Raw genomic sequence first — 72,089 nt, 5'->3', positions numbered from 1 at the left:
TTGGAGATCATTTCAGAAGCAGAATTATCTGGGTGTAAGCCAGCTGTAGTGCCTATTGAACAAAATGTCAAGCTGATAACCGCTGATTATGATGTTGAAGTGCCTCAGGAGGCAGACCCCACTCTCAAGGATCCCTTTGGTTATCAGAAGCTTGTCGGGAAGCTCATATATTTGACTATGACTAGACTAGATATAAGTTAAGCTGTGCAGACACTTAGTCAGTTCATGCATAAGCCAAAACAGTCTCATATGAATGCCGCACTGAAAGTTGTGAGGTACTTGAAGAAATGTCCTAGTCTTGGGATTCTTCTCTCTAGGAAGTGTGACATGAAAATGATCGCATACTGCGATGCATATTATGCAACCTGTCCTATGAGCAGAAGGTCAATAACCGGTTTTTGTATCAAATTGGGGGATTCTTTACTTTCCTGGAGAACGAAGAAACAACCAACTGTCTCGTTGTCTTCGGCAGAGGCAGAATATCGAGCCATGGCTAAAACCACATGTGAAATAGTGTGGTTGAGAGGGTTACTTTAGGATCTTGGAGTACAGGTCAAGGGACCAACAAGATTGTTCTGCGACAATGATGCAGCTCTCAAACTTGCATCCAATCCTATCGTGCATGAGAGAACAAAGCACATTGAAGTAGATTGTCATTTCACCCGAGAAAAAAACCAGGAAGGGATGATTGAGACACAAGGGATTGGAACGCAAGAACAACCGGCGGATGTCTTCACCAAACCTCTGTGTCAAAAACAGCATGCGTATCTCTTGAGCAAGCTAGGCGTCTTGGACATCTACAAGCCACTAGCTTGAGGGGGAGTGTTGGAAGATACGCAGAAGATAGGAAAGTTTAGCAAATCATGTCAAATTGTAAATTGATATGTAATATTGTCTATCTTAGGCCTAGAAAGATAGGGATAATTATTTTCCTTTATTATTTCTTTCTTTATAGTTAAATACAATGTATTATGCTCATATTACAATATAGAGAAATACAGAGAAATCACTACACTTCTTCCTCTCGATTTACCTTTCCCTTCATATTTTGACACTAATCCTCATTTTTAGTTATTAGACGACACAAACTACTATGAAAACATAACACATTTCAAAAAGGTTCAATAGAGTTCACAGTTGAGCAAATCTCTCTTATCCATTTACCGAAGGAATTAGCAGTGGCCATGGACGATGAGAACTCCACCGATGAAATGGCATAGCTTGCCCTCGATTTAAATTGTTTTGCAATTTGTACAAGGATGTGCCAGTAGTTTAATGCCTTGATTGTCTTTTGACCCACCGAAAGAAAATTATCTATAGAGCCTACCGCAAGCCCATCTAGGCCACTGGTCATATGGAGTCCATGGCAGCACTCACACAATTAATGATTTTAGATGATGTTAGTCTACATTATCTGTAGTAGAAACGTGCATAGTTAATGCTTTTGCTGATACTGAAGCCTAGCCTGAACTTATCACTTGCTCACTCTAGGCTTGATACATGGGTTCAAACTGTAACAAATTTAGTTTTGCACCCCTTGCTTAGTGGCTGGTGAGGGTTAGCCAGTGACCGTTGTTGACCTAGAGTTGAAAGGAAAAATGAAAAAAAAAATAGTAAAAGAATTGGAAAAATTAGAAAAATTATTCACATCAGTATGGGTATTGCCGCGTAGAATGTTCAGTGTCCGCATAATCAGTTTTAGATTAAAATTAGCTGAAAGGATTACATTAATAATATCAAAAGGTTAAGGACCACACTAGTTAAATTGAAAGGTTTAGAATTGGATTGATAATCATATAATGGTTTATGAATTTTTTGGTAATTTTCTCATTAGTCTTGAGGACGAACATAATAGCAACTGCCAAAGCTTTTGCATCATATTTCACCCCCACCTCTCTATAGAAGCGAGCATCCAAAGTTTTAGAGGTGTTGTTAAAGACCTCACATTCAAATTCTTGGGTTACTTGTATTGATTTCAGAGCAACCACAGAGGACGACAAAAAGAAAGAGCCAAGTAGGCCTAATTTTTGCAAAGGAGTGTCACAACCTTCTAGGAGATGAACTGCCAGGGAAAGGCTAAAACGGGAATGAAGGTTTTCCTATCGAGGAAAATGCTTGCGTTTTGCATAGGCTCTTTCAAGCCCTACCAATCACAACCTAGTACTAAATGGCTCGTGAAGTCTCTTCTTATAAAAAAAAATTCCATTACTTATTGGAAAGTCACGAATCTTGCTCCTTTGATGGTGCGGATTGCTAAATTTTAGTCCTGAATTGTGCGTCAAATCCCATCCATCCTTGTAATGCTGCCATGGATGCGTCCATATTCCTTCACCATTATGTACAATTCCACGGCCAGCTCATTCCACAAGTATGAGCTTCTTGATTGTTTCCCTTAATTTCCTCTCCCCTCAGTTTTTCCTATCGGCTTTTCTTGGTTGTATTGCCTTGCACATGAACGTCCAATATTCGGCCGAGTGTCAATTTTATTCCATATTACTTGATAAGTTCCGTCGATTTTTCTCTCATTATCTTCACAATTTCATTCCAGCAGCCCGAACTTTCCACAAACTTTATGATTTCTTTCCATTATTTTGTCCGTTTTCACCAATTTGTCTCTCAATCGCGACACTTTCATTTCCTGCTTTTACCAATGCTACCGTGAATGTGTCCACATCATTCACTATCATTTTCGTCTTCTTCTCTTTCCAAAATCCGCTTGATCTTTTGCTGATTTTGCCTCCCACCGGCCATATCTTCGAGTAAAAATATTCCATTGATTTCTCCTCTTGTCTGGCCACGATCTCTTTCTTGATATTGCCTCCTCAAATCATGTCAAAATAATAATCCATTTCATATTTCGTGGGCCTGATTTTCTTCGGGATCACTTAGCTTCTTCAGTCAGAGCAACATACGATTTTGCTCATGCGATTTTCAATCATGGGTCGGCCAAAATTTGCTGGAGAATATCTCCTGATTGATTGGTCTCTTTCCTTCTCGTGGATAACCGGCTGTTCACTTCTCCCTCTTGATCTATTTATCCATTTTCTCACATCATGGGCGAGATTCATAATCGAGCACATTCCGAGGACATTTGCTAATCTATGTGTCAACTGGGAGTATTTCATGGCTTCTTGCATTCAAGCATAATGAGGCTAGCTCATATGAAATTACTAGGGAAAATTGTCAAAAAAGTCTTAAATATATTACACTTTTATTAATTCAGTTATAAACCTTTCAATTTCATCAATTCAGATATAACTCTATTTTTACTAATCGAGTCCATCTAACCACTTTTAATTGGAATTTACTGATGTAGACGGCCGATGTTGATATGGCAATTTTTTAATGATATTTTAATAATGTTTGAATTTATTGCTTTTTTTCTTTTTCTTTTTTCTTTTTCCTTTTACTTTTCTTTGATTCTTTTCTTGGGGGAGCTTGGAGTTTGGCCAGTGATGGTGGCCGACCGACCCTCACTGGCGACAGGTAATTTCCGGTCAAATTAAGACTAGCAATAGCAAAGTTCCATTCACATTACCACTCGTGATAACTCAGCTTTCCAGTAAATAATGACAATATCAAAGCACAGATCCAACCGGTAGGACCACGGATTAGAGGAACGCCAGCATTGAAGTCGTGTGGCATGGGTTTGTGGCAGAAAGTCAGTTTTTTTTTTTTTTGTCGTAAAATGGCCAAAGGAAGCTCGAATACTTCTCAAAGCACCTCCGTGATCGGTGTTTGCCTCGAAATAAGCTCCACAATTTGGTGAATTTATCTCAATTGAACCCCCAATCTCACCAGTGACACTGATGTTCGCCGGACTGCTTTTGCGTCGCGTGCCATTGTCCACGCCATGAACGGGCGTTTTTTGTCCGAAAGAAATTGCCTCTGGGCCTCCCGCTCCACTTGCTCTTGTCCGCACCACTGTCCGTCGCCAGCTACATAACAGAAAATTCAGTAGAAGAAATTTCTCATTTCTCCATTAGTAGACCGAGGAAATATACATTATAGGGACTTTAGTACTTCACTTTTTTAATGAAGGGCAATTTTATTGTCCTGGAGTTGTGGAATGAAACGGCAATTTTATCTTATATTTCTTTTTCTGGGGTCAGGTGTTTTGTTTAATCTTAGGAGGGCAGAGTCTCTAATGTTGCCCGGCCGCGGGAGTGAAGTCAATGCCGTGGTCTTCGTAGGCTAAAACTGTTATGTCATAGTCATGGCCCTAGGATGGCGTCACTTGCCTCCACCACATTACCACGTGAATCGATTCCCCGGGTCGGAAGCATTCGACTGTGGAGTCACTGGATACAAATTATTGAACTGCTTTTGGACTCCCAAGTCATAATTTCTTTGTTTTATGTATATGTGGGGCGGCAGTGGGGCGTATTTGCATTTGTTTCGTTGTCTATGACTTTTGATTTAGAATGCATGTCGTTTTGATATAAGGGTCTTCTGTCATTTTCAGAAATGCTTTTCTGTTGGCGCCAGCCAAATTGAAATATCATCAGATCCCTTTAGGGTCTTGTGCCTCTTTATATTATTATTATTATTCTTTTCAGTTGTCGTTTTAATTGCTTTTCCCCTATACTTTTCCATATAAGTGTCAATAGTTGTGTTTTTTTGTTGGCGCCAGCCAAATTGGAATATTATCGCATCCCTATAGGATCTTGTGTCTCTTTATATTATTATTTTTTTTCAACTATCGTTTTAATTGCTTTTCCCCTAGACTTTTCCATAAAAGTGTCAATAGTTTTGTTCGATTCAGATTTAACTCACCAAATGAACATTATCAGCAAGCAACAAGCGCATTTAGGCCACTGATCATATGTAGTCCATGGTAACCACTCACACAATCAATGATTTAGATTATATCAATCTACATTATCTATAGTAGGAATATGCACAAGTCATGCTTTTGTTTTGGCCCATATATATCGAGCCTGCTCACTCTAGGCCCAATACACTAGAATAGACTATACCAAACTTAGGCTTCACGCCTCTCGCCTAGAGATTGGTGAGGGTCAATCGATGACCCTCGCCAACCTAGAGTTGAAAGGAAAAGAAAAGAAAAGAAAAGAAAAGAAAATTCATTAAAAAAATTCAGAAAAATTTTATAGAAAATTTGGAAAAATTATTTATGTTGGCACCAATTTAGCCACATAAAACAGTCGATATACACATAATCAATTTATTAGCAAAATTGGCCAAAAATACTAGATTTGCAAATTGCGAAAATATTCATGACTAAGTTAGTAAAATTAAAAAATTTACAACTAAATTAGCCACTATACAATAGATTTATGATTTTTTTGACAATTTTTACCTCTTTTTTTTTTTTTTTTTTCTTGAGTATGAACTTAATGGCAGCTAGCAAAGCTTCTGAACTTTGGACTCAATATTGAACCACGCGTCTAGAGTTCCAAACTATAAAGTATCAATACTTTTCGGGAGCTTTCATATCGTGTTGAATACTCCGACACGTGTTAAACATTTTCCGATACTCAGTCAACAGGTGTAAAAAAAACCATCAGTTGGTCAACTCTCCTAATGCTCTTTAATGTTGTGGCTTTTGAGCTCTGTTTGCTTACCGTCCTATGTCATGTGAAACTAAGGAATTGAGCAATGAGATTGAATGGGAGTTGAGATAGAAGGCGAAGCAAAGAGTTAAAAGATGAAAATTGTCAATGTAGATTTGAGCTTGAGCAGCTCCATCTCCATTAATGGAGGTTGCAAGGAACGTAGAAGAGGGAAAAGAAAATAAGGCTATTTTTCTATGAAGGAAATATCAAATTGAGCTGAAATTTCACATTGCCAATGAGTCATGGAGGATCAGAGACTTGCACATGTGAAATTAACACGCGAACCTTTTAGTGGCAATATTGGATGAAAAATTTAAGTGTCATGATCCCTTTTTGGCGCCCTTTTAAGCGCAAGTGGGCAGAGGCCAATGGCTCACTAAGTCTATTAGGCTTAGCTCGGACTCTCCCAAGCTAATCAATTCACAATTTATGGTTCCGGTTTTTAAGATGCAAGTCAATTTTAAATAAGAGTCGTCATTAATGGGGTGAATTGATTAGAAACCCAAGTAAGATCGGGATAAATATTTTACTCTTATACGATTAGATAGACTAATAATGGAGACTTAATTACAGTGATTAATCACTAATGCATTTTATCTAATTTTGTTTAAACCTGAGGTATTTTTTGGATTTTCAAGGATTTTCCATGAATTTGTGGAGAATAAAAACCATATTTTAGGCTTTTTCTGATTTTTTGGAAAATGTAAATCATTTCTGGCTTTTTCTTTTTATATATCTTCTTAAAAAATATTTTTTAATATGAAAATAATAATATAATATTATATAAAATAAACGGACATGGGTCGGACTCCCGCATCCGACCCGAGTCTCGGCCGGCTCGGGCAGACGACCCGAGTTGTCAGGCCCTCAGCGGAACTGGGCCGAACGTGCGGGCCCAGTCTAGAAAAAATAAGCCCTTACAAGCCTAATTCATCCCAGTCAAATGACCAACCCCTGAAGACCCGACCGGATCTGATCCCAACCCGGATCCGACCCAGCTCCCTCTCGCGTCCCTGCTCCTCGCCGAGACGGAGACGGCTGGCGCGACTGGCGTCAGTCGCCTCGGCCCGGCTGAGGGCGTACACCGGCGACGCCTCAGCCGACCCGACCCGACCCGAGCGCCTGGCCCTTGCCTGGCCGGCGACGCCACGACGACGGCCACGATGGGGAAATCGTCGATTGCCCTACACCCCCGAGACCAGTGGCCCCGCGGACGACCACGGCGGCCCTCCCCCTCCACAAGTCGACTGCCTCGCGGCCACCACGCCGGCGTTGTTGGAATGCCTCGACTGGGCGAAGCGATGCCCGGACAAGTCGACGCCGGCCTAAACAAAAGTCACAACAACTGGATCTCGTTCGGACATATCATCGAGCAGTTAAAGCACGCTACAAAAACGAGAGGTTTTTGGCTCTTCTGGGGCTCAAACCCAAGCCGAGACTCTCGCCAAACAAACAAATACACACGCGGCAGCCAGAAAGAAGAGAGACTGGGGGCGGCGTTCGCGCAACCGGGCAGCCGCGAGCTCCGGCCCGACATGCCCAAAACAGGGCAAAAATAGGGCTGAGGCGGCTCACGTTTGGCTCAGTCGGTACGACGGCGGCTCGTCGGCGCGGTTGAGGTGCGGTGTTCACCAGCGGCCTCTCTCTCTCACTCTCTCCGAACTCACCCCCTCTCAGATCTGTCTCTCGCTTAGCATCACTGTATCTTTTTAAGGCAAAAAATCCACAATGTATAATGTCATAGTTTATGATTCCTTGAATAACATGAATACCCAATCCAAGAACAACTTACCCGTTGTATTTCTAAAGAACACCGGTATGATAAGACGCAGTATCTGACAAAACATGAGGATTGCTAGAGAACATACAATACGGTCTACTCCCACAAAATTCCTCAACAACTACTTTAAAATTTCCAGATTAGCAACCCACTCTGTAATATTATATGAGAATATCTTGCAACAACATTCTGCTTGACTCTCCACCACCAAATTGCAGGAGGTGAAAACAAAAATGACGAAAAAAAAAGGCAACTTCCAAGGCATTCACAAGACCCATTAAGTAGACACTAGAAACTGGAGGAGATACGCTAAAGAATTTTCCAAACAAAAAATTTAGCACACAATTCTTTTCATAAATGGAAGTCTTAAAGACAATAATTAATAGTACCCGGTCTGTTGATTAGAGTGCCACAGCAAGTGCACCAAATGGGGCTTGTTGTGCCACGTCGGATTAGGCACTAGGATATTTTTCATACAAGTCAGCTGTCTTTACCGAGACAATGTTATACCAGATTTCCCAAAAAGTAATTCTAAAGGTGAAAAAAAGAGACTTTCGGCTAGAAGGTGTTGCTTTCACAAAGTACTGACGACTTCTTACTTTCCGAATTTATAACGGTTCTCAAGCCTATCCATTTCATCTTAAAGAAGGACCAATAATAGACCACATACATAAAGGAGTTGTGACCAAAAGAAAAATCTCTGCAGTTGTTTGTGCTTCACAGATACAAGCTCCATAACGTAAGAACCCCCCAACGAAGATCTTCCCTTTCTTTCATAAGCAAGAAGCCATGAGACCTTCAGTTCTATAATAATGTCATACTAACTTGTGTGATCTTGTCTTGGGAAAGAAAAATTCAAAGAAGCTTTCGGGCTTCGAAACTTCCAGTGCAGGTTTAAAAATTCAGTCATAATCCTCTTCACGGAAAATAAACAAACTCCTGGTGAGGATTTCCGCAAGTTTGGAAACTTTAGTTCTGGGCAAATCAAAGCTGTCTTGCATCCAGATTGGACCCAAAAACCAAACCCCATCGTTCGATGCAATCAACCATGTTCCGACTTTTGTTCAAGCCATTTTTCGCTGCAAAGCATCCGTCCAATTTCTTTCTCCATTCTTGAAAAGGGTCGAAGGATTGGGAATCGCTCCGCAAAATCCAGAAGCCAACGGATAAAGCTCAAAATTGACAAAAGCTTCGCCATTTAAAGCACAAACGTTGCGGCACAAAACATTGTCAATAATGAGTGCAGCAAATAAAGTTTGCGCCTTTTCGGTCTCTGCTGAGAAACAGATCAAATTATTGATGTTAAGTAATTCTTGCATCAATGTCCAAATCTCAAATGGGCAAGGTTAACGTCTGTCATCTTCTGGTTTGCCCTGCAAAGAAGATCCTGAAGTAGTTTACTGCTTAGAATTTTTCAGTGGACTGTCCCCGAGTCGCCTTCTTCAGGAAAATCATCGCCCGCATCGATTACCCACAGAACTTTGCCTTGAGAAAGAGGAGGGGTGCATACCTGGCTCTGAGTGACGACATTGACGAACACGATGCGCTTACACGATGAAAAATAACAATAATTGTTGGGAATCTATTGAAAAAGATGAGAAAATAAGATCAATTATCTAAGGCATTCAAATACTACCCTTAACAACAATTTTGCCCCTCGAAATACGAAACTCAGTACGTAAAGCTCTAAAGGCTATCTTCTCAATATACATTCTTTTATGCTCTACATTGAATATTTGACTCAGAGTGCAAAACTTGGTGTATAAGACTATAGAGGCTATCTTCTTAATAGATAATAGACCTTTTTCTATACTCTGTACTGAACATTTGAAGGAACACAAACAACGTTTTGTGTATAACCTAGCAAAAAGAAAGATATGAGAAACCAATGTCTCTTGAAAAATTGTGGTTCGAAGTTAAATCTATATTCAAACAAGAGAGAAAGAGCCGTTAAGAAATCATTATAAATTCATTGTAAAATAATGCGGGATTTATGAAGGAATAAATCAAACATTACAAAACCGTCATTACATGATCATTCTATAATCATTACATGACCATTATAAAATGTTAAAAAATCATTTTACATTAATAACAGATAAAAACCATTACAAACTGACGATGGTAAAAAAACGTTATAACATTAATGAATTTTAATATTTCAAGACTATTGAAATACCCAACAGTTTTTTTTCTCATTGAGATTTTGGGGGAATATCTTTATTTTGTATGTTGCTGCTGTACGCATCCAATTTTAACCAATTATGATTTCATATAAATATCTTCCGAAAGATGTGGAACATTTAAAGAGGCAGCATACCTATCCATTGTAGCCTCTGTCAATGGTAATCCTCATTTTTAGTCATTAAACAACGCGAACTACAATGAAAACTTAACACATCTCATAAAGGTTCAATACAGCTAGAGCCGTTAAACGGGTGGGTCGGGTCGGGTTTGGGTCGGGTCATTAATGGTCCGACCCAAATTGACCCATTAACTCATTTATGACCCATTTATCTTTAATGTAAATTTTTCGACCCAAACCCGACCCAACCCATACCCAACCCATACCCAACCCGACCCAACTCATATTAATAAAATATTTTCATATTTAATAAATTTAGAAACACTTATTCCTATGTTTTTTTAAAGATTATATTATTAAAATACTTCCAAGCTTATATATATATATATATATATATATATTATATTTTTATAAAAATTGTATTGCTAAAATAGTTTTATATAATATAAATTTAATGGACAATTTTTATAAATTTTAAAATAATTATTTAAAAAATCGAAATTTAATTATTTTTAAAAAATTAAATTTTTAATTATTTTTATTTTATTTTTAAAATATAATTTTCTTTTTCTTTTTCTCTTTTTTTCTTCTCCTTCTTCTTCTTCTTTGGCCGGCCGCTGGCCACGACGACGGTCGGCGACCGGCCACAGGGCGAGCCTCTCGCTCGAGCTCGCCGACGCCGCCGAGCTCGAGGCTCGCTAGATTGGCGAGGCTCGAGCCTCGCCCGACGCCGGAGCTCGAGTCTCGCCGGATCGGCAAGGCTCGAGCCTCGCCCGACGCCGGCGAGCTCGAGTCTCGCCGGATCCTCCGCCTCTCCAGATTCGACGAGCTCGAGGCTCGCCGGCGTCGGGCGAGCTCGAGCTCGCGCCTCGCCGGGCGGCGAGCTTGAGCTCGTGCCTCGCTGGAACCGGGCGAGGCTCGAGCCTCGCTCGACGCTGCGAGCTCGAGGCTCGAGCCTTGCCGACGCCCGGCGGGCTCGAGTCTCGCCCGGATCGGCGAGGCTCGAGCCTCACCAGCGTCGGCGAGGCCTCCGCCTCGCCGGATCCGGTGAGCTCGAGGCTCGCCCGGCCGGTCGCCGGACCATCGCCGTGCCGGCGACCGAAAGGAGGAAGGAGAAAGAAAAAAAAGGAAGAAAAAGAAAAGAGAAAATAAAAATAAAAAAATTATAATTTCGATTTTTATAAAGTTGAAGAGAGAAGGGAGGAATTATAATGTTTTTGTTAAAGATGAGTTTTCAACCCAACCCATTTAAAAACCCATATAAGACCCACCTATCTTAAACCTTTAATTGTGAAACCCATTTAACTATCTTTTGTTATAAACAAGTGACCCATTTATGACCCATTTAAGATTTAAATGGGTCATAAATGGGTTTGTGACCCATTTTAACACCTCTAAATACAGCTTATAGTTGAGCAAATTCAATTATCTATTTAGCGAAGGAATTTGGGGTGGCTATGGACAATGAGAACTCCACCAATGAAATGGCATAGCTTGCCCTCGAGTTGAATAGTTTTGTAGTTTCTACAAGGATGTTCCGGTAGTTTAATTCCTTGATTGTCTTTTGACCTACCAAAAGGACATTATCTATAAACCCTGTACAGAAATTCCATTTAGGCTGCTGATCATGTGGAGTCCACGGTAACACTTAAACAATCAATGATTCAGTTGATTTTAATCTACATCATTTGTAGTAGGAACGCGCACGTGTCACGCTTTTATTAAAATTGAAGTCCGGCCCGAAAATACCAGGCTTGCTCACTCTGGGCCTGATACCCTAGTCCAGACCATAACAAATTTAGCTTCGCACCTGTGGCCCAGTGGCCGGCGACGGTCAGCCCACGACCATTACTAGCTTAGAGTTGAAATGAAGATAGAATAGAAAAATAAAATAATTCGGAAAAAAATTTAAAAAACTAGAAAAATTATCCACGTGAGAGCCAACTTTGCCACATTGGACGTCCGGTGTTCACATCATTGATTTCTAATCAAAATTGATCGGACGGACTATACTACAAATGTTAAAAGGTTTAGGACTAACTAAATTAACCAAACTAAAAGGTTTAAAATTGGATTGACTACTATATAATAAGTTTATGTTTTTTTATGATAATTTTCCTATTCGTCTTTAGGATGAACTTGGTGCTGTGGTGTACTTCACCCCGATCTCTCAAGAATATGGAGCCCTAGAGGTGTTGTTAGGGACCTCGCATTCGGATTTTTGGGAGGCTTGTGTTGACGAAGAGAAAGAGCCGAGTAGGTGTAGTTTTTGCAAAGGACGACTTTACCAGCCCTTATCAATGCAATCTTTTGGGTCTACTCGTCGACTATATATAAGTTCTGACACCAACGAAACCATGAAATATGTTCGACTTTCGACTATCCTTTCAAAAATTTATTACGTATCACGATCATAAATTATTTTTTGCTCAATTGAAATACAATCAAGTCCTAAAATTTATTAAATTAGCGAAATCAAGTCAATCTATTAACCCCATTTGACTTGACTAATAGATAATGCTGACATTATTATTATTTTTAAATATTTCTCTTTGCTATGTGATGATGAGGTGGCTAAATTATGAAACATAAGGTTGAAATAATATCGTTTTTTTTTTCAAATTTCTTTTTCAATACAAATTTTATTTTATTTAAATAAAAAATGAGCTAAATATTTTATAAGGAAAACGAGAGCTGTAATCAACCGACGATCACGTTATCACCTTTGTTCTTCCTATTTCCTTATGTTCTTTTTCTTTTTCTTCCTTCTTTGTCACCTCCATTATGTTCTTTTTTTCTATTTCCTTGCTCGACCTCCATTAATTCTTCCACCTGCTCTAACAGAGAAATCCATTCTGAACCTCACAAGATGATTTCACTTCACGGCCAATCAATCAGAAGAAGCAAAGACCGAACGAGCACTTAGAACAGAAACCGCATCTCAAAATCTTGACCACTACACATGAAGTTACAAATGTGATATAAACTCACAACACATTTTATTAGGGAAACACGATACAGCAAATCACTTGCAAACATCACACGATCAACTGCAGAGAATCTAAGGACATCAATCTGATGCTCTACCTTGACGAGCAAACTCTAATACCATACTTCTAAAGGCTTGCGTGTCTTAGCTCAACCTCAAGGAAAGAGGAATACCATCATCATTTACAACCACAACTTTTGTCCTTATTCTCTAAGTCCTTATTCTTTGATCCCTCATCTAGCCTGTACATATCTAGCTTGTAAATATCACCTAGGAGGGGCAATCCAACAAGCCATTCCAAGAAAAAATCTGTAGCGATTGCCAGCCACTGCTGCATCAGCAAAAGAACGAATGATATCATGAGCGGCAATAGGCGTAGAGCTTTCTTGGATGGACTTTTTCCACCCATCTTCGAGAACAGCAGGGATAATGTGAAGCAAAAGTAAGTCAGAACCATTGCAACTAGGGATAGCCTGAGCGGCAGCTTAAGCGGTAGGAGCCTGATGCCGTCACGGCCCTGGATATCTTTAGTGAGGCAAATGATCATCTGGACTGACACCACGAATCCTAATGTGTTGCCACCCAGGAAGAGAGCATACACCAAGCCCGCACCATAATATTCAGTCATGGATTTCTGGGAAGGATCTTCAGTCATTGAGTTGTTGGGATTAGGATTGTTTGATCTGTTGTGGGCGACTTCTGTTATGGAATTAGGATTGTTTGATCTGTCGATGGAATTAGGATTGTTTGAACTGTTGTTGGCAACTTCTATTATCTTTGGAGGCTGAAGCACGGATTGGTAGGTTGCACTTGCGATGAGGGCGGCGACGACCAACAGGGCGTTGCGGATGTCACCAAACGACTCCTTTTCTTCATTTGAATTCTTCAATTGCGAACGTGGTGATGACTGTGGAGCATCTTTGACTGGTTCCTCCCCAGCTGCTTGATGACTGTTAGCTCCATCGAAATCGTTGTCGTCTGGGACTGGGCTTGATGCGGGCGAGTTTGATCTTCCTCTCCCGTGTTTGGCTCCCGCTCGAACGAGGAGTTCTCTGATCTCTCTATCTCCTGCTTCCCTTTGCGAGGGAGTTGAGACGTCTAGAGGTGTCGATCCACTGTCGTGTTCACGGCGTTCACCTCTACGATCTCGGACTCCACATCATGCTTACAAAGCAGGAAGTGAACCACCTACAATTATTTTCCATTTTCCGGACATTAAGATTATATGGACAGAGTTTAGGCATAGATGAGACATCCTTTATTCTAGTAATGATCAAAACAGACCCGATTCGATAAATTTCTTTGCCTAGAAGATCTTTGCATATGGTAGGGACACCAAGTCAACGCATTCACTAAAGTAATGCACAAAGAAAAGCGTGATAAAATTAGGGAATCGCGAGACTTGCCTCAAAATTTTTGCCAGCAGCAAGGTGCAAGGTGGTGTTGCCTTTGTGGTCCTTCCAATTGATCACCTGCTTCTTCTTGTACTGCTTCAGATGGTCCACCAACACAACCACCACGTCGAACCGGTTGTTCTTCACGGCGAGGTGAAGCATGGTCTCCTCTCGAGCGGTCGTCTCTTCGACAGACTCAGGCGAAGCGGTGAGCAATACCTTCATGACATCGACCTTCCCGTTCGCAGCGGCATAATGCAAAGGGATTCTTCTCTCCCGTCCCTTCACGGAGCACAGGTGTGGACCCACTGTCAAGAGCTCCCTCGCGATCTTGACATCACCTCGAGCAGCCGCGATGTGCAGCGGGCTGAAACCATCCGTGTTCACCTTTTCCGCAAGCTTTGGCGTACGCTTCAGGAGCTCTCGAACGAAATCCAAATGGCCAGCCACACAAGCGACATGCAGTGGCGTGTGACCGGCTCCTTCAAGATCCATCTCCTCGAGGATGAGCTCATTGCTGCTGATCAAGTCTTCCAGCTCATGGACATCGCCCTTCCGAGCTGCTTCTAACATCCTTCGCTCCATTTGATCGGAACTAATGATGGCCTCTCTCTCTTTCTGGGACACCTTTGGACTTGGATATCTGTTAAATTATATCGATCCATTTTATAGAGTTTTTCGAGCATCAAGGAGCTCATTGTTGAATGATGAAATAAGACTAGCAACAGCAAAGTTCCATTCACATTACCACCCATGATAACTCAGCTTTTCAGTAAAATAATGACAATATCAAAGCACAGATCCAACCAGTAGGACCACGAATTAAAGGAACACTTGCATTGAAATCGTGCGGCATGGGTTTGTGGGGGCAAGTCAGTTATTTTGGTCATAAAATCGCTTTTTAAATACATCATAAATCAAGAAGAGAGAACATCTCGAAAACCCTCCTTAAGAATGTGGCATTTCTCTCAAAGCACCTCCGAGATCGGTGTTAGCCTCAAAGTAATCTCCTTAATTTGGTAATTTCGTTTTAATTGAACGGCCAAATCTCGCTGGTGACACAGATGTTCGCCGGACGACTACTTATGTCTCACATGCCATTGTCCACGCCATGGACAGGGGCATTTTTTGTCCGAAAGAAATTGCCTCTGGGCCTCCCGCTCCGCTTGCTCTTCCGTCTGTACCACTCTCCGTGCCAGCTAAATAACAGAAAATTCAGTAGAAGAAATTTCTCATTTCTTCATTAGTAGAACGGGGAAATGTACAGAATAGGGACTTTAGTACTTCATATTTAATTTTAGAGGTGTTAAATGGGTTGTGCAACCTATTTATGGACCCATTTTTGATTAAATGGGTCATTAATGGGTCAAGCTTTATCTTATAAAGCATCCATAATAAGTTTTAATGGGTAAACATTAAGATATATAGGTTTTAAATGGGTCAGCTCTCTGACCCGTTTATGACCTATTTATCAACCCATTTTTCACTCAAAACCTCATTATCTCTCTCTCTTCTCTTTAACTTTACAATTTTTTTTATATAAAAATCGAAATTATAATTATTTTTTCTTTCCTTTTTTTCTTTCTTCTAACTCCGGTCGCCGACATGGCGATGGCCAGAATCGGCCAGGCAAGCCTTGAACTCGCCGGATCGGCTAGGCGGAGGCTCGAGCCTCGCCGATGGGCGAGACGCTAACTCGCCGGCGTTGGGCGAGGCTCGAGCCTCGCCGGATCTAGCAAGGCGAAGGCCTCGCCGACATCCGGCGAGGCGGAGGCCTCGCCAACGTTCGCTAAGGCCCGAGCCTCGCCGATCGGCGAGACTCGAACTCGCCGGCATCGGGCGAGGCTCCAACCTCGCCGGATTCGGCGAGGGGCGAGCTCAAGCTCACGGCGTCGGCGAGCCGGGCGACCCGGCTCGCTTGTGGCCCGCCGCCGATCTGTCGTTTGTGGCGGCCGGCCAAAGAAGAGGAAGAAGAAAAAGAAAAAGAAAAAGAAAAGAGAAAAGAGAAAAACAAAATTGAAAAAATTTTAATTTTAATTTTTTAAAAAATAATTAAAATTTTAATTTTACAAAAATAAAAAATAATTAAAATTCGATTTTTTAAATAATTATTTTTTAAATTTGTATTGTATAAAATCATGTTAGCAATACCATTTATATATATATATATATATATATATATATATATATATATATATATAAGCTTTTTATGTTTTGTTAAATGGGTCGGGTATGAGTTGGGTATAGGTCGTGTCGGGTATGGGTAAAAAAATTTGCACTGTAATAAATGGGTTATAAACAGGTTAAATGGGTCGCTTTGGGTCGGACCATTTATGACCCGACCCAAATCCGACCCGACCCACCCGTTTAACGGGTCTATTAATGAAGGGCAATTTTATTGGGCTAGGGTTGTGAAATGAAACGGCACCTTTCGAAGCACCTTTCTATGTCGTTTTGTCTTATCTTATTTTCTTTTCTTGGAGTCTGCTGTTTTGTTTTATCTCAAGAGGGCAAATTATCCAATGTCTCCTGGCGGCGGGAGTGAAGTCAATGCCACGGTCATCATAGGCTAAAACTATTACGTCATAGTCATGACGTCACTTGCCTCCACAACATTATCACGTGAATTGTGTCGATGGATACAAATTGTTGAACTGCTTTGGGACCCCCATGTCATAATTTCCTTACTTTACGCATATTTAGGACAACAACGAGGCATATTTGTATTTGTGTCGATGTCTATGTTTTAAAATGCACGTCATTTTCATATAAAATCTTTTGTCATTTTCAGAATTACTTTTACGTCGGCGCTAGCCAAATTAGAATATTATCATATCTTTAGGGTCTTGTCCCTCTTTTTATTATTATTTTCTTTAGTTGTTGTTTTGACTGTTTTCCCCCTACACTTTTTCATAGGGTAAAATCAGTTCAAATCTTTAGGAAACTTGAACTAAATCATTTACGTGTATTTTAGTTTTGAGCCGAATAACGACCTGAACCAATTGGGTTTTCTGTTTTTTTTTTTTTGGTAATACTAAGAAGAGTTTAGTGACAAATGGAAAATAGTGAGTAAATTGTAATATTAAGAAGAGGGCAATTTTCAGTTTGGTTCAGTAAATCGAATTGAAATAAAAAATGGTTATTTTTTTATTATTCGAACCAAGTCAAAATACACAAAAATTCAGTTTAGTTCTAGTTTCGGTTCAGTTTTTCTATTTTATTTTGACACCCCAACTTTTCTAAGCCTGTTCATATTTATCACAGGTTGACCAAGCGAGTCAACTTTTGATCCTTGTTTATCTATATCTTTTTTTTTTTTCTCATTGAGATTCTAGGCGAGTATGTTATTTTGTGTAATGCTATATGCATCCAATTTAACCAATTGTGATTTCATATAAATAGCTGCCGAAAGATATTAAAGAGGCAGTATACCCGTCCATTGTATCCTCTGTCAATGCCAATCCTCATTTTTAGTTATTAGACGACACAAACTACAATAAAAACCTAACACATCTCGAAAAGGTTCAATAGAGTTGACAGTTAAGTAGATCTCTATTATCTATTTACAGATGGAATTCGTGGTGGCTATGGATGAAATGGGATAGCTTGCCTTTGAGTTGAATTGTTTTGTAGTTTGTACATGGATGTTCCAGTAGTTTAATCCCTTGATTGTCTTTTGACCCACCGAAGGCACATTATCTATAGATCTTGTACCCCAAGCCCATCTAGGCCACTGATCATATGGAGTCCATGGCAGCACTCACACTATCAATGATTTAGATGATGTTAGTCTACATTATATATGGTAGAAACATGCACAGGTAACACTTTTGCTAATACTGAAGCCTGGCCCAAACATATCGAGCTTGTTCACTCTAGTTTGATACACTAGTCCAAACTATAACAAATTTAGCTTTTCGCCCCTTGCTCAGTGACTAGCGAGGATTTATCCATGACCATCACCAGCCTAGAGTTGAAAGAAAAAAATAAAATTAAAAAATTAAAAAATTCAGAAATATTGCAAAAATTATATACATTAGCGCTAGCTTTGCCAAGTAAAATGTTCAGTGTTTACGTTATTGATTTCAAACTAAGGCTAGAAGGACTACATTGACAATATCAAAAGGTTTAGAATTACATTAGTCAAATTAAAAGACTTAGGATTGGTTTGGCCACCATACAATAGATTTATGACTTTTTTTTTGGTAATATTCCAATTTGTCTTGAGGACAGACTCACTAGCAACTACCAAAGCTTCCGCAGCATACAACTTGATCTCTCTATAGAATCGAGCACCCCAAGTTCCAAAGGTGTTGATTTTACTAGCTCTTATTTAGGCAATCTCTGGAGTCTTTTAATTGAATATATATAAGTTTTGACACTGTTTAAAAATGTTAAATATGCTCAATTTTGATATATATGTCTCGATTGTAGATTATATCTTGCTCACTTGAATTATCTTAGGTTTGGTTCCAATAAAAATGTAATCATTTAATTTGTCTCCTTTTTCTCTTTTTAGTTGGGGTTTGTCTTCATGAAAATATTGTCCCACATCTCTTGATAACTGATCATATATATTTTTTATATTCATATGATTTCCTTATATCTCTCAATTTAAATTTTTAGAATGAGAATTCTAGCATAGCACAGGAAGTGGGAGGGACTGATGATAGCGACAGGTGTAAAAAGTCTGACTGCGTTCTCGGTTTTAAAGTATGAATTACGAAGTGTGAAAGTTTCAGTATTTCTAAATGCAATTATGACACAACAAAACTATATCAAATAAATCCTCCCATCTCTATTTTTAAACATAGGAGACTAGAAGAGAAAAACCCTCAGTTCGGGTTGGTTTTAGGTTCAGCTGCTGACTCGTCTCTCAATCATGTGCCACAGGGAGCTACAAATAATTGGAATTTTCACCTCCAAAAAGCCCTCATCAGATTAACACAAAATGAAAGGAGAAAAAAAAAAGCCAGAACAGAAGCTAGAACGTGTTTAGCGTGGTTGAGCTTCTTCAATGTAATTGGCCAGCACGAACCCTCCAATTTCAATAAAGCATGCATGTCGTGCCATAACAAAATATTTGGGAAAATCTTCCCATGGTTGGTGACAGCCATCACTTTTCATAAAGCGACCAATTGACAAGAAAAGAATAAACTTGAATTAAATCTCGGATAGAATATCATCAAAATTCACCTCCTATTTTATCGAATGAGTAATTTTAATTCCTCTCTCTCTCTCTCTCTCTCTCTCTCTCTCTCTCTCTCTCTCTCTCTCTCTCTCTCTCTCTCTCTCTCTCTCTCTCTCTCTCTCTCTCTCTCTCTCTCTCTCATTATCGATCAACCTTATCATCTCCCTCAATTGCTCAATTGGGGCATGCCGTTCTTTCTCGAGCTGGTTTTGGCCACATTGTCAATGGCCGTCACCTATTGCTCAGCGGTCTTTGCTGCTAGTCCTAAGTTGCCCGACCAATTCTACTGGCTGCTCTTCACCGGCTTTGCGCCGTTCATGGAGTTATTTGAGTGGTTTTGTTCATTACTCTATCTATTTTAATACCTAAGCATTAACTTTCAGTCGAATCTCAATTATGCCTCAAACTTTTTAAATCTTAAAAAAATAATTACAAATTCTCACTTTTTTATCGAAATCGTGCCCCATAAGTTCTTCGTCCAATGTTGCCGTTAAAGTCAATGTGTCAATTTCATATACACATCTTTATCTCCATTCATGTGTCATTAATGACGTGGAATTTCAGCTAAACTAGATATTATTAAAAGAAAAAATCTTTGTTCTTCTATTTCCTTATGATCACTTTCTTGTTTCTTCTTCTTCCTTCCTTGCACCCTCCATTATGTTCTTTTTTCTATGTCCTTGCTTGACCTCCATTAATTCTTCCACCTGCTTTGACAGAGAAATTCATTCTCAACCTCCCAAGGACGTTTTACTTCGTGGCCAATCCATCTGGAGAAGCAAAGACCAAATGAATATTAATAAATTGATCTTAAGCCTTAAAGATCAAAATATCAATTTTATTCCCACTTGATTAATTATTTCATCTAAAGCCTTATAGATGAAATAAAAATGATTGCGAATAAGGTGATATGTCAGAATTTCCAATTATGCATAAGGAAATATTTCAAATAAGTAAACGGGAAATTAAATTTAAAAAATTAGATAAACCTTCTTAATAAAATAAAGCAAATATACCTAACGTGATTTTTTTTCTTTTTTTCCAAAGGCAACCGGTTTGAAGCTCCGGCGAAGGGGAAATGCTGGCGAGGGACTCCGGAGTAGGCACAGCAGGTGCTCGATGAGGAGGCTCGGAATGGAGGTGGCCAGCAGCAAGGGGGTCGCTCGGGCGTGAGGTGCGGTGCACGGACTGTTGCGGGCGATGGGGTTGTGTTGGCCGTCGAATATGATGGCGTCAGGAAGTAGCAACAGCGTCGAGGTCCAACACGGGTTGGAGGTGAGGCGGAGCACAGCGAGGGCTGGCGTTGGAGAAGGAGAGTGACTCAGAGACGGCGAGTGGGGCTCGGCTGGATCAGGGGACGTCGATAGCTGAGTTGCAGAGGCGAGCTCAGCTTAGATCTACCGGCGTCGGGTCGTTGTGGCGAGCTTCGCAGGGAGGACGGTGAAGCGGCGGTGGCGAAATCGTAGTGGCGGACGCGTGGTGGCGGCTGGCGAAGGCGGTGCCGGCAAGGTGGACGAGGGGCTGACGTGGATAGGGGTCCACGAAGAAGATGACACTGTTGCCCCTTTTTTTGTTTTTTTTACCTGTCCTCTCTCTCACGTCACTGCTCTCTACCCCCACTGTTTCTCCGATCAAGGCGGACACGAGTTGACCTTTTCTCTCCAAAAGAACCTTTTTTTTTTTTTTTTTTTTTTTTCTAATTTCCACTCACCAAACCCCAAGAACTCCTCACGTATTTTGCTCTCAAGTTTTCGAATTTCTCCCCCCTTTGTCGTACACGCACATCACCTTATATAGGGGAAGGAATTAAATTTTGGTGAAATATTTTGCTTCCAATTTTGATTGTGCATAATCCTCCTGAATATATCGTTATACCTTGCGCGATATTCTCTTTTGTATTTTTTAAATATTCCATCCGAAAATTTCTTTTCTACTAAAAAATATGTCACTTAGTGTATATTACTTGAATATATGAAAAATCTCAGCGAAATATGTGAAAAATCTTGTGCTCACCGTCGGTCCAATAAATAAATGCAAAAAATGCAAATTAAAAATAAATGTACCTAAACTATATGCCATGCAATTTTTATTTTTTGGGATAAAAATTAACCCATTTTTATGCAAAAATTTAGGTGTCAACATACATGTTTAGGATCATTAAATTAAAATGCATGACATGTTGGTGTAGTTACATGTTGGTTATTGCTTGTCATTAGAGTTAGATCATCCCTAAAATTAGCATAGATTTAGGAAAGCCTGAGCTAAATCTAGACTATATATTCCATTAATTGAACCCTATGTGTAGTTTGTGATACTTTTTATCCCCGTTTTGTTTTTGGATTAGATTATCTTCTTTTTTTTCTCAATGAAAATTTTAAGGAAATTTCTTGCATTGTGTAATGCCACGCACATCCAATTTAAGGATTCTTAAAATCAAATCTCGTTGGAACCAATAGCGATTGCATGAATAATTATCGAAAGATGTCAAACATTATGCTTGCTAATCCTCATATTTGGCTATTCAATGGTGTAGTTGGGGAAATACGCCAAAACCCGTGATCGTTTTGCACGAACTACAATGAAAATCTAAACATTTAAAAAAGTTTCAAGATCTACATATATCCCTTACAGTTGATTAATCAATATTATCTATAGGGTAAAGGAATACGTGGTGGCTATGGACAGTAAACTTTACGCGTGAAATGACATAGCTTGCTAATTTTATTTTATTTCGGGTAGTTTGTACAAAGACGTTTAGGCCGTTGATCATATAGGCTCTGCGATGGCACCCACACAATTAATAGTTTGGAAGATATTAGCCTACATGGTCTGTAGCAGGGGTGTGCACGGCCGGAATTTTGTCAAATTTAAAGCCTGGGCCTAGCATATCGGGCATTCTTCCTCTAAACCTGAAACCCCGGCCCAGACCGCAACAAAACAATCTATTCATCCCAATACCGCAATGGATTTTTATGACGAAGTAAACTACAAACATATATCGAGGGTCAAAGCACCTTATGTGCATGTTATCTAATCCCAATAGCGCAGTGGATTATGAGTTATAGTAAAGGGAAGGGAAAGCCTTTCTAGTATTGATTCCAATTATTTACACGTCAATGCAATACCAATGGCTTGAGAAATGAGTTGAATGAGTTCAACTTATACGAGCATATATTGTTGTTCAAGTGACCATACAAAACGATTTCGGAGCAACTTATGACATGCTACATTCGTCTTAAAGGTATCGCATAACTTTACCCCCAAATTCTAAATTTCCTGTACTGGAAATTGCTCAGATGGGTCGATAATATGTTGCTGAGTGTGGATACTGCTTATGGCCCGAAGCTGCCATTATATGCTAATAACTGAGGTATCGTCCTTGATTCTTCTGTGAGCCGTTTGTTTGTAATTTTCTTTCCCTTGTCCTTGGAATCATTCTTGCTTATTGTACAAATACTTGATGGCACTAGTAAACATTTCTTAGTACGTGTAGCATTGCCCTTGGTCAACGATAAATTTTTCCTTCCTTCTTTCTTTCTTATAAATTTTTCCTTCCTTCTTTCTTTCTTCTTTCCTTGCAAACCCCATTAATAGAGGAGCCCAAGCTCTAGTCAGATTCGCACAATGTTGAAGTGGAGTCGCGTGACCTCCGATTTGAGTTGCATTACCCCGAACTTGAGGTCGCGCGCCTCAACCACGGATGATAACCTCCATTAATGGAGGTAGACTATAAGGCACGGAGGGGAGGAAACAATCTAAACCTTGTCAGGGACGGTGGTTCTATGGAAAGCTTGGGCTCGTTTTGTCATTGCTCGGGAGCAGATTGGGTCTATAAAGCTGCGAGGATAGCCAAGTGAAGGTGGTGGCCGATAAAAATGCCTTCTTGAGGGTTGAAAAATTGGAACGAGAAATGATGATCTCGGCTGAGCTGACAGGAGATTTTTTTGGGGAAAAGTGCCAAAAAAGTCCTAAATCTTTTGTTTTTGTGTCGATTTAGTCCTAAACCTTTTTACATTGTGCTAATTCAGTCATTTCCAGCCAATTTTTGCAGGATTTTGCTGATTGGATGCCGACTAGCTGACGTGGACAACTTTTTAATAATATTTTAATTTTTTTGATTTTTGATTTTGATTTTTTTTCTTTTTTTCTTCTTCTCTTCTTCCTCTAGCTGGTCGCCGAAGTTCGACGACCGGTTGGAGGAAGAAGAGGAGAAGAAAAAAAAAGAAAAAGACAAAATAATAATAATAATAATAATTAAAAGTTATCCACGTCAGTGCCGACCAAGTCACGTCAGCCAGCCGACGTCTAGTTAGCAAAATCCGACCAAAATTGGCCGGAAAGAACTGAATTGACACAACGTAAAAAGGTTTAGGACTAAATTGGCACAAAAAAAAAGGTTTATGACTAAATTGGCTAAAAAACAAAATGTTTATGACTTTTTGGCACTTTTCCCGATTTTTTTGACAACTGCCAACCATCGTGGAGGGGTTGCCGGTGGTTGTGGCACGGCATTAGAGGTCTTGGTGGCAATGGGTGAGGCCCGATGAAGCTGTGGCTGGAGAGGCCGTGTGAAGAAGATGATGAACATTGATGAGGAGGAGCACGATCTTGATGGTCAGTCTGGGTCTGCATGGAATATGATGTAGATGTTCAATCTTTTCCTATAATGATCCATCTGCTTTGATACCACATAAGCAAGTTTCTTGCCCAAAAGCTGATCCATTTGCATTGATTGACAATTTCTATCTCGTCCATGACCTAGACCCTACCAAGATACTAACAATTAAACAATCTTTCCACACGAGATATGTTGCAATTAAGTAACACGAGCTGTTTAAAGGTTTATTCACAATCTGAGTCAAACCCTTGATTTAAGGAAAGCCACCCGACCTCATTTTCATGGGGCCAAACACTTCAGTGGTAGATCGTGTTAGATAACTTTAAAACTCCTTACGCATGAAATTGGACGAAGAAGGCATAACAAAACAAAGCATTGAAAATGAGAAACCGAAGAAAGTGAAATATACGTGGAATACAGGATGAAAACGATGTTCGCTTTTTACAATAATTTCAAACTCCTAATTCTTAACCATAAGCTAGGTAGAATTATTGTCCTTTATAATATTTTACTTCTCATCACAGCAAATAGGCGATGAGACACCATATATCTTTTCGTCCTTTAGTTTCATTGATCTTGACAATATAATATTGCCAATCCTAATTTTATCACATTCTAGTAATAGATAATTTAATAGAAGAAATTTCTATTTTTTTTTTAAATTAGTAGAACGAGGAGATACATATTATAGGGACTTTAGTAATTCATTTTCAGATTAATTTTGTACTCCTAAAATTTTGGAATGGACGTGCGTATGAAAGTACCCTCATCTATGGTGGATGGAGTTCATAACTAGGCACTATCTTTTTGTTAAAAGAAAGAATTTTGGAAATGGATTCATATGTTATTGGTTATTGTGATGTGAGATTCCTTTTAACTTTATATTATAGGCACAAAGTATCTATCTCTTTCAGGGTTTGAAAAGCTCGTGGAGTGATTGAGTGCTTTTGTTTAAAAGATTATTAGTCTAACTATTCTAATTCCCTAATTCACTTAACAAGCATAAACTTTTGATTGGATCCCAATTCTGCCTTGCATCTTTTCAATCTCATAAAAAATTATCAACTTTCACGTTTTTATCGAAATCCAGCCTGTTAATTGTCCGTCCAATGTTGCCGTTAAGGTTCAATGTGCCAATTCCATGTGCATTTCTCCCCCTCAACCCGTCATTGACGGCGCATAATTTTCAGCTTAATTAGATATATTTAAAGGAAAAACGTTTGTTCTTCCTATTTCCTTATGTTATTTTTATCCTTCTTCTTCCTTCTTTGCCACCTCCATTATGTTCTCTTTCCTATTTCCTTGCTTGGACCTCCATTGATTCTCCCACCTGCTCTAGCATAGAAATCCATTTTCAACCTCGCAAATATGTTTTACTACACTGCCAATCCATCTGAAGAAGCAAAGACCAAATGAGTACTTAGAATGGAACTTGAGTCACCATGTCTCAAAATCTCGACTACTACTCACAAAGTTACAAAACGTGATATAAACTCACAACACATTTTATTAGGGAGATACGATATAGCGAATCACTTGCAAACATCACACAATCAACTGCAGAGAATCGAGAACATCATTTTGATGTCTGACCTCGATGAACAAACTCCAATACCAATCTGCTAAAGGCTTGCATGTCTTAGCTCAACCTCAAGGAAAGAGAAATACCATCATCATTTACAACCATGACTTTTGTCCTTCTTCTTTGAGTCCTCATATGGCCTGTACATATCACCTAGGAGCAATCCAACAAGCCGTTCCAAGGAAAAATCTATTAGGTCTGCTAGCCACCGCTGTATCAGTAGAAGAACGAATGATATCATGAGTGGCAACAGGCGCAGAGCTTTCTTGGATGGACTTTTTTTACCAATCTTCGATAACAGCAGGGATAACGTGAAGCAAAAGTAAGTCAGAACCATTGCGACTAGGGACAGCCTGAGCGGCAACTTAATCGGCAGGTCGATGCGGTGGTGGATATCTCTGGTGAGGCAAATGATCATCTGGACCGACACCATGAATCCTAACGTGTTGCCGCCAAGGAAGAGACCGTACACCAAGCCTGCACCATAATATTCAGTCATGGAAGTATTGTTTGATAAGTGGTGGTCGACTTCTATTATCTTTGGAGGCTGAAGCACAGATTGGTAGGTCGCACTTGCGATGAGCACGGCGACGACCAATAGGGCGTTGCGGATGTCACCATACGACTCATTTCCTACATTTGAATTCTTCAATGGCAAACGTGGTGATGACTGTGGAGTATCTTTGACTGGTTCCTCCCCAGCTACTTCATGACTGTTAGCTCCATCGAAATCGTTGTCGTCTGGGACTGGGCTTGATGCAGGCAAGTTTGATCTTCCTCTCCCGTGTTCAGCTCCCGCTCGAACGAGGATTTCTCTGATCTCTCTATCTCCTGCTTCCCTTCGCGAGGGAGTTGAGACGTCTAGAGGTGTCAACCCACTGTTGTTCACGGCGTTCACCTCTACGACCTCAAACTCCACAGCATGCTTACAAAACAAGAAGTTCACCACCTGCAATTATTTTCCATTTTCCGGACATTAAGATTATACGGACAAACTTCAGGCATAGACGAGACATCCTTTATTCCAGTAATGATCAACATAGGCCCAATTCGATAAATTCCTTTGCCTAGAAGATCTTTGCATATGGTAGGGACACCAAATCAACGCCTTCACTGAAGTAATGCACAAAGAAAAGCGTGATAAAATTAGGGAATCGCGAGACTTGCCTCAAAATTTTTGCCAGCGGCAGCAAGATGCAAAGCGGTGTTGCCTTTGTGGTCCTTCCAATTGATCACCTGCTCCTTCTTGTGCTGCTTCAGATGGTCCACCAACACAACCACCACGTCAAACCGGTTGTTCTTCACAGCGAGGTGAAGCATGGTCTCCTCTCGAGCGGTCGTCTCTTCGACAGACTCAGGCGAAGCGGCAAGCAATACCTTCATGACATCGACCTTCCCGTTTGCAGCGGCATAATGTAAAGGGATTCTTCTCTCTCGTCCCTTCACGGAGCACAGGTGTGGACCCACTGTCAAGAGTTCCCTCACGATCTCGACATCACCTCGAGCAGCCGCGATGTGCAGCGGGCTGAAACCATCCGTGTTCACCTTTTCCGCAAGCTTTGGCATACGCTTCAGGAGCTCTCGAACGAAATCCAAATGGCCAGCCACACAGGCGACATGCAGCGGCGTGTGACCGGCTCCTTCAAGATCCATCTCCTCGAGGATGAGCTCATTGCTGCTGATCAAGTCTTCCAGCTCATGGACATTGCCCTTCCGAGCTGCTTCTAACATCCTTCGCTCCATTTGATCGGAACTAATGATGGCCTCTCTCTCTTTCTGGGAAACCTTTGGACTTGGATATCTGTTAAATTATATCGATCCATTTTATAGAGTTTTTCGAGCATCAAGGAGCGCATTGTTCAATGATGAAATAAGACTAGCAACAGCAAAGTTCCATTCACATTACCACCCATGATAACTCAGCTTTTCAGTAAAATAATGACAATATCAAAGCACAGATCCAACCAGTAGGACCACGAATTAAAGGAACACTTGCATTGAAATCGTGCGGCACGGGTTTGTGGGGGCAAGTCAGTTATTTTGGTCATAAAATCGCTTTTTAAATACATCGGAAATCAAGAAGAGAGAACATCTCGAAAACCCTCCTTAAGAATGTGGCATTTCTCTCAAAGCACCTCCGAGATGGGTGTTAGCCTCAAAGTAATCTCCTTAATTTGGTAATTTCGTTTCAATTGAATGGCCAAATCTCGCTGGCCACACAGATGTTCGCCGGACGACTACTTATGTCTGACATGCCATTGTCCACGCCATGGACAGGGGCATTTTTTGTCCGAAAGAAATTGCCTATGGGCCTCCCGCTCCGCTCGCTCTTCCGTTTGTACCACTCTCCGTGCCAGCTAAATAACAGAAAATTCAGTAGAAGAAATTTCTCATTTCTTCATTAGTAGAACGGGGAAATGTATAGAATAGGGACTTTAGTGGGATAAGTACACTAATGGTGCCATAAGTTGTGTACGGCGCTCACTTTGGTGCCAAAAGTTTCCGTCGGATCACTTAAGTGCAAAAAATTTGAAAACGCTCACTTTGGTGCCAACTCCGACGAAATTGGTCGGAAATCCGACGTGGCCTTTTTTATTAATTTTTGACGCCGACGTGGCTCGTCGGAGAGCTGAGTCAACATCCAAACACCAAAACAACGCCGTTTGGTGTCTCCCCCATTCGAAACCCTAATCTTTGGCTGTCGCCGTCCTCGACGGTCCTTGCGCTCGGCGGCCACGGCTTCAACCCCGACCTCGACCCCAACCCCGACGATGGCCACTCAACGGCAGCGGCTCTGACCTCGACCCCGACCCCGACCCCGACGATGGCCACTCGGTGGCCGTAGCTCCGACCTCGACCTCGACCCCGACCGCGACGATGGCCGCGGCTCAAACTCCGACCTCGACCCCGACGATGGCCACTCGACGGCCGTAGCTTCGACCCCGACCCCGACCCCGACCTCGATGATGGCCACTCGGCGGCTGCAGCTTCGACCCCGACTCCGACCCCAACCCCGACGACGGCCACGGCTTCGACCTCGCCGAAACCCTAATTTCTTCCCCATGTGGGCTAAACGGCGTCGTTTCCATGAAGCCATCCACGTAGGACGGCAAAACGACGCCGTTTTCTTAAGGAGGACCGAAAACGACGTCATTTAAAGGCTTATCAATTTTTTTTTTTAAAAAAAAAATCATTTTGGCCGGAATCTTTTGCCGGAGGCCGGAATCTTTCGCCGGTGGCACCAAAGTGAGCGTTTTTCCTCCGATTTGGCACTTAAGTGATCCGACAGAAACTTTTGGCACCAAAGTGAGCGCCGTACACAACTTATGGCACCATTAGTGTACTTATCCCGACTTTAGTACTTCATATTTAATGAAGGGCAATTTTTATTGTCCTAGGGTTGTGAAATGAAACGGCACCTTTCGAAGCACCTTTCTATGTCGTTTTGTCTTATCTTATTTTCTTTTCTTGGGGTCTGGTGTTTTGTTTTATCTCAAGAGGGCAAATTATCTAATGTCTCCTGGCGGCGGGAGTGAAGTCAATGCCATGGTCTTCATAGGCTAAAACTATTACGTCATAGTCATGACGTCACTTGCCTCCACAACATTATCACGTGAATTGTGTCGACGGATACAAATTGTGGAACTGCTTTGGGACCCCCATGTCATAATTTCCTTACTTTACGCATATTTAGGACAACAACGGGGCGTATTTGTATTTGTGTCGATGTCTATGTCTTAAAATGCACGTCATTTTCATATAAGATCTTTTGTCATTTTCAGAATTACTTTTACGTCGGCGCTAGCCAAATTAGAATATTATCATATCTTTAGGGTCTTGTCCCTCTTTTTATTATTATTTTCTTTAGTTGTTGTTTTGACTGTTTTCCCCCTACACTTTTTCATAGGGTAAAATCAGTTCAAATCTTTAGGAAACTTGAACTAAATCATTTACGTGTATTTTAGTTTTGAACCGAATAACGACCCAAACCAATTGGGTTTTCTGTTTTTTTTTTTGTTTTTTTGTTTTTTGGTAATACTAAGAAGAGTTTAGTGACAAATGGAAAATAGTGAGTAAATTGTAATATTAAGAAGAGGGCAATTTTCAGTTTGGTTCAGTAAATCGAATTGAAATAAAAAATGGTTACTTTTTTATTATTCGAACCAAGTCAAAATACACAAAAATTCAGTTTAGTCTAGTTTCGGTTCAGTTTTTATTTGATTTTGACACCCCAACTTTTCTAAGCCTGTTCATATTTATCACAGGTTGACCAAGCGAGTGAACTTTTGATCCTCGTTTATCTGTATCTTTTTTTTTTTTTTTCTCATTGAGATTCTAGGCGAGTATGTTATTTTGTGTAATGCTATATGCATCCAATTTAACCAATTGTGATTTCATAGAAATATCTGCCGAAAGATATTAAAGAGGCAGTATACCCGTCCATTGTATCCTCTGTCAATGCCAATCCTCATTTTTAGTTATTAGACGACACAAACTACAATGAAAACCTAACACATATCGAAAAGGTTCAATAGAGTTGACAGTTGAGCAAATCTCTATTATCTATTTACAAATGGAATTCGTGGTGGCTATGGATGAAATGGGATAGCTTGCCTTTGAGTTGAATTGTTTTGTAGTTTGTACATGGATGTTCCAGTAGCTTAATCCCTTGATTGTCTTTTGACCCACCGAAGGCACATTATCTATAGATCCTATACCCCAAGCCCATCCAGGCCACTGATCATATGGAGTCCATGGCAGCACTCACACTATCAATGATTTAGATGATGTTAGTCTACATTATATATGGTAGAAACATGCACAGGTAACACTTTTGCTAATACTGAAGCCTGGCCCAAACATATCGAGCTTGTTCACTCTAGTTTGATACACTAGTCCAAACTATAACAAATTTAGCCTTTCGCCCCTTGCTCAGTGACTAGCGAGGATTTATCCATGACCATCACCAGCCTAGAGTTGAAAGAAAAAAATAAAATAAAAAAAATAAAAAAAATTCAGAAATATTGCAAAAATTATATACATTAGCGCCAGCTTTGCCAAGTAAAATGTTCAGTGTTTATGTTATTGATTTCAAACTAAGGCTAGAAGGACTACATTGACAATATCAAAAGGTTTAGAATTACATTAGTCAAATTGAAAGATTTAGGATTGGTTTGGCCACCATACAATAGATTTATGACTTTTTTTTTTGGTAATATTCCAATTTGTCTTGAGGACAGACTCACTAGCAACTACCAAAGCTTCCGCAGCATACAACTTGATCTCTCTATAGAATCGAGCTTCCAAAGTTCCAAAGGTGTTGATTTTACTAGCTCTTATTTATGCAATCTCTGGAGTCTTTTAATTGAATATATATAAGTTTTGACACTGTTTAAAAATGTTAAATATGCTCAATTTTGATATATATATATATATATATATATATATATATATATATATATATATATGTCTCGATTGTAGATTATCTCTACTCACTTGAATTATCTTAGGTTTGGTTCCAATAAAAATGTAATCATTCAATTTGTCTCATTTTCCCTTTTTAGTTGGGGTTTGTCCTCGTGAAAACATTATCCCACATCTCTTGATAACTGATCATATATATTTTTTATATTCATATGATTTCCTTATATCTATCCATTTAAATTTTTTAGAATGAGATTTCTAGCATAGCACAGGAAGTGGGAGGGACTGATGACTAGTGACAAGTGTAAAAAGTCTGACTGCGTTCTCGGTTTTAAAGTATGAATTACGAAGCGTGAAAGTTTCAGCATTTCTAAATGCAATTATGACACAACAAAACTATATCAAATAAATCCTCCCATCTCTATTTTCAAGCATAGGAGGCTAGAAGAGAAAAACCCTCAGTTCGGGTTGGTTTTAGGTTCAGCTGCTGACTCGTCTCTCAATCATGTACCGCAGGGAGCTACAAATAATTGGAATTTTCACCTCCAAAAAGCCCTCATCAGATTAACACAAAATGAAAGGAGAAAAACAAAAAAGCCAGAACAGAAGCTAGAATGTGTTTAGCGTGGTTGAGCTTCTTAAATGTTATTGGCCAGCACGAATCCTCCAATTTCAATAAAGCATGCATGTCGTGCCATAACAAAATATTTGGGAAAATCTTCCCATGGTTGGTGACAGCCATCACTTTTCATAAAGTGACCAAATGACAAGAAAGGAATAAACTTGAAGGAGTATCGAAGGAGTAATTTTAATTCCTCTCTCTCTCTTTCTCTCAAATTACTCCCTCTCATAAAGTGACCAAATGACAAGAAAAGAATAAACTTGAAGGAGTATCGAAGGAGTAATTTTAATTCTCTCTCTCTCTCTCTCTCTCAAATTACTCCCTCTCATAAAGTGACCAAATGACGAGAAAAGAATAAACTTGAAGGAGTATCAAGGAGTAATTTTAATTCATCTCTCTCTCTCTCTCTCTCTCTCTCTCTCTCTCTCTCAAATTACTCCCTCTCATAAAGTGACCAAATGACAAGAAAAGAATAAACTTGAAGGAGTATCAAGGAGTAATTTTAATTCCTCTCTCTCTCTCTCTCTCTCTCTCTCTCTCTCTCTCTCTCTCTCTCTCTCTCGGGAGTATCAAGGAGTAATTTAATTCCTCTCTCTCTCTCTCTCTCTCTCTCTCTCTCTCTCTCTCTCTCAAATTACTCCCTCTCATAAAGTGACCAAATGACAAGAAAAGAATAAACTTGAAGGAGTATCAAGGAGTAATTTTAATTCCTCTCTCTCTCTCTCTCTCTCTCAATGGCCGTCACCTATTGCTCAGCGGTCTTTGTTGTTAGTCCCAAGTCGCCTGACCAATTCTACCGGCTGCTCTTCACCGGCTTTGCGCCATTCATGGAGTTATTTGAGTGGTTTTGTTCATTACTCTATCTATTTTAATACCTCATTAACTTTCAATCGAATCTCAATTCTGCCTCAAACTTTTTAAATTTTATAAAAAAAAATTACAAATTTTCACTTTTTATCAAAATCTTGCCCCCATAAATTCTTTGTCCAATGTTGCCGTTAAAGTCAATGTGTCAATTTCATATGCACGTCTTTCTCTCCATTCATGTGTCATTGATGACGTGGAATTTCAGCTAAACTAGATGTTATTAAAACAAAAACCTTTGTTCTTTCTATTTCCTTATGTTCACTTTCTTCTTCTTCCTTCCTTGCACCCTCCATTATGTTCTTTTTTCTATGTCTTTGCTCGACCTCCATTAATTCTTCCACCTTCTTTGACAGAGAAATTCATTCTCAACCTCCCAAAGATGTTTTACTTCGCGGCCAATCCATCTGGAGAAGCAAAGACCAAATGAATATTGAGAACAAACTCACCCAACAACATCGTAAAATCTCAACTGCTACATGTGAAGTTACAAACGTTGTATAAATTCTCAACACAATTTATTAGGGAGATACAATACAGCGGATATTCCATCACCACTGTGGTCGCCTTTCGTTGAGAGTTACCCGCGTCCTATGTTGCCAAGCGTCATCTCGAACAAGATACATAAAATATACAATTTCTTGTCTAAAACACGTGTCATGTTACTCAAACAACACGTATGTGTTGAAAACGTAAATATAGAGCCATCGTTCATGCATGCATATGACAAGGAGAGTAACTCAATAAAATCCAAGCATTCGTATCTCATTTCAAAATCCTGACATTTGAACCATTTTATATCAATAAAGTTACTCAAGTAAATCCAACCACCTATGACACAAGTTCAACCTATCAAAATAGGCACAACAATCTTTTCACTTGAGTAACCTACATACGATGAATAAAATTTGGCCGAAACAATCAACATAAGTCGAAAATGGGCACATTGGGAAAGTGACCATGTTCAGCTTGCGCACCATACTTTGCTGCTTTGGTTCTCGCACCACGGGTTTTGTTTTTGAGCAAGCCGCACATCATTTCGAAGTAACTTATAACATGTTACATTCGTTTCTTCTCTACTTATAAAGTTTATCCCTAAAATCTACATTTGCGATACTCGAAGTTATCCTGACGTGTCGGCAGTATGTTGCTTGATAGCTGATTTTACATATGATGCTTTTTTTTTTTGGTCGAAATTTTACATATGATGCTTATCTGTCATTATTTGCCACTAGCCGGGGTACCGTCCTTGATTTCTTTTGCAAGCTGTATTACTAGTCTTTTTGTGTGTACTACGTTGCATGCACAGAATCAGGGATTAGATTAAAGCTTTTATTATTATTATTATTATTATTATTATTATTATTATTATTATTATTATTATTATTATTATTATTATTATTATTATTATTATTATTATTATTATTATTATTATTATTATTATTTGAAATCAGATTATTTTTTCTATAGCTTCAATTTGCAAATAAATACATCAAGTACATAAAAAAAGAAAAAGAAAAAGTAAGTCCTTTCGTTACTCTCTTGTGTTTGTCCTGTGATTATTATAGTGAAAGGGGAAGAGTGGCTAATATTTTCTTTAAGATGATTTTGCATATAAAAAAATGCATCTATCAACGCACTTGAGACTAAATAATATCATTCAAGTGACTGAAGTGATTCGATTGAAATAGCTTTCTTGTTTTGGCCATAATTGATGTGGTTTTAGAGTGCACTTTTTTGTTTAAGGAAAAAAATGGAAATAACTTGTTCGCTTTCCAAATAAAATTTAATGTATTTTAAATTCAAATTATAAAAAAAAAAGAAATAAATTATATGTGAATCTAAATGTCAATATTTATGTACTTTGTAAAATCTCATATGAAATGGTTGCGATGCTATTTAATTTCAGATTTATTCTTCATCAAAGTTGCATATATGAGTTGAATGACAAGTCATTTAGCGAATTATCATATCTGATGTTCTTCTTCCAAGAACGTTTTGGATGTGGGTTGTCAGTTTTCCTTTTCATCAACTCTTCACGAGTGCCTCCAACAACAATCCTAACGCTGAGCACGTTCATGTTGCAACTTGTACATGCGAACAATCAGCTCACAACCTAAACGTCAAAGAATGGAAATAGAAATAAAAAGGAACGATGGGTTTTCACCTAACTCTCTTTGAGAATAATTACCGAATCAGGCATATATTTTGAAAGAAAAGTTAATTGTAAAAAAAAATTCTTATATACCCTTGATATAGCAAGTGAATAGTGTTTTAAAAAAAAAAAAAAACTGGTGAAGAAAGTGGTTCGGTTTCCATGAAATATGAGTGGTCAAGAATGCTTTGTTATTGGCAAAAAAATGATGGCGCCGTTAGCATAGTATATCCCTGTTTTAAATTATGATGATCTCAATTGCGTGGTTATACTCCATAACATTATTGGTGGCTCAAGCCACTTAGATAATTGGTAAGTAGAATCCAAACTATATGCTCCTCGGAGGAAAGTTCGGACTCGTTTTCAACTTTCTTGTGATAAATACATTTATGAAGAATGCCGTAGAATTCCTCGTATCTGTAGGATCTTATAACCATGTTTAGGAAGCTGTCTAATCCGGAAGCAGATCCTCTCTTGCCTACCACAGGCCACATCATCCGTGACACACTTTAACGGTTGAACCATGTCAATCTTTGTTTCTCTCTCTCTCCATCTCTCTCCCCATATTATTTCTCTCTAATTCTCCTCCAACCCAACGCTAGCTTATAAAACCGTTGAGATCCAGGCGAGGTCTCGACAGCAGCACCAGCTCTATATTTAGAATGGTTAATAATGATTTCATAAAATCTCGGTGGTGACACGGCAAAGGCAATGATGAAAGCACGGAGAGATGGAGGAAGAGGCCAATAGCCAGCGAGCTAGATCTGACAGCACTGCAGAAAAGTGGGTGTGTGGTTGGTAGCAAATTAGCAATGAATTCGCGTCCGTCTTATTTAGTTAAAGATTCTGTAACTTTAAAAATGAAATGAACGCGCCCACTTGTATTTTCAAGGATTGGATGCTAGAAGAGAGGAGAAAATCCGCAATTGGGGTTCGCTTCAGGTTCAGCAGCTAAGGCCATATTTGGTAACCATTCAAACAATACCAGATTCTATTCTTTTGTTCTTGGGAGTAGTTTTGGAATAGAATTGTGTTCGGTAAAATTTTTGTTTTCAAGAACAAGTTTCTATTTTTTTGTTCCTGGAACTAGATTTGGAACATAATAATAATAAAAAAAAAGTTGATTCTTGTTCCCGAGAACAAATTTAAGAATCAAGCCCATATTTTCTCTTTTTCTTTCATTTTCTTCTTCTTCATCTACGGCCACCGCCGTGGTTGCCATTCGCTGCTATCCACCATTCGCTGCCCATCGCTACTAGTCACCGGCAACTGGTTCGGCAAGCTTGTTAGAGGCAAGCCCAACCATTGGCGAGGCTCTCCCACCCTCGCTGATGGCTAGGTGGGCCTCGCCTAGCTGCCGACGAGGCACGATCGACGAGGGTCGGGCTTGCCGAGGGCCGTGATGCTCCGGTGAGGTCACCGGCTCTCGTCTAGCCGGACCGGTGACCGGCCACTTGAAGAAGAAGAATAGGAAAGATAAAGGAAAAAAAGAAAAGAAAAAAAAGAAAAAAAGAGGAAAATTATTTAAAAATTAAAAGAAAATAATTTGTAGTAGAAATTTTGAGCACAGTACTAAACGCAATTCTATTCCAAAATCAGAAATTTTGAATAATTACCAAATGGCTTAAAATGCTTAGAAATTGTTTTCAGGAATAGAATCAAAATGAATAATTTTTTATCAGAAATTGTTCCCGGGAACAGAATCGTTACCAAACGTGCCCTGACTCACCTCTCAACCATCTACCCTAGGGAAACTACAAATGATTGGACTCTTTCACCTCCAAAAGGTCCTCATCGAATCGACAAAAATAAATGAAAAGCAAAAGGCCACTTGAAACTAGAACGTCTTTTGATGGATTGAGCCTTTTGAAAATATACTGGGGCAATACAGTCCCTCCAATGACGATGAAGCCTTGCATGTGCGTCCTACGACAAAACATTCTGCAGACTCTTTTCATGGTCACGGCCATCACTTTCTATTTGACTAAATTGCCAGAAAAGTCCATTATTTTCTTCAAAAATGTTTTCCCGGGAAATATCATCGGAGTTCACCTCCTCTCTCTCCAATGGCAAATCATCCAGAGAGCCCGATGAAATTGATCAAGGTGTTGCTCAACCACCACGGCCGTGACTCCCCAACAGAGGTCCACAACGTCCTCCTCGTGGTCGCCACCCTCATCGCAGCCGTCACCTTCCAGACTGGGGTCACTTCCCCGCAAAACACTCGGGGTGGCATCTGGTAGGACAGCTCCAGTGACCACCTCCCCCGGCAGGCCATTTACGCCTTCCAATAAGGACCTTTCTTGTCCTCCATCTACCTCATCATCTCTCTCACCTGGGCTTCCCGTTCTTCCTCGAGGTCAAGGTGGCCACTGTGTCGATGGCTGCCACTCCCAACTCGCCGGAACAGTTGCAGGACAGCTCTTCACCAGCTTCGTGCCATTCTTGCTCAGGACGCTGGTCCAGATGGGCAAGTATTACGTGTGGGCTATGTCCGAGTGAACTTCATCAAGTAGGAGGTGCAGTTTACTCTCGATTAATTAATTAGTTTGTTTAGTTCTAATCTAATATTCAGCCTCATCTTGCTCTGGGGATCAAGTACAGTGTGATGACTTTGTGGGAATAATTTAATTTTGTCAGAATTAATTTGTTCAATTTGGATCATATCTTCTTTAGGCAATTTTACTTTTTACATGCTTGTGCAAAATTTCTAATTCTAACTCTTTTTCTTTTATATTTTGAATTCACCAAAATAAATGACAAAATCATGACGATTTGTCAATATGATTTAGATGTTTCTTTATCTATTTTATATATCATTTTTGATAAACTTCAGAGCATAAACAATGAAAAGTCCGTGAATGGATAATCATTAAATTCTATCCTATCCTTAAAAGTCATTTAATGTACGAACTATTCTATGGATAAATTATATTTTAATCTATGAATAAATTTACATTACACTTTATTATGATTGCTCGTGAATTACACAAAGATTTAGATTGGGTGGTATATTTACAATTATTCATAAGAACAACGAAGTATATGTGCGAAGCGTGCTCATGCCTTCCAGTTTCATAAATAAACTATTCTATGGACGGTAAAAAAATGATGATGATTATTGAGCTCATTCCTTTAGCAACGCTCGAGCTTTTTCAAGCTAAATTGGCAAATTACAAAGAATGAGTGCCGTCTTGATGTTGAGAGAGTTGGCATTAATGATGAGTATTGTGACTCGACTACAAACATTGAGTTAAGATGAAGATTTGTGTGAATATGCCTTTCGAGTTCAAGCGGCTCAAATAAAACTTGACTCGGAATTAATCAGGAAAATCTGGATTGTTGCCACTATCTTTAGGTGCGTGAAAAAAACTAGGAAATGAACTTCCAATTGTAGCCAGCAAAAATCTTCAAGAACTTCCCTTCAAGGTTCGGTCAACCCCATCTTTAGGGGCCCACTCATTGTTTGAACATATATCTTTGAAGTTTGTGAGGTTGATATATATATTTGCAAAATATTATTGATTTAGGTATACTTTATGGTTGCAAAATACTCAAGCTTGAGAGTGATTGTAACTCTACGATATGTAATTTATTAGTAAGTTTTATGCAACTAACTCTTCCATGAAACATATATTGTCACTCAAATCGAATCATGCAAAACTCTCGTGCTCTTTCTTATTTTTCATTGAATTCTTTAGTAATCTGATTTCTCATGTTTGACTTTAATAGTAAGATTCATTAGCTTTCGCATTTTTTTGTGGTAAGATCGAACAAAAGGAGTATGAATTAAAAAAAAGAAAAAAAAGACCTGCATTGAATTCGTGCGCATGCGTTTTTGGCCAATGGGTCGTTCATCTGGTCATTAAATGGCTTTTTAATCCATCAGAAATTAAGAAGTGAGAAAAGTTTCAAAAAACTCTTGAAGTGGAGCATTTTTCTCAAAGTACCTCTTGATTGGTGTCTGTCTCAAAGTTGCCCATGAAATTGACGATGTGGAATTTCAGCTCAATTAGATACTTAATAAAAAGCATAATTTTTCCATCTTAGTTTTCTTTCGTTCTTTCTGTCTTCTTGTTTGTTTCCTGCAAACTCCATTAATAGAGGTGCTAGAGCTCAAATTGGATTCGCACAACCTTGGTGTGGAGTCGCGCAACCCCTGATCATGACCTGAAATTTGAGGTTGCAGTTGGGTCTATAGAGTTTTGAGGATGGCTGAGTGAAGATGGTGGCCGTTAAAAATGCCTTCTTGAAGCTTGAAAAGTTGGAACAAGAAATAAGGGTCTCGGACGAGCTCACAGGAGATTTTTTGGACAACTGCCAACCATTGCGGAGGGGTTGTTGGAGGTCGTGGTGCGGCGTCAAAGGTCTCGGTGGCGATGGGTGAGGCCCCGTGAAGTTGTGGTGGAGAGAGGCCATGTAAAGAAGATTATGAACATAGATGAGGAGAAGCATGAGCTTGACAATCAATCTAGGTCCCAATGTGTGAAAAAGTTCAACTTAAAAGCCTAAACTAATAAGTACAAGAGACATGTATATAAAATAGCATAAAACTCATAGATGAATGTGGTGAGATACTTTCAATACCCTACGTCCCTCCCTCCCTCCTCTCTCTCTCTCTCTCTCTAGATCTGGCATGTGGGGCCATACATATGAAACAAATTAAAGCATGACTTGACTCTAACGCCATATAAAGAATATGCAGAAGAAATAATTGTGTTATATAAACATGTTCAATAAGGCAAATTAAAGCATGACTTGACTCTAACGCCATGTAAAAATATGCAGAAGAAATAATTGTGTTATATATACATGTTCAATAAGGCTATAGAAGATGACTAAGTTAGCAAGATATCAAGATATTACAATATTGATTTACGATCAATTAGAATCGATTAATGATATGAATAATCAAATGAGATATATGCACAATCCTAAGAATTAAGGGAGATTTGTAAAATCAAGAGAGATATACAGAATTTTCGAGTTATTGTAAGTAGAACAAGAACGAGGGATCACGATACAAAAGGTCATCCATGTTGTAGTTCCTTCTCTTTCATCATTAAGAGCTTGCATTTGTGCATCACCTTATTATCATAGGAACTGAGGGAACCTATTGAAGAGATGGAATAGATGTGGTTAAGTGAAGCTGAACTCACTTAGGTTGTCGATAAGCAAAATAGAAATATAATTTGATGTTGTGGCTTTTGACCTTTTATTGTTATAGCTCATCATCCTATGTCATGTGAAACTAGGGTGTCAACTGGTGAGATTGAATAGGAGCTAAGATAGAAGGCAAATAAGAGAGTTTAAGATGAAAATCATTGATACAAATTTGAGCTCTAGTAGCTCTGGCTCCATTAATGGAGGTAGCAAGGAACACAAAAGAGAAAGAAAATAAGGAAATATAAAAAATATTTTTTCTATAAAAGAAATATCGAATTGAGCGGAAAAGAGACATGAACACGTGAAATTGACATGCAAACCTTTAGTGGCAATATTGGATGAATACTTTAGGGAGCTAAGATTCAAGTACGGAGCAAGAGTTGATGATTTTTTTCATGAGAGAGAGTTCGGGCCAAAATAAAGATTCCATTTAAAGTTTGTGTATTCTAAAGGGCTTGGACTTTATTTTTTATTGGTAGCATATACCTGCGTTTCTCATTGGCAAACCTCATATATCATAGAGGCAATGTCTTTTCTCTTTAGTTTACTCTTTTCAGTGGAAATATAGTCAATGTGCAAGCCAATTGCCTCTGTGACTTTTTTCAAATGATTGCCCTCTGTGGCTATCACTAATCTCACACTTTTCTTATCTAATTTTCATATGAAGGATAATTATTCTATCCATGATCCAAATCCCATCGAGATGCTAGCAGTTACAAAATCTTTCCACACAAAATGTGTCGCAATTAAGCACCACAAGCCGTTCAAAGATATGTTCACAATTGGAGTTGAGCTCATAATTTAGGGGAAGACAACCGGCCTCTTTATCTCTAAACCAATCACCTTAGTGCTAGATTGGGTTTGTTAACTTTGAAACTCCTCGCGTATGGAAATTGGATGAAAGTTAATTTTGTACTCCTAAAATTGTGGAATGGATGGCACTTATGAAAGCACCTTTCTCTATGGTTGATGGAGCTCATAACTAAGTACATCTTTTTGTGTGGGGGAGAAAAAGAGATAAGTTCATATGCAATCATGACGTGAGACTCGTTTTATATTATATTATAGAGACAGATTGTCTATTTCCTTTGACGTTTGAAAAGCTCGTGGATTTATTGGGTGTTCTTTTTTATTAGCTTATTAGTCTACCTATTTTAAAACCCCAATTCACTTAAAAAGCGTCAACTTTCAATTGGATCTCAATTCTGTTTCCAACTTTTTTAATTTTATAAAAAATCATCAATATTCATGTTTTTACCGAAAATATGGCCCCACGTTAACTCTCCATCCAACGTTGCTGTTAAAGTTTAATGTGCCAATTCTATATGCACTTCGCTCCCTCAATACGTCATTGATGGTTTGCAATTTCAGCTCAATTAGATATTTTTAATAGAAACACCTTTGTTCTTTCTAGTTCCTTATGTTCTCTTTCTTCTACTTTTTCTTCCTTCTTTGCCACCTCCATTATGTTCTTTTTTCTATTTCCTTGCTTGATCTCCATTAATTCTTCCACTTGCTCTAGCAGAAAATTCATTCTCAACCTCACAAAGAAGTTTTACTTCATGCCCAATCCATCTGAAGCAGCAAAGACCAAATGAGCACTTAGAACAGAACTTGTAAAGCCACATCTCAAAATCTCAACCGTTATTCATGAAGTTACAAACTTCATATAAACTCACAACACAATTTATTAGGGAGATATAATACAGTGGATCACTTGCAGACATCACACACTCAAGTACAGAGAATCAGGGACATCAATCTAATACCTGACCTCATCAAACAAACTCCAATTCTATACTGCTAAAGGCTCGCATGTCTTAGCTCAACCTCAAGGAAAGAGAAATACCACCATCATTGACAACCAAGACTTTGGTCCTAGTTACTATTGCGCATACGGCCCAAGCATCGAAAGAGCTCTTCCGAGATAAATTTTAAAATCATTACCAACTTCTTCTGTGTCAATAGAAGAAAAACTGCTATCATAAGAGGCAACACGTTCAGGACCTTTTTTCCCCCACCACCAGTGTTTTTGATCAGCAGGGATAACGTGAAGCAAAAGTAAGTTAGAACCATTGCGATCATAGATAGCATAATTAGCCAAAAGATGTACCGTTCTTGGTTCTCTTCTTCTTTGACCATTTGGGTATTTTTGTATTGTCCGTTCTTTTTGTCTTGGATCATTTTGGTGAGGTAAATGATTATCTGGATCGACACCAAGAATCCAAATGTGTTGCCTCCCTGGAAAAGGACGTACATCAGGTTCGTGCTATAAGTTATTTTGTCCTCTATTGGGTGTGCAGGGTCAGGGGCAATATTGACCTTGGATTGCCCAGAAGTATTGCTGGTCTTGTCATGTTCCACAACGCTTGGAGGTTGAAGCATGGATTGGTAGGTCGCGTTGGCGATGAGCCCTGCAACGACCAGCAGGACCTCAATCTTGCCCCACCTCTTTCCATCATCTTGCTGAGGAGCATTCGAGACTAGTTCCCCATTTGATTGATGACCGTTACCTGCCTCAATATCATCATCATCCCTCAAGACTGGTCTTGAAGCTCCGCGTTTGGCTCCTGCTCGTACGAGAATTTCTCTGATCTCTTTGTCTCGTGCTCCCCTTTGTGAGTGAGTTGAGACATCTAGTGGCGTCAAGCCACTCTCGTTCAAGGCATTCACCTCCACGACCTCGTACTCCAAAGTATGCCCACAAAGCAGGAAGTCAACCACCTGCAACTCTTTCCCATCTTTGTTTATCCTCATTGATTTTAAGACATTAAGATACTACAAACTTTTTTTTTTTTTTTTGCATATAAAAAACAGCTTATATTCCCGTGATGATCAAATAAATTCCTTTGCATGGAAGATTTTTGCATATGGTAGGGATACCAAATTAACCCGGGAAAGTACCAAAAAAGTTTTAAATTTATTGCATTGGTATCAATTCAATCCTAAACTTTTCAATTGGACCAATTCAGTCCTAAACATTTTAATATTGGTATCAATTTAGTCATAAACATTTTTATATTGATACAAATTCAATCTTAAACCTTTTTAATATTGGAACAAAATCAGTCTATTAGGCCAATTTTGGCCCACCAGCATTGACATGGGCGCTAATTGGTGGCTGGACACTGACATGGCAATTTTTTTTTATTTTTTTTTATTTTTTCCTCTTTTTATTTTTGCCTTTTCTTTTCTCCCTTATTCCTCCTTGGACTATTTCGGCAATTGGGCAAGGGCTTAGTGGCCCTCACCTAGTGGCTGGCGAGCCTCCGGCCTGGAAGCCCTTGCCTCTACCCTAGCGATAGCTGCCATGGCCTCGCCTAGATCCGAGCGAAGCCTCCTCGTCGGCAGTCCTGGGAGAGGTCGAGTGAAGGTTGGCAACCCTCGCCGGTGGCCCTAAGAGAGGCCAGGCAAAGGGCGGCAACCCTTGCTGGCGGCAGGCGAGAGCTTTGCGGCCTTTGCTAGTGGCCAGCGAGCCTCATCGTCCAAGGAGGAAGGATGGAGAAAATAAAATAAAAAGGAAAAAATTCAAAAAAATTCAAAAAAATATTAAAAAACTGCCACATTAGCATCCGATCACTGGTCGGTGTTCACATCAGCACCTATCAGCCAAAATTGGCTAGATCGACCGAATTTTGGTACTAATGTTAAAATGTTTAGGACTGAATTGGTTTAATTAAAAAATTTAAAACTAAATTTGTACCAATGTAATAGGTTTAAGACTTTTTTGGTACTTTTCCCAAATTAAAATCCTCATTGAAGTAATGTACAAAAAAGAGCGATAAAATAAGGGAACCACAAGTCTTGCCTCGAAATTTTTGCTAGTGACAGCGAGATGCAAGACAGTGTTATCTTTGTGGTCCTTCAAATTGATCACCTGCTCCTTCTTGTGCCGCTTCAGATGCTCCACCAACCGAACCAGCACTTTAAACCGGTTGTTCTTCACGGTGAGGTGAAGTGCGGTTTCCTTCCGAGCAGTTTTCTTTTCAACAGACTCAGGTGAAGAAGATAGCAGTATCTCCATGACATCAACCTCCCCGTGGATGACGGCATAATGCAAAGGGATTCTTCTCTCCCGTCCCTCCACGGAGCATAGGTGTGTACTAGGGGTGTGCAACCAGACCGGGTAAACCCGGTTCTCGGACCGGCCCACCCGGAAAACAGGGTTGGGAACCAGTTCTCATTGAAACTGGTCCAGGAACCGGTTCCCAAAAGTCAGAACCGGTTTGAACCGGTTCGGGAACCGGTTCCAAGGGATTACCAACCCGGGAACCGGATCGATCGGACCGGTTTGGGAACCGGTTTGAGAACCGGATTGTACGCCTTCTTGTCAACCTTGCGGCTTCACTGGTTGCTGGTGTCGCGAGGAGCCAAGCGGCGGTGCTGGTGCAGTGGGGGCTTCACAGGGGCAAGGGCAAGGGCGACGGCGACGGAGCTTCGGGCAGTTAGAGGTGTTGGGTCGTCGCGGCCATAGCAGGGGCGACGAGTGGCGGTGCGAGCTCGCGGGTGAGGGGGCTCCGGCGGTGGCGCGGTGGTGCGGCCGTGGCGACGCAAGTGTAACGGTCAGTGGCTATGGCATGCGGAGGGAGCCCGTGAAGAAGATGAACAGTACATTGTTCTATTTCTTCTTTTTTCTTTTCTCCCCGCCGGCTTGTCACATCTCCCTCACGTCCCTCTCTACGTTGCCCACGTCTCCTCTGCCTCGTGACATTGACCTTGACTCTCAAGCTTTTCCTCCCTTTTTTTTTTTTTTTGTGTTTCTTTTTTCCAAGGATCGAAGAAGGCCCCCTGCCGAGTGATCCACAAAGAAAAACCCTGAGTAGAGTTGCTAAATTATCGCGATTTAATCTCGAGTGAACCACTTAGGATTTGATTAATATATACGAAATGAGGTAGAAATTGATTTATTAATAACGCTTAATATTTCAATATAAATTAGAAGAATTATGTTGTTTTTTCATGTATTAAAATAAAATTCTTCGAAGTCGTATAGATGGGCGGTTGCAAAATAGGTTCCAATATAAACAGGGTCAACCCTGTTCCCGGACCGGGAAAACAGGGTGGGCCGGGAACAGGGTCCAATGAAAATAGGGTAGGGAACATGGTCCAAAAAAGGAGAACCGGTTATAATAGGGTAGGGAACAGGGTCCAGGTCTAGACCCTACCCACCCTGGACCCGCTCACCCCTAGACTGTACCCACTTTCAAGAGCTCCTTCGCGATCTCAACATCACCACAAGCTGCCGCGATGTGCAGCGGGCTGAAACCACATGGGTCCACTTTTTCCGCAAGCTTCGGCATATGCTTCAGGAGCTCTCGGATGAAATCCAAATGGCCGCCCACACAGGCGATGTGCAGCGGCGTGTGGCCGGCTCCTTCAAGAGCCATCTCCTCGAGGATTTGCTCATTGCTGCTGATCAAGTCATTCAGCTCATGGATATTGCCCTTTCGAGCTGCTCTCTCCATTTGATCGGAACTAACAATGGCCTCTCTCTCTTCTCGGGACACCTCTGGACTTGGACATCTATTAATCATTGATCCATTTGATAGATTTTCCGAATATCGAGAAGTTCATTAGTGAATGATGAAGTAAGACTAGCAACAGTAAAGTTCCATGCACATAACCACTTATGATAACCCAACTATTCAATAAAATATTGACAATATCAAAGTACAGATCCAACCAAGTAGGACCACGTGTTAAAGGAAAACCAGCGTTGGAAACGTGCGACATTGGTTCGTAGCCAAAGGTCAATTTTTTTTGGTCATCGAATGGCTTTTTAAATACATCAGAAATTAAAAAGCTGGAAAAATCTCGAAAACTCACCTCAAGCGGGGCATTTTTCTCAAGGCACCTCCAAGATCATTGTTCGCCTCATATGAAGCTCTTTAATTGGTGATTTCGTCTCAATTGAAACACCCTAATCTCGCCGGTGGCATAAATCTTCGCCTGACGACGACTGCGTGCAAGTCCCAGGCCATTATTTGCGCCATGGACAGGGACATTTTTTTCCCGAAAGAAAACGCCTTCGGTCCTTCCGCTCTGCCTCCTCAGCCGTCCGTGCCACTCCTGACTGCAGCCTCATAACAGAAGATTCGGTAGAAGAAATTTATTTTATTTTTATCAGTAGAACGAGGAAATACATAGTACAAGGATTTTAGTACTTCATTTTTAAGGTAGGGCAATTTTATTGTCCTATAAATCTGGAATGAAACGGCACCTATGGAAGTACATTCCTATGTCGTTTCGTTTCATCTTACGAGGGCAGAGAGCATGAACGTCTCCTGTCGGCGAGAGTGAAGTCAATGTCAGGGTCTTTGTAGACTAAGTTCCATCATTGTCGGCAGCATGACCCTAGGATAACGTCATAGTCATGATCCTAGGACAACGTCACTTGCCTCCACGTCATTATCATATGAATTGATTTATGAAGTTCCATCTTGTCGGAAGCATCAAATTGACGAGTCCCTGTATACAAATTATTGAACTCATTATTGAACTCCTTTGGGACCCTCTTTATCATAATTTCTTTGCTTTACATATATTTAGGGCAGCCATAGGTGTATCTATATTCGTGTTGATGTCTATGTCGTTTGATTGAGAATGCATGTAGTTTATATATAAGGGTATTCCTCTTACGTTGGCACTAGCCAAATTGGATATAACGTCCTCAGTCCTGTGTCTCTTATTATTATTATTTTTTAGTGTTTTAATTATTTTTCCCCTATTTTTCATAGGGGTGTCAAAAAAATCAGAAACAAACTGAACAGTTTGGGTTTGCATTAGTTTTTAACCGAATAGTGACCCATACCAATTTGGTTTTCTTTGTTGTAATATTAAGAAGAAGTTTAGTGACAAAGGAGAGAGATTGAACAAATTGTAACGTTAAAAATATCGTGGAAAGCAAACGATCGAACAATAAAATAGACTAAATAAGAAAATAAATCGGATATCAAATTTACGTGATTTGGTCGTAGAAATTTATGTTTATGAGGAAAGCAGCGATAAATTTTACTATAGATCAAGCGATACAATAGAGATTATATACTCGAGTCACTCAAATACTCTCAATGTTTTCTACTCCCAATTACATTCAATAATGCATGTAGTATTTAGCCCTAAATTCCTTGCTAACTAATCTCTTAATCTCACGAAAAAATTCACAAATTTTATTACAAGATTTCACGGCTACAAATACTAACTTGATAAATGTAATTTACGAGTTTCCTTTGCATGTCTTCATCCACCAAGCACTCGTACACAAACAACGCTTCAAGTCTTCTCTGTTGCTCTGGACATGGACTCCACCACGAAGACCACACCGCTTTCGATCAACAACAGCGTGCTCTTGCGGCAAAATGAACAAATATATATAATATAATATGCATGACGCGTACTGTGGCCAACTTCGACTCGGAATAGGAAACTTGGACACTTCGGTCAAGAAGTCCAACTTAGAGTTTCCTATTTTGTTCCTCGGCCGACTCAGGCGAGGAATTTCCGTGTTTGTGCCCGATCAGTAAGCCCATACTTCTTTGAACATCAATTTCCACGGTCAAGGTCCAAAAAACTCTTTTGGACTTAAACGTGGAAGTAACAAGCCAACTCCAAATCTTGAAAAACAAATTGGTCGTGTCCTACTTTGCTCGATTTCGTACATCCATAAATTATTATATATTTCGAACGGTTTTATTTAACAAGCTCAAACTCAAGACATATTTTAATAAAAAAAATAGGGTCAATTTTCAATTTGGTTTCGTTGAACCCAACCAAAATAAGAAGATAATTATTTTTCTATTATTTGAATCGAGCCAAAAATGCACGATCATTCGATTCAGTTCACTTTTCCGGTTCGATATTGACACCCTGCTTTTCTAGGCCCATTCATATTTATCATGGATTGACCAAGCGGGTCAACTTTTGATCCCTGTTTATCTTACGGATCAAATTTCTGTCCTTTTTTTTTTTTCCTCATTGAGATTTTGAGCGAGTATGTTATTTTGTGAAATGCTATCCGCATCCGTTTTAACAAATTGTGATTTCATATAAATATCTTCCTAAAGATGTGGGACATTTAAAGAGGCAGCAAACCCATCCGATGTCGCCTCTGTCAATGCTAATCCTCATTTTTAGTTATTAGACGACACAAACTACTATGAAAACATAACACATTTCAAAAAGGTTCAATAGAGTTCACAGTTGAGCAAATCTCTCTTATCCATTTACCGAAGGAATTAGCGGTGGCCATGGACGATGAGAACTCCACCGATGAAATGGCATAGCTCGCCCTCGATTTAAATTGTTTTGCAGTTTGTACAAGGATGTGCCAGTTGTTTAATGCCTTGATTGTCTTTTGACCCACCGAAAGAACATTATCTATAGAGCCTGTACCGCAAGCCCATCCAGGCCACTGATCATATGGAGTCCATGTCAGCACTCACACAATTAATGATTTTAGATGATGTTAGTCTACATTATCTGTAGTAGGAACGTGCATAGTTAATGCTTTTGCTGATATTGAAGCCTAGCCTGAACTTATCAAGCTTGCTCACTCTAGGCTTGATACATGGGTTCAAACTGTAACAGATTTAGTTTTGCACCCCTTGCTTAGTGGCTGGTGAGGGTTAGCCAATGACCGTTGTTGACCTAGAGTTGAAAGGAAAAATGAAAAACAAAAAATAGTAAAAGAATTGGAAAAATTAGAAAAATTATTCACATCAGTATTGGTATTGCTGCGTAGAATGTTCAGTGTCCGCATAATCAGTTTTAGATTAAAATTAGCTGAAAGGACTACATTTATAATATCAAAAGGTTAAGGACTACACTAGTTAAATTGAAAGGTTTAGAATTGGATTGATAATCATATAATGGGTTATATGACTTTTTTGGTAATTTTCTCATTAGTCTTGAGGACGAACACAATAGCAACTACCAAAGCTTTTGCATCATATTTCACCCCCACCTCTCTATAGAACCGAGCATCCAAAGTTCTAGAGGTGTTGTTAAAGACCTCACATTCAAATTCTGGGGTTACTTGTATTGATTTCAGAGCAACCACAGAGGACGACAAAAAGAAAGAGCCAAGTAGGCCTAATTTTTGCAAAGGAGTGTCACAACCTTCCAAGAGATGAACTGCCAAGGGAAAGGCTAAAACGGGAATGAAGGTTTTCCTATCGAGGAAAACACTTGCGTTTTGCATAGGCTCTTTCAAGCCCCACCAATCGCAACCTAGTACTCAATTAAACATGCAATTAAACCTACCTATTGGAGTCACCACAATGATGATGACAAAGACACATTTCTCCTCTTTTTTTTCTTCTGCCTCTCAATGGCTCGTGAAGTCTCTTCTTATAGCAAAAATTTCCAGCACTTATTGGAAAGTCACGAATCTTGCCCCTTTGATGGTGGGGATTGCTGAATTTTAGTCCTGATTTGTGCGTCAAATCCCATCCATCCTTGTAATGCTGCCATGGATGCGTCCATATTCCTTCACCATTATATACAATTCCACGGCCAGCTCATTCCACAAGTATGAGCTTCTTGATTGTTTCCCTTAATTTCCTCTCCCCTCAGTTTTTCCTATCGGCTTTTCTTGGTTGTATTGCCTTGCACATGAATGTCCAATATTCGGCCGAGTGTGTGTCAATTTTATTCCATATTACTTGATAAGTTCCGTCGATTTTTCTCTCATTATCTTCACAATTTCATTCCAGCAGCCCGAACTTTCCACAAACTTTATGATTTCTTTCCTCTATTTTGTCCGTTTTCACCAATTTGTCTCTCAATCGCGACAGTTTCATTTCCTGCTTTTACCAATGCTACCGTGAATGTGTCCACATCATTCACTATCATTTTCGTCTTCTTCTCTTTCCAAAATCCGCTCGATCTTTTGCTGATTTTGCCTCCCACCGGCCATATCTTCGAGTAAAAATATTCCATTGATTTCTCCTCTTGTCTGGCCACGATCTCTTTCTTGATATTGCCTCCTCAAATCATGTCAAAATAATAATCCATTTCATATTTCGTGGGCCTGATTTTCTTCGGGATCACTTACCTTCTTCATTCAGAGCAACATACGATTTTGCTCATGCGATTTTCAATCATGGGTCGGCCAAAATTTACTGGAGAATATCTCCTGATTGATTGGTCTCTTTCCTTCTCGTGGATAACCGGCTATTCACTTCTCCCTCTTGATCTATTTATCCATTTTCTCACATCATGGGCGAGATTCATAATCGAGCACATTCCGAGGACATTTGCTAATCTATGTGCCAACTGAGAGTATTTCATGGCTTCTTGCATTCAAGCATAATGAGGCTAGCTCATATGAAATTACTGGGGAAAATTGTCAAAAAAGTCCTAAATCTATTGCACTTTTATTAATTCAGTCATAAACTTTTCAATTTTATCAATTTAGTTCTAAACATTTTCACTTTTTATTAATTGAGTCCATATAGCCAATTTTGGTTGGAATTTACTGAAGTGGACAGTTGATGTTAACGTGACAATTTTTTAATGATATTTTAATAATATTTGAATTCTTATTGCTTTTTTTTTCTTTTCTTTTTTTTTTTTTTTTGGTACTTTTCTTTGATTCTGTTTCAGGGGTGCTTAGAGTTTGGCCAGTGATGGTGGTCGACCGACCCTCACGGCCACAGGCAAGGGCCGGTGACCCTCGCCAACCATTGATGAGGGCCAATTGACCCTGGCCAGCATTGGGCGAGGGCTCACGTGCCCTCCCTGGCTAGCGAGGGCGTCGCGGTCCTTGCTCAAAGCAAGCGAGGGGCCCAGTGCCCTCCCCCATGCCGGCCCTCCCCTTTGGCCCCTTGCTCATAAACACCAAAAAAAGAAGCGCAATTTTTTTTTTTAAAAAAAAAAAGAAGAGAAAACCATAAAAAATACAATATACCAAATACTATTAAAAAATTGCCATGTCAACGCCGACTGTCCATGTTAGCAATTTCCAGCCAAAATAAGACTAGCAATAGCAGAGTTCCATTCACATTACCACTCGTGATAACTCAGCTTTTCAGTAAAATAATGACAATATTAAAGCACAGATCCAACCGGTAGGACCACGGATTAGAGGAACGCCAGCATTGAAGTCGTGTGGCACGGGTTTATGGCGGAAAGTCAGTTTTTTTTTTTTTTGTCATAAAATGGCCAAAATGAGATCAAAAACTTCTCAAAGCGCCTCCGCGATCGGTGTTTGCCTCGAAATAAGCTCCATAATTTGGTGAATTTATCTCAATTGAACCCCCAATCTCACCAGTGACACAAATGTTCACCAAACGACGACTGCTTGTGTGTCACGTGCCATTGTCGACCCCATGAATGGGCGTTTTTTGTCCGAAAGAAATTGCCTCTGGGCCTCCCGCTCCACTTGCTCCTGTCCGCACCACTCTCCGTCGCCAGCTACATAACAGAAAATTCAGTAGAAGAAATTTCTCATTTCTTCATTAGTAGACCGAGGAAATATACATTATAGGGACTTTAGTACTTCATTTTTTAATGAAGGGCAATTTTATTGTCCTAGAGTTGTGGAATGAAACGGCAATTTTTCTTATATTTCTTTTTTCGGCGTCAAGTGTTTTGTTTTATCTTAGGAGGGTAGAGTCTTTAATATCTCCCGGCCGCGGGAGTGAAGTCAATGCCATGGTCTTCGTAGGCTAAAACTGTTATGTCATAGTCATGGCCCTAGGATGCCGTCACTTGCCTCCACAACATTATCACATGAATCAATCCCCCTGGTTGGAAGCATTAGACTGAGGAGTCACTGGATACAAATTATTGAACTACTTTGGGGACCCCCAAGTCATAATTTCTTTGCTTTGCGTATATGTGGGGCAGCAATGGGGCGTATTTGTATTTGCGTCGTTCTCTCTGTCATTTGATTTAGAACGCGTGTCGTTTCAATGTAAGGGTCTTGTGTCATTTCCAGAATTGCTTTTCTGTTGGCGCCAGCCAAATTGGAATATTATCACATCCCTTTAGGGTCCTGTGCCTCTTTATTTTATTATTATTTTTAAGCTGTCGTTTTAATTGCTTTTCCCCTAAACTTTTTCATAAAGGTGTCAATAATTCTGTTCGGTTCGGATTTGACCCACTAAATGAACATTATCAGTAGACCCTCTGCAGCAAGCTCGTTTAGGCCACTGATCATATGTGGCCCATGGTAACCACTCACACAATCATTGATTTAGATTATATCAATCTACATTATCTATAGTAGGAATATGCACAAGTTGTGCTTTTGTTTAAAGTAAAACCTGGCCCGAACATACCAGGCCTACTCACTCTGGGCCCAATACACTAGCGTAGACTGTAACAAATTTAGGCTTCATGCCTCTCACCTAGAGACTGTTGAGGGTTAGTTGATGACCCTCACCAACCAACAGTTGAAAGGAAAAAGAAAAGAAAATTATAAAAGAACCCAGAAAAATTTATAGAAAATTTGGAAAAAAAAAATTACGTTAGCACCAGATTAGCAACGTAGAGCAGTCGACGTCTACATTATCAATTTCTTAGCAAAACTGGCTGAAAAGACTATATTGGCAAATTGTGAAAATACTTAGGACTAAATTAGCTAAATTAAAAAAATTTAGAACTAAATTAGCCACTATACAATAGATTTATGAATTTTTTGGGAATTTTTGCCTTTTTTGTTTCTTGAGGACAAACTCAATGGCAGCTAGCAAAGCTTCCAAACTCTGGACCATCTACTAAACCGGGCATCTGGAGTTCCAGACTATAAAGTATTGATACTTTTCGGAAGCTTTCGTGTTGTGTCGAATACTTTGACACATGTTCAACATTCTTCGACACTCGATCAATAGGTGTTGAAAAATCCATCACATGGTCAACTCTCCCGATGCTCTTTAACGTTGTGGCTTTTGAGCTCTGTTCACTTACCGTCCTGTGTCATGCAAAACTAAGGAATCGGCTAGTGAGATTGAATATGAGCTAAGATAGAAGGCAAAGCAGAGAGTTAAAAGATGAAAATCGTCAATGTAGAATTGAGCTCGAGCAGCTCCACCTCCATTAATGGAGGTTGCAAGGAACGTAGAAGAGGGAAAAAACATAAGGCTCTTTTTCTAGCAAGGAAATATCGAATTGAGTTGAAATTTCACATCGCCAATGAGTCATGGAGGATGAGAGACTTGCAAACATGAAATTGACATGCAGACCTTTTAGTGGCAATGTTTGATGAAAACTTTAAGTGTCATGACCTCCCTTTTTGGTGCTCTTTTACTCATGGGCGAGCGGAGGCTAATGGCTCGCTAACTCTATTAGACTTAGTTCGGACTCTCCTAAGGCCACCAATTCACGACTTATTGTTCGAGTTTTTAACTTGCAAGTCAATTTTAAATAGAAGTTGTCATTAATTAATTTGGGATGAGTCGATTAGAAACTCAAGTAAAATATTGGAAGAAATATTTTACTCATGCGCAACAAGAGAAATTAGCATCGGAGACTTGATTACACTAGTTAATCACTAATGTATTTTCGATACCTAATTTTGTTTGAACCTTGAGTTGTTTTTTGGATTTTCAAGGATTTTCCATGCATTTGTGGAGAATAAAAACCATCTTTTAGGCTTTTTCTTATTTTTTGGAAAATGTAAATTATTTTTGTATTTTGCCGATTTTTCGGAAAATGTAAATCGTTTCTGGATTTTTCTTTTTTTACATCTTCTTAAAAATATTTTTTAATATGAAAATAATAATATAATATTTTATAAAATAAACGGACCTGGGTCGGACTCCCGCATCCGACCCGAGTCGCGGCCGGCTCGGGCAGATGACCCGAGTTGTCTGGCCCTCAGCGGGACTGGGCCGGACGTACGGGCCCAGTCCAGCTGAAAGAAAAATGGGTTCACCCCTACAAATAAACTAAGTCTGGCCCAAGAAAACAAAATAAGCCCTTACAAGCCTAATTGATCTCAGTCAAAAGACCAACCCCTAAAGACCCGACCGGATCTGATCCCAACCCGGATCCGACCCAGCTCCCTCTCGCGTCCCTGCTCCTCGCCGAGACAGAGACGGCTGGCGCGACGGGCGTCAGTCGCCTCGGCCCGGCTGAGGGCGTACACCGGCGACGCCTCAGCCGACCCGAGCCGAGCGCCTGGCCCTTGCCTGGCCGGCGACGCCACGACGACGGTCACGATGGGGAAATCGTCGGTTGCCCTACCCCACCGACCACGGCGGCCCTCCCCACTCCACAAGTCGACAGCCTCGCGGCCACCACGCCGGCGTCGTTGGGATGCCTCGACTGGGCGAAGCGATGCCCGGACAAGTCGACGCCGGCCGAAACAAAAGTCACAACAACTGGATCTCGTTCGGGCATATCATCGAGCAGTTAAAGCACGCTACAAAAACGAGAGGTTTTTGGCTCCACTGGGGCTCAAACCCAAGCCGAGACTCTCGCCAAACAAACAAATACACACGCGGCAGTCAGAAAGAAGAGAGACTGGGGGCGGCGTTCGCGCAACCGGGCAGCCGCGAGCTCCGGCCCGACATGCCCAAAACAGGGCAAAAACAGGGCTGAGGCGGCTCACGTTTGGCTCAGTCGGTACGACGGCGGCTCGTCGGCGCGGTTGAGGTGCGGTGTTCACCGGCGGCCTCTCTCTCTGACTCTCTCCGACCTCACCCTCTCTCAGACCTGTCTCTCGCTTAGCATCGCTGTATCTTTTTAAGGCAAAAAATCCACAATGTATAATGTCATAGTTTATGATTCCTTGAATAACATGAATACCCAATCCAAGAACAACTTACCCGTTGTATTTCTAAAGAACACCGGTATGATAAGACGCAGTATCCGACAAAGCATGAGGATTGCTAGAGAACATACAATACGGTCTACTCCCACAAAATTCCTCAACAACTACTTTAAAATTTCCAGATTAGCAACCCACTCTGTAATATTATATGAGAATATCTTGCAACAACATTCTGCTTGACTCTCCACCACCAAATTGCAGGAGGTGAAAACAAAAATGACAAAAGAAAAAAGGCAACTTCCAAGGCATTCGCAGGACCCATTAATAGTACCCAGTCTGTTAATTAGAGTGCCACAGCAAGTGCACCAAATGGGGCTTGTTGCGCCACGTCGGTTAGACACTAGGATGTTTTTCATACAAGTCAGCTGTCTTTACCGAGACAACGTTATACCAGATTTCTCAAAAAGTAATTCTAAAGGTGAAAAAAAAAAAAAAAAAGACTCTTTCGGCTAGAAGGTGTTGCTTTCACAAAGTACCGACGACTTCCTACTTTCCGAATTTATCACGGTTCTCAAGCCCATCCATTTCATCTTAAAGAAGGACCAATGATAGACCACAAACATCAGGAGTTGTTCATACTGATCCAAAAGAAAAATAACTCTGCAGATGTTTGTGTTTCACAGTACAAGCACCATAACATAAGAACCAACAGTTTGAAGAAGACACAACGAATAACATACGGTTGCATCTTTCTTTCATAAGCAAGAAGCCATGAGACACTACAGTTCTATAATAATGTCATACTAACTTGTGTGATCTTGTCTTACGAAAGAAAAATTCAAAGAAGCTTTCAAATTAAAACTTCCCGAGCAGAAATTAAAACACCTCACATAATCAACCTTTTAAAAGTGGAAAATAAACAGAACTCCAGCCAAGGCAAACCCCGCAAGATGGAAACCTAGAACTAGGCAAATCAAAGAATCAATCCATGCATCCAGATCAAGAGACCCAAAAACCAAACCCCATCGTTCGATGCAATCAACCATGCATGAGACATTTAGCAAGCCATTTTCTACGAGAAGCAAAGCATCCGTCAACAATCACGAAGCTGAGCCTCATTCACTTGAAAAGACGGTCGAAGCCCTTAGATTGGCAACCCAAGCACCCGCAAAATCCAGAAGCCAGCGGATAAAGCTCAAAATCGGACAAAAGCCCAAAACTTTAAAGCACAAACGAGCGTGCACAAAACACCCAACATGTCAATAATGAGTGCAGCAAAAAAATTATGGTGGCAAAAAACGCCCCTATTCCGGTACTTTTGGATAAATAAATCAAATGATTAATGTTAAGTAATGGGTGCATCAATGTTATAAATCTCAAATGGGCAAGGTTAACGTCTCACTTTTGTGGTCGCAAAGAAGATCCACGCAACTAGGAGAGATGCACCACTACAATAATCACATGGACCTCCTCACACCAGAGAAGCTCATATCAATTTCCCCACAGAACTTTGCCTTGAGAAAGAGGAGGGGTGCATACCTGGTTCTGATTGACGACATTGACGAACACGATGAGCTTACACGATGAAAAATAACAATACTTGTTGGGAATCTATTGAAAAAGATGAGAAAATAAGATCAATTATCTAAGGCATTCAAATACTGCCCTTAACGATAATTTCGCCCCTCGAAATACGAAACTCAGTGCGTAAAGCTCTAAAGGCTATCTTCTCGATATACAACAAATATTCTTTTATGCTCTACACTAAATATATAACTCGGAGTGCAAAACTCGGTGCATAAGGCTATAGAGGCTATCTTCTTAATAGATGACAGACATTTTTCTATACTCTGTACTGAACATTTGAAGGAACACAAACAATGTTTTGTGTATAACTTAGCAAAAAGTAAAAGAAAGATATGAGAAGCCAATGTCTCTTGAAAAATTGTGGTTTGAAGTTAAATCTATATTCAAACAAGAGAAAAAAAGCTGTTAAGAAACCATTATAAATCCATTGTAAAATAATGCGGGATATATGAAAGAATAAATCAAATGTCACAAAACCGTTATAAAGTCGTTACATGATCATTTTATAATCATTACATGACCATTATAAAATGTTAAAAAAATCATTTTACATTAATAACAGATAAAAACCATTACAAATTGACGATGGTTAAAAAACGTTATGACATTAGTAAATTTTAATATTTCAAAACTATTGAAATATCCAACAGTTTTTTTTTCATTGAGATTTTGGGTGAATATCTTTATTTTGTATATTGCTGCTGTACGCATCCAATTTTAACCAATTATGATTTCATATAAATATCTTCCGAAAGATGTGGAACATTTAAAGAGGCAGCATACTTATCCATTGTAGCCTCTGTCAATGGTAATCCTCATTTTTAGTCATTAAACAACGCGAACTACAATGAAAACTTAACACATCTCAGAAAGGTTCAATACAGCTTATAGTTGAGCAAATTCAATTATCTATTTAGCGAAGGAATTTGGGGTGGCTATGGACAATGAGAACTCCACCAATGAAATGGCATAGCTTGCCCTTGAGTTGAATAGTTTTGTAGTTTCTACAAGGATGTTCCGGTAGTTTAATCCCTTGATTGTCTTTTGACCCACCAAAAGAACATTATCTATAGACCCTGTACAGAAATTCCATTTAGGCTGCTGATCATGTGGAGTCCACGGTAACACTTACACAATCAATGATTCAGTTGATTTTAATCTACATCATTTGTTGTAGGAACGCGCACGTGTCAAGCTTTTATTAAAATTGAAGTCCGGCCCGAAAATACCGGGCTTGCTCACTCTGGGCCTGATACCCTAGTCCAGACCATAACAAATTTAACTTCGCACCTGTGGCCCAGTGGCCCGCGACGGTCAGCTCACGACCATTACTAGCTTAGAGTTGAAATGAAGATAGAAAAGAAAAAGAAAATAATTCGGAAATTTTTTTAAAAATTAGAAAAATTATCCACGTTAGCGCCAAATTTGCCACATTGGACGTCTGGTGTTCACATCATTGATTTCCAATCAAAATTTGATCAAAATGACCATACTACAAATGTTATAAGGTTTAAGACTAACTACATTGACCAAACTAAAAGGTTTATAATTGGATTGACTACTATATAATAATTTTATGTTTTTTATGATAATTTTTCTATTCATCCTTAGGATGAACTTGGTGCTGTGGTGTACTTCACCCCGATCTCTCAAGAATATGGAGCCCTAGAGGTGTTGTTAGGGACCTCGCATTCGGATTTTTGGGAGGCTTGTGTTGACAAAGAGAAAGAGCCGAGTAGGTGTAGTTTTTGCAAAGGACGAATATACCAGCCCTTATCTATGCAATCTTTTGGGTCTACTCGTAGACTATATTTAAGTTCTGACACCAACGAAACCATGAGATATGTTCAATTTTCGACTATCCTTTCAAAAATTTATTATGTATGATGATCATAGATTATTTCTTGCTCAATTGAAATACAATCAAGTCCTAAAATTTATTAAATTAGCGAAATCAAGTCAATCTATTAACTCCATCTAACTTGACTAATAGATAACGCTGACATTATTATTATTATTTTTTAATATTTCTCCCCGCTACGTGATGATGAGGTGGCTAAATCATGAAACATAAGGTTGAAATAATATTGTTTTTTTTTCCAAATTTGTTTTTCAATACAAATTTTATTTTTATTTAAATAAAAAATGAGCTAAATATTTTATAAGGAAAACGAGAGCTGTAATCAACCGACGACCACGTTATCACCTTTGTTCTTCCTATTTCCTCATGTTCTTTTTCTTCTTCTTCCTTGTTTGTCACCTCCATTTTTTTCTTTTTTCTATTTCCTTGCCCGACCTCCATTAATTCTTCCACCTGCTCTAACAGAGAAATCCATTCTCAACCTCACAAGGATGATTTCACTTCACGGCCAATCAATCAGAAGAAGCAAAGACCGAACGAGTACTTAGAACAGAAACCGCATCTCAAAATCTCGACCACTACACATGAAGTTACAAATGTGATATAAACTCACAACACATTTTATTAGGGAAACACGATACAGTAGATCACTTGCAAACCTCACACGATACAGTAGATCACTTGCAAACCTCACACAATCAACTGCAGAGAATCTAAGGACATCAATCTGATGCCCTACCTTGACGAACAAACTCTAATACCATACTTCTAAAGGCTTGCGTGTCTTAGCTCAACCTCAAGGAAAGAGGAATACCATCGTCATTTACAACCACGACTTTTGTCCTTATCCTCTAAGTCCTTATTCTTTGATCCCTCATCTGGCCTGTACACATCTAGCTTGTACATATCACCTAGGAGGGGCAATCCAACAAGCTGTTCCAAGAAAAAATCTATAGCGACTGCCAGCCACTGTTGCATCAGCAGAAGAATGAATGATATCATGAGCGGCAACAGACGCAGAGCTTTCTTGGATGGACTTTTTCCACCCATCGTCGAGAACAGCAGGGATAACGTGAAGCAAAAGTAAGTCAGAACCATTGCAACTAGGGATAGCCTGAGCGGCAGCTTAAGCGGCATCTTAAGTAGCAGCCTGGTGCCGTTGCGGTCTTGGATATCTTTGGTGAGGCAAATGATAATTTGGACTGACACCACGAATCCTAATGTGTTGCCACCCAAGAAGAGACCGTACACCAAGCCCGCACCATAATATTCAGTCATTGAGTTGTTGGGATTAGGATTGTTTGATATGTTGTGGGCGACTTCTATTATGGAATTATGATTGTTTGATTTGTTGTGGGCGACTTCTATTATCTTTGGAGGCTGAAGCACGGATTGGTAGGTCGCGCTTGCGATGAGCGCGGCGACGACCAACAGGGCGTTGCGGATGTCACCAAATGACTCCTTTTCTGCATTTGAATACTTCAACTGTGAACGTGGTGATGACTGTGGAGCATCTTTGAATGGTTCCTTCCCAGATGCTTGATGACTGTTAGCTCCATTGAAATCATTGTCGTCCGGGACTGGGCTTGATGAGGGCGAGTTTGATCTTCCTCTCCCGTGTTTGGCTCCTGCTCCAATGAGGATTTCTTTGATCTCTTTATCTTCTGCTTCCCTTCGCGAGGGAGTTGAGACGTCTAGAGGTGTCGACCCATTGTCATTCACGGTGTTCACCTCTACAACCTCGGACTCCACAGCATGCTTACAAAGCAGGAAGTTCACCACCTGCAATTATTTTCCATTTTCCGGACATTAAGATTATATGGACAGACTTCAGGCATAGACGAGACATCCTTTATTCCAGTGATGATCAAAACAGACCCGATTCGATAAATTCCTTTGCCTGGAAGATCTTTGCATATGGTAGGGACACCAAATCAACGCCTTCACTGAAGTAATGTACAAAGAAAAGCACGATAAAATTAGGGAATCACGAGACTTGCCTCAAAATTTTTGCCAGCGGCAGCAAGATGCAAGGCGGTGTTGCCTTTGTGGTCCTTCCAATTGATCACCTGCTCCTTCTTGTGCTGCTTCAGATGGTCCACCAACACAACCACCACGTTGAACCGGTTGTTCTTCACAGCGAGGTGAAGCACAGTCTCCTCTCGAGCAGTCGTCTCTTCAACAGACTCAGGCGAAGCGGTGAGCAATACCTTCATGACATCGACCTTCCCGTTCACAGCGGCATAATGCAAAGGGATTCTTCTCTCCCGTCCTTTCACGGAGCACAGGTGTGGACCCACTGTCAAGAGCTCCCTCGCGATCTTGACATCACCTCGAGCAGCCGCAATGTGCAGCGGGCTGAAACCATCCACGTTCACCTTTTCAGCAAGCTTTGGCATACGCTTCAGGAGCTCTCGGACGAAATCCAAATGGCCAGCCACACAGGCAACATGCAGTGGCGTGTGACCAGCTCCTTCGAGATCCATCTCCTCGAGGATGAGCTCATTGCTGCTGATCAAGTCTTCCAGCTCATGGACATTGCCCTTCCGAGCTGCTTCTAACATCCTTCGCTCCATTTGATCGGAACTAATAATGACCTCTCTCTCTTTCTGGGACACCTTTGGACTTGGATATCTATTAAATTATATCGACCCATTTTATAGAGTTTTCCGAGCATCAAGAAGATCATTGTTGAATGATGAAATAAGACTAGCAACAGCAAAGTTCCATTCACATCACCACTCGTGATAACTCAACTTTTCAGTAAAATAATGACAATATCAAAGCACAGATCCAACCAGTAGGACCACGAAATGAACACCAGCATTGAAAACGTGCGGCACAGGTTTGTGGCGGAAAGTCAGTTGGTTTGGTCATAAAATGGCTTTTTAAATACATCGGAAATCAAGAAGAGAGAACATCTCAAAAACCCTCCTCAAGAGTTTGGCATTTCTCTCAAAGCACCTCCGAGATCGGTGTTAGTCTGAAATTAATCTCCATAATTTGGTGATTTCGTCTCAATTGAAATCTTGCTGGCAACACAGATGTTCGCCGGACGACGACTACTTGTGTCTCACATGCCATTGTCCACACCATGGACAGGGGCATTTTTTGTCCGAAAGAAATTGCCTCTGGGCCTCCCGCTCCGCTTGCTCTTCCGTCCGCACCACTCTCCGTGCCAGCTAAATAACAGAAAATTCAGTAGAAGAAATTTCTCATTTCTTCATTAGTAGAACGGGGAAATATACATAATAGGGACTTTAGTACTTCATTTTTAATGAAGGGCAATTTTATTGTCCTAGGGTTGTGAAATGGAACGGCACCTTTCGAAGCACCTTTCTATGTCGTTTTGTCTTATCTTATTTTCTTTTCTTGGGGTCTGGTGTTTTGTTTTATCTCAAGAGGGCAGAGTATCTACTGTCTCCCGGCGGCGGGAGTGAGGTGAATGCCATGGTCTTCGTAGGCTAAAACTATCACGTCATAGTCATGACCTTAGGATGACGTCACTTGCCTCCACAACATTATCACGTGAATCGACCCCTCTGGTCGGAAACATCATATTGAGGAGTCGCCGGATACAAATTGTTGAACTGCTTTGGGACCCCATGTCATAATTTCCTTGCTTTACGCATATTTAGGACAACAATGGGGGCATATTTGTATTTGTGTTGATGTCTATGTTTTAAAATGCACGTCATTTTCATATGAGGATCTTTTGTCATTTTTAGAATTACTTTTAGGTCGACGCTAGCCAAATTGGAATATTATTACATCTTTAGGGTCTTGTCCCTCTTTTTATTATTATTTTCTTTAGTTGTTGTTTTGACTGTTTTTCCCCTAGACTTTTTCATAGGGTAAATTCAGTTCAAATCTTTAGGAAACCTAAACTGAACGAAATCATTTGTGTGTACATTAATTTTGGACCGAATAACGACCCGAACCAATTGGGATTTTTTATTTTATTTGTAATACTAAGAAGAGGTTTAGTGACAAATCGAATATAGTGAGTAAATTGTAATATTAAGAAGAGGCCAATTTTCAGTTCGTTCAGTAAACCAAATTAAAATAAAAAATGGTTATTTTTCATTATTCGAACCAAGTCAAAATACACAAAAATTCAGTTTAGTTCTAGTTTCGGTTCAGTTTTTCAATTTGATTTTGACGCCCCAACTTTTCTAAGCCCGTTCATATTTATCACAGGTTGACCAAGCAAGTCAACTTTTGATCCTTGTTTATCTGCATCTTTTCTTTTCTCATTGAGATTCTAGGCGAGTATGTTATTTTATGTAATGCTATATGCATCCAATTTAGCCAATTGTGATTTCATATAAATATCTACCGAAAGATATTGAAGAGGCAGTATACCCGTCCATTGTATCCTCTGTCAATGCCAATCCTTTTTTTTAGTTATTAGACGACACAAACTACAATGAAAACCTAACACATATCAAAAAGGTTCAATAGAGTTCACAGTTGAGCAAATCTCTATTATCTATTTACAGATGGAATTCGCGGTGGCTACTGATGAAATGTCATAGCTTGCCTTTGAGTTGAATTGTTTTGTAGTTTGTACAAGGATGTTCCAGTAGTTTAATCCCTTGATTGTCTTTTGACCCACCGAAGGCACATTATCTATAGATCCTGTACCCCAAGCCCATTTAGGCCACTGATCTTTTGGAGTCCATGGCAGCACTCACACAATCAATGATTTAGATGATGTTAGTTTAACATTATCTATAGTAGAAATGTGCACAGGTAACACTTTTGCTAATATTGAAGCTTGGTCCAAACATATTGAGCTTGCTCACTCTAGTTCGATACACTAGTCCAAACTGTAACAGATTTAGCTTTTCATCCCTTGCCCACTGACTAGCGAGGGTCAATCGATGACTATCACCGGCCTAGAGTTGAAAGGAAAAAAATAAAATAAAAAAAATAAAAAAATTCAGAAATATTGCAAAAATTATCTACATTAGCGCCGGCTTTGCCATGTAAAATGTTCAGTGTCTACGTTATTGATTTCAGACTAAGGCTAGGAGGACTACATTGACAATATCAAAAGGTTTAAAATTACATTAGTCATATTGTAAGATTTAGGACTGGTTTGGCTGCCATACCATAGGTTTATGACTTTTTTTTTAGTAATATTCCCATTTGTCTTGAGGACGGACTCAATGGTAGCTACCAAAGCTTCCACAGCATACGACTTGGTCTCTCTATAGAATCGAGCATCCAAAGTTCCAAAGGTGTTGATTTTACTAGCTTTTATTTATGCAATTTCTGGAGTCTTTTAATTGGCTATATATAAGTTTTGACACTGTTTAAAAATGTTAAATATATTCAATTTTGATATGGTTGATGACTATGCTTTCAAAAATTTATTCTATGTCTCGATTGTAGATTATCTCTTGCTCAATTGAATTATCTTAGTTTTGGTTCGGATACAAATGTAATCATTTAATTCGTCTCCTTTCTTCCGTTTTTAGTTGGGATTGTTTTCATGAAGATATTGTCCCGCATCTCTTGATAACCGATCATATATATTTTTTATATTCATATGATTTCTTTACATCTATCAATTTAAATTTTTAGAATGAGATTTCTAGCATAGCACAGGAAGTGGGAGGGACTGATGACTAGCGACAAGTGTAAAAAATCTGACTGCGTTATCGGTTTTAAAGTATGAATTACGAAGCGTGAAAGTTTCAGCATTTCTAAATGCAATTATGACACAACAAAACTATATCAAACAAATCCTCCCATCTCTATTTTTAAGCATAGGAGGCTAGAAGAGAAAAACCCTCAGTTCGGGTTGGTTTTAGGTTCAGCTGCTGACTCGTCTCTCAATCATGTAGCGCAGGGAGCTACAAATAATTGGAATTTTCACCTCCAAAAAGCCCTCATTAGATTAACACAAAATGAAAGGGGAAAAAAAGCCAGAACAGAAGCAAGAATGTGTTTAGCGTGGTTGAGCTTCTTAAATGTAATTGGCCAGCACGAACCCTCCAATTTCAATAAAGCATGCATGTCGTGCCATAACAAAATATTTTGGAAAATCTTCCCATGGTTGGTGACAGCCATCACTTTTCATAAAGTGACCAAATGACAAGAAAAGAATAAACTTGAAGTAAATCTCCGAGAGAATATCATCAAAATTCACCTCCCGAGTTATCGAATGACCAAATGACAAAAAAAGAATAAACTTGAAGTAAATCTCCGAGAGAATATCATCAAAATTCACCTTGACCAAAAGACAAGAAAAGAATAAACTTGAAGTAAATCTCCGAGAGAATATCATCAAAATTCACCTCCTGATTTATCGAACGAGTAATTTTAATTCCTCTCTCTTGAAGTAAATCTCCGAGAGAATATCATCAAAATTCACCTCTTGATTTATCGAACGAGTAATTTTACTCTTCACCGGCTTTGTGCCGTTCATGGAGTTATTTGAGTGGTTTTGTTCATAAGTTTATTACTCTATCTATTTTAATATCTAAGCATTAACTTTCAGTCGAATCTCAATTCTGCCTCAAATTTTTTAAATCTTGTAAAAAAAAAAAAAATGCAAATTTTCACTTTTTATCGAAATCTTACTCCCGTAAATTCTTCGTCCAATGTTGCCATTAAAAGTCAATGTGTCAATTTCATATGCACGTCTTTATCTCCCTTCATGTGTCATTGATGACGTGGAATTTCAGCTAAACTAGATATTATTAAAACAAAAACCTTTGTTCTTTCTATTTCCTTATGTTCACTTTCTTCTTCCTCCTTCCTTGCACCCTCCATTATGTTCTTTTTTCTATGTCCTTGCTCGACCTCCATTAATTCTTCCACCTGCTTGGATAGAGAAATTCATTCTCAACCTCCCAAAGATGTTTTACTTTGCGGCCAATCCATATGGAGATGCAAAGACCAAATGAGTACTGAGAACAAACTCACCCAACCCAACGTAAAATATCAACCGCTATCCATGAAGTTACAAACGTCGTATAAATTCTCAACACAATTTATTAGGGAAATACAATACAGTGGATCACTTGCAGACATCACACACTCAACTACAGAGAATCAGGACATCAATCTAATACCTGACTTCGTCAAACAAACTCCAATACTATACTGCTAGAGGCTTGCATGTCTTAGGTCAACCTCAAGGAAAGGGAAATAGCACCATCATTGACAACCACGACTTTGGTCCTCGTTACTTTCATACAGATCGCCCAAGAATCGAAAAAGCTGTCTCAAGAAAAAAAAATCTAAAACTATCAACAGCCAATTCTATATTAGTAGAAGAAAAACTGCTATCATAAGAGGCAACACGTGCGGTACAGTTGCCGTTGCCGCACCAGGCGTTGATGTGATCAGTAGGGATAACGTGTAGCAAAAGTAAGTTAGAACCATTGTGATTAGGGATAGCATAATCGGCCCCCTCAAGAGGGGGAGCCTTTTGGCGAGGCAAAAGATCATCTGAACCAACACCACGAATCCGAATGTGTTGCTGCCCATGAAAAGGATGTACACAGGTTCGCTCCATAAGTTATATTCTTCCCGTTCCCTGATCTAGTGGAAGTACTGTTATTGGATGCCCCAAAAGCATTGTCGACCTCGTCATGTCCTATATTGCTTGGAGCCTGTAGCACTGATTGATAGGTCGCGTTGGCGATGAGCGCAACAACAATCAGCAAGGCCTCAATCTTGCCCCGCGACTCTCCACCATCTTTGTTTGAATTTTTCCGTGTCGAACGTGATGTTGATTGAGGAGCATTTGGACTGGTTCCTAATGTGATAGATGACTGTTACCTCCCTCGACATCGTTGTTGTCCACCGAGACTGGTCTTGAAGCGGGCGAGTCCAACTTGTGCGAGAATTTCTCCGATCTCTCTATCTTGTGCTCCCCTTTGCGATAGAGCAGAGACATCTAGAGGCGTCAAGCCACTGTTGCTCAAGGCATTCACATCCACGACCTTGGGCTCCACAACATGCCCACGAAGCAGGAAGTCGACCACCTGCAACTCTTTCCTATGTTTTATTCTCATTGATTTCAGACATTTAGATACCAAAGAAATCTTTTTGGCATAGACGAGACATCCTACATTCCCGTGATAATCAAATAAATTCCTTTGCTTAGAAGATTTTTGCATAAGGTAGGGACACCAAAAGAACACCCTCACTGAAATAATGCACAAAGAAAAGTCTGACAAAATAAGGGAACGGCGAGTCTTGCCTCGAAATTTTTGCCAACAGCAGTGAGATGCAAGGGAGTGTTGCCTTTGCGGTCTTGCCGATTGATGACCTGCTCCTTCTTGTGCTGCTTCAGATGTTCCACCAACGCAAAGACTGCATCAAACCGGTTGTTCTTCACGGTGAAGCATGGTCTCCTCCCTGGCAGTTATCTCTTTGACAGACTCAGGCGAAGCGGAGAGCCGCACCTTCATGACATCGAATTCCCCTTTTATGACGGCACAATGCAAAGGGTTTCTTCTCTCCCGTCCCTTCACAGAGCACAGGTGTTGACCTACTCTTAGGAGCTCCCTTGCAATCTCAACATCACCTCGAGCTGCCGCGATGTGCAACAGACCTAAACCATATGCGTTCACTTTTTCCACAAACTCTGGCATCAACTTCAGGAGCCCCCGGACAAAATCCAAATGGCCAGCCACACAAGCTACGTGCAGCGAGGTGTGACTGGCTCCTTCAAGAGCCATCTCCTCGAGGACGAGCCCATTGCTTCTGATCAAGTCATTTAGCTCTTCGATATAGCCCTTCTGGGCTGCTTCTAGCAACCTTTGCTCCATTTGATCGGATCTGTTAATGGTCATTCTTTTCTTGGTACACCTCGGGGACTAGAAATCTATTAAATTATCGATCCATTTTATAGAGTTTCCCCTATATTTCTCTCTAACTTATAGTTATCTAGAAGCTCTTAGGCCAAGTCTTGTGGTAGTTAAAATAGGGGCTTTGTTAGCATAACAGTCTTTATTATGAGAAGAACAGTTTATTATGAGTCACAAATTCTTAAACGAATGGACTCCACAATAATTTGTAATTATTTTTATTTGATTTTTTTTTTTTATGATTTATAATAGAGTGTTATTTTCATAGTGCATTAAATACTGTTATCTAATAATCTTTCTAAGAATTGTGGCAAATAAATTGTCTAGCATGCAAATTGAAGCAAATATCTCAGAGACAAGCAGATGAAATAAGTCGTGAGTTGAGACTGAATTAAGGCATGGATGTTACATCATATACAGTAGAGACCAACTAGCAACACCAAAGCTCCATGCACATTGCCGCTTTGTAATAACCAACTATTCAATAAAAATTACTATACCTTGTCTCGTTGATGCTGGATGATGTAGGAAACTTGTAAAATCGATGTTTAATATAAATAAAGAGGTATATGTACATTAATTAAACTCTTGTGATTTTTTCGTAAGAAATGTTGTAAAAATTTTAAATTGCTTCTGCATGCGTAAATTATAATAATGACTTATAATATGTAAATACATGTGTGGTGTGTGACGTTCTCGAGCGTCACAGCCCGAATCTCTTGCACCAAAGCTTGGGACTCTGGCACCATAGACCAAGTCCCTAATATCTAGGATCGAGTCCCTAGCACTTGGGCCTAGGTTTGTTGAGGCTAGCTTGGGACTCCTACACTTGAGGCCAACACCTTGGTGCCCGTGCCCTTCGAGACCCCGTGCCAATGCCTAGATCCACGATACCTGAGCCCACGTCCATTGATGCTGGGCCCGCAACCCCGATGGGTCTAGGTCCATAGAGATTAGGCATGAACTTTAGTAGGCTTGCCATTCACCATCATTGATTATGTAATAGAAAATTCAGAGAAGAGATTTTTTATTTTTCTTGGTATTAGTATCAGGAGAAAATACACTGTAGAGACTCTAGTAGTTCAGTTTCAGTAAAAAGTAACTTTGTATTCCTAAAGTTCTGGAGATGAATGGCATCTAAGAAAGTACCTTTCTCCGTCGTTGATGAAGTTCATAACAAAGCACCATAATTTCCTGAGTTCAAAAATTAAATTCATGAGAACCTCTTATCGAGGTAATGACGGGTCCCGGCAATGTTGTTTTCTCCCTAATTATCTCTTGTCGGTCGAAATAAAGTTGATATTGATCATTGAAAACTACACTTGTTATGTCATAGTAGTTGAAAATAATAATGTAGAAAACAAATTTGAGGAATTGTTGTATAATTTGATATATTCATAATGAGAATTAGATCAACTTATTTATAGACTTTAAAATATAACTATTAAAGGTAACAAGATAAACATAATATCAAATACAATCAGTCCAGGATGTGCTCTATCAAAGGAGATATATGCCTAATCCTAAGAAATATATGGAATCAACTAAATATCCAAATATTGCCAACATTCCCTCAAACTCAAGATGAGTTGAAACAAATCAACTTGAGTTTGAAATAAAATCCAAATAGCATCACAAAAATCTTCAACTAGAATAAGCTTAACAGATACAAGACAAGATGGCTCGTATAATGACTCCAACCTTTTGTTGACGAGAAGATTTCAGTATGTTGCTTGTGCGACAGCTGCGAATTTGGTGGTGGTGTCGGCTTGTTGAAACAAGAAGTGAAAAATCAAGAATTTGAGGTATTGTAGCCAAGCACATGCGTCTTTTGCAGTCAACTTTGCTATCAAGACAATAACTTAAATGCGGTCGATATGGATGGTGTGGATATAGCAAGTGGAGTAAGCCAGGCTCGGCATCGAAGAATACCTCCATGGAAAATAAAAGCTTGACTTGGTAACATGTTGTCAATGTTGTAATACCACCATAGCAGCACTTGGTTAGAGGCAAATGAGTCATTTAGGTGAACATTGTCGAGGGTGAGATAGATTTATTTCACTAGGGGAGCAATGGGTGCAAAGTTGAGAATGATAAAGGAGTTCGAATCCTGTTGGCCGCACGGGATCTTAAGTGTGACGTCGGGGTGGTGGATCTTAAGTTTACCTTGCCGGCTATACGGGAGTTCCTGGGTCATAAAAAAAAAATTGAATTGGGAAATTTTGCACTCGGTGCATTAGGATTGCCTTAGGAAAAGAGGCTCTAGTACCAAGTGGAGAATAATAATGCGGATGAAAAAGAATTAAAGAATTTCAATATAATTCGATATATTCATAATGAGGATTACATCAGTCTATTTATAGGCTTTATGAGATAACTATTAGGCTGTGTTTGGCGGTCAAGATAAAATTTAGGATAGGATAAGGTATCCTATCCTGCATTTGGTGTCTACTCATGCTAGAATAAAATCGGATATAAGAGAGATATAAGGCTTGATAAAATTATCACATGAGAAGGATAGGATAAAGGTGAATATGATTTTTAATGTCCATAATAAAAAAAATTATTTTTCTCAAATCACAACTTAAATTAACAAATTCAAAATTATATTTCGATATAAATAATATTTGAATTGGAATATTATGAATTCAAAAAAACAAAAAATAACATGTTAGTAATTTAATCTTATTTTTATCTATATATTCGAATTTATTTTATCCTATAATATAAATTCAATATATATATATATATATATAACTATAATATATTTAGGTGTTTTAGTATTTTAGGTATATTATTAAAGTATTTATTTAATAAAATATTATTAGAGAATGATGGAAGGGGAAGAAAGAAATAAAAAGAAATTAATTTAAAAAGAGAGGAAAATAAAATAAAAAAGCAAATAAAACTACAATAGATAAGAGTATCGCAAGAGATCTCTACCATCTCTATTTGTAAAAGGGAAAAAGCTATCACAAACTCGAGACTTTACCCAGAGTGACAAATTTATCCTTGCTTGGGCCTGATTTGGTGAGGAATGCCCTCGCCTATGTCGGGTGAGCGTCGCCCTCTCCTGGGTAGGTGTCGAACAAGGGTCACACTTGCTTGGGTCGGGCGAGAATAGCCCTCACCAGATTTGGTGAGGGTGACCCTCCCTTGATGCAAGTGAGGATGGCCATTGCCTAAGCCGAATCTAGCAAGGAATGCCCTCGCCTAACGCTAGGGCAGCCCTCACCTATGTTTGGCTTACCTCCAGCAAAGGGAAGAGAGAAGAAGAAAAAGGAAAAAAAAGAAGTAAAAAACATAAAAACATAAAAATAAAATAGAAAAGTAAAAGATGAAAATGCCCTATAGTTTGAGGTAAATATATTACGCCGGTACATATTTGGGGTTTCTTATGTCGCAAAAAATATTTGGGGTAAATGTGTCATTGGCAAAGTTTGGGATTTTTGGTGTCACAAAAAACAATTTGAGGTAAATTTATTACACTGGGCAAAGTTTGAGGTTTTTTGTGCTTTTTTCCCTTTGTAAAATTTGTGGTTCGTTTATATTGATACATTGTTTATACCAAAAAATATATATTATCCGACTTTATTACTGCAATCACCAAATGGTGGATAGCAAAATCCCTTGAATTTTATGTCCTATTCTATTCAGTTCTATCTTAGTTAGAAATTCAGACAGCCAAACGTAACCTTAAAGATAACAAGATAAACATAATATAGATAACAAGATAAACATAATATCAAATATAATCAATCAAGGATATGCTCTACCAAGTGATATATATGCATAATCCTGAGAGATATGCACAATCAACTAAATATCCTAATATTTCTAATAGTAGTCATGACCCTAGGATGACGTCACTTGCCTCCATGTCATTATCATATGACTTCTTCGAACACAGGATAATTGTCTAGAAATTTCTAAATCTATTATACACCAATCAATTCAATTATAAATCTTTTAATTATGCCAATTTAGTTTTAAACCTATTATATGATAACCAATCTAGTTTTAAACCTTTCAACTGTATCAATTTAGTCCTGAACATTTTAATAATTTGTCAATTTAGTCCTAAATCTTTTAACGCTTATCAATTTAGTCCTTCCAAGTAATTTTGGCTAGAAATCACTGGAGGACTACATTGGTAAATTATTAAAAAGGTTTATGACTAAATTAGTATATTTGAAGGTTTTAAGACTAGATTGATTGAAGGATTTAGGGCCAAATTGACTGCCATACAATATATTTATGATTTTTTGCACAATTTTTCCCTTCAAGCGCACACCAAGATTTTTAAAATTCCGAGTTAGTTGGAAGCATCAAATTAAGTAGTCATTTATTAGGAAACTACTTGTTTAAACATAGACTAGACTTTTCCAAGTCCAATCTCCGGTTCGTCTTTATGATGGGGAACCAAACGGGTCAACCTTTTATCCTTGTTTTGCTTTCGAATTAGATTTCTATCTTTCTCTCTTATTGAAAATTTGGGAAAATATATTGCATTGTGCAATGCTGCAAACATCCCATTTAAGAACTTGTCAAATTTAAACTCGTGGGAACCAATTGTGATTTCATAAACATCTATTAAAAGATGTGAAACATTTAGAGGAGTAGCACGCTTATGCCACCAATCCATTAGCCCTTGTCAATGCTAATCCTCATTTTTGGTTTTCAAAGGACACGATTGGGACCAAAAGCTGCAAACATTTATATAGACTCCGATGAAAACCCTAACATTTCAAAAAGAGTTTCAACAAACATTATAATTAAGCAAAATCTCTATTGTTTATGTGCTAAAAGGAATCCGAAGTCGCTGTTGACGATGAAATTTACCCATGAAATGACATAGATTGTCTTTGAGTTGCATTCTTAAGGATGTTTGGGTGGTATAATCACTCAAAACATTGCATGGTCTATAGATCAAGTAGACCAAATCCATCTACCCCGTTAATAATGTGGAGTTGAGTGTGACATCCATACAATTAACTTTTCAATGGTATTGATCTATATGGTATGTAGTAGAGGTGTTCACGGGCCGGGCTTTTGTTAAAATTAAAGCCTGGCCCAAATATAATGGGCTAGCTTACTCTAGGCTCAAAACACTAGTCCAGACAACAACAAATTATTTCGGCTTAGACCAAACTAGATCCTTGCTGTTCGATTTGGTCCGGGCCTTAGTTCGAAAATCTAGTTCGAAAATCTATTGTGAAGCTTGAAAAATCTGCTACTCCATGGCAGTTGAAACTGAACCCTAGCAGGGATTTGCATTAGTGCTTCTTAGATTTGGTGATGAAGATCTGCAGCTGGGCCAAAAAGAAAATAGTTCCATAGGTTAAAATGAAGTCGCGGATGCTCCACTGTGTAATAGAAAGTAATCCGAGATCAAATAATGGAGTTGATTCTGTGGTTC

General features: G+C 39.5%; 5 protein-coding genes across 5 annotated transcripts; all 5 read right to left on the bottom strand.

Moving 5' to 3' along the window:
* Positions 1–12,831: 12,831 nt before the first annotated feature.
* LOC120293714 (ankyrin repeat-containing protein BDA1-like) lies at positions 12,832–14,632 on the bottom strand. The gene is made up of 2 exons (XM_039313436.1): positions 14,056–14,632; positions 12,832–13,805 (listed from the first exon to the last, which is right to left on the bottom strand). Exons 1-2 carry the CDS (start codon positions 14,630–14,632, stop codon positions 12,832–12,834), a joined length of 1,551 nt encoding a protein of 516 aa, XP_039169370.1.
* A 10,897-nt stretch (positions 14,633–25,529) lies between these two features.
* Positions 25,530–27,181, bottom strand: LOC120293713 (ankyrin repeat-containing protein BDA1-like). Its single transcript, XM_039313434.1, has 2 exons — positions 26,606–27,181; positions 25,530–26,387 (listed from the first exon to the last, which is right to left on the bottom strand). Exons 1-2 carry the CDS (start codon positions 27,179–27,181, stop codon positions 25,530–25,532), a joined length of 1,434 nt encoding a protein of 477 aa, XP_039169368.1.
* A 13,966-nt stretch (positions 27,182–41,147) lies between these two features.
* Positions 41,148–42,426, bottom strand: LOC104446373. The gene is made up of 2 exons (XM_039313433.1): positions 41,783–42,426; positions 41,148–41,244 (listed from the first exon to the last, which is right to left on the bottom strand). The coding sequence occupies exons 1-2, from the start codon at positions 42,424–42,426 to the stop codon at positions 41,148–41,150; spliced, it is 741 nt and encodes a 246-aa protein (XP_039169367.1).
* A 16,229-nt stretch (positions 42,427–58,655) lies between these two features.
* On the bottom strand, positions 58,656–60,412 carry LOC104446378 (ankyrin repeat-containing protein BDA1). The gene is made up of 2 exons (XM_010060235.3): positions 59,837–60,412; positions 58,656–59,618 (listed from the first exon to the last, which is right to left on the bottom strand). Exons 1-2 carry the CDS (start codon positions 60,410–60,412, stop codon positions 58,656–58,658), a joined length of 1,539 nt encoding a protein of 512 aa, XP_010058537.2.
* Positions 60,413–66,178: 5,766 nt separating this feature from the next.
* On the bottom strand, positions 66,179–66,631 carry LOC120293712 (ankyrin repeat-containing protein At2g01680-like). Its single transcript, XM_039313432.1, has one exon. It carries the CDS (start codon positions 66,629–66,631, stop codon positions 66,179–66,181), a length of 453 nt encoding a protein of 150 aa, XP_039169366.1.
* Positions 66,632–72,089: the final 5,458 nt, after the last annotated feature.

Source organism: Eucalyptus grandis, chromosome 5 (assembly GCF_016545825.1).
Source record: "Eucalyptus grandis isolate ANBG69807.140 chromosome 5, ASM1654582v1, whole genome shotgun sequence".
Taxonomy (NCBI): domain Eukaryota; kingdom Viridiplantae; phylum Streptophyta; class Magnoliopsida; order Myrtales; family Myrtaceae; genus Eucalyptus; species Eucalyptus grandis.
Note: the sequence above shows the minus strand (reverse complement) of the source record. Positions and strands in the feature narration are given on the sequence as shown.

Excerpts from the sequence above, each read along its gene's own strand:
- LOC120293714 (XM_039313436.1), bottom strand. The coding sequence starts at position 14,632 with ATGGAGCGAAGGATGTTAGAAGCAGCTCGGAAGGGCGATGTCCATGAG. Across the intron at positions 13,806-14,055 it reads TGGCAAAAATTTTGAGGCAA|TCCGAGATCGTAGAGGTGAA; the intron begins GTCTCGCGATTC and ends CATGATGTGGAG.
- LOC104446373 (XM_039313433.1), bottom strand. The coding sequence starts at position 42,426 with ATGAGGATAAACAAAGATGGGAAAGAGTTGCAGGTGGTTGACTTCCTG. Across the intron at positions 41,245-41,782 it reads GAAGAAGAGAACCAAGAACG|ATGGATTGGGCATGAAGTAA; the intron begins GTACATCTTTTG and ends TTGCTGCTTCAG.
- LOC120293713 (XM_039313434.1), bottom strand. The coding sequence starts at position 27,181 with ATGGAGCGAAGGATGTTAGAAGCAGCTCGGAAGGGCAATGTCCATGAG. Across the intron at positions 26,388-26,605 it reads CCGCTGGCAAAAATTTTGAG|GTGGTGAACTTCTTGTTTTG; the intron begins GCAAGTCTCGCG and ends AAATAATTGCAG.
- LOC120293712 (XM_039313432.1), bottom strand. The coding sequence starts at position 66,631 with ATGGAGCAAAGGTTGCTAGAAGCAGCCCAGAAGGGCTATATCGAAGAG.
- LOC104446378 (XM_010060235.3), bottom strand. The coding sequence starts at position 60,412 with ATGGAGCGAAGGATGTTAGAAGCAGCTCGGAAGGGCAATGTCCATGAG. Across the intron at positions 59,619-59,836 it reads CCGCTGGCAAAAATTTTGAG|GTGGTGAACTTCCTGCTTTG; the intron begins GCAAGTCTCGTG and ends AAATAATTGCAG.